Raw genomic sequence first — 72,089 nt, 5'->3', positions numbered from 1 at the left:
CATGAGGTATGCTCCGCCGGTAGAAATTTACCATGCCCAAGAAACGGCGGAAGTCAATGACCCTCTTGGGCCGCTGGAACTGCGATATGGCTTTGACGGCTGATTCCAGGAGACGAATGCCCTGCGGACTGACAAGATAACCTAGCAATTCTATTTCCTTAACCGCGAAAACACATTTCGTGAGGTTCATCCTTAAATGGTGTTCCTGCAGGCGTCTCAAAACAATATTTATGTGACGCATGTGTTCCTGTTCCGACTCCGACGCAATTAAAATATCATCGATATACACGAATACGAAATCCAGATCGCCCAGGATCCTATTAAGGAAGCGTTGGAAAGTCTGGCTAGCGTTCTTCAGACCGAATGTCATGAAGAGGAACTCAAAAAGCCCAAAGGGTGTTATTGCGTCTTCCCGCTTAAATTAGTCGAGAAATCGTGTAGATGGGGAGTCGGATACTTTTCCGGAATCGTCTGCTTGTTCAGTCCCCCGTAATCTCCGCACACGCGCCAAGTGCCGTCCTTCTTCAAGGCCATATGGATGGGACTAGCCCATGGGCTTGAGGAAGGGCGGCAAATTCCGGCCGCGACTAACGCTTCAAACTCCTTCTTCGCCGCGCGGAGTTTGTCCGGATTGAGTCGTCGAGCCCTCTCTGATACAGGAGGACCGGTCGTCAGGATGTGGTGCAACACGTCCACTGACTTGGAGGGCGGCATCATAGCGATGCCAAACACCTCCGGGAAATCCGCGAGTATATGCTTCACGCGCGGATCCGGAAGAATGGAGCTTACAGTGCTATATACTACTGATTTCGCCGTCGTCACGGCATAGAGGCTGGTCATCGAGTCGACCAGTCGGCCTCTACGAAGATCCACTAACAAACCGTAGTGTTTGAGGAGATCCGCTCCAGTAATCGCGTAGGGCACTGCCGCGATGCAAAAGTTTCAGGTTATAGCGCGGCGCAATCCTAAATCGAGGGTCCGAAACGATTTACCAAAGGTGTCTATAGTCGTACCGTTGGCCGCATATAGACGGAAACCAGTTGGCTTGCCATGGATTCGAAAATTGGCAGGGCCCGTAACGCTGTCGCGTACATGTAATCTGGACGTCTTGCGCCTCCCTTCCAAGCCCGTCCCAGCAATGGAAGGTTTATTTAGTTTCCCGTGGTGAACTCGTTGTACTTAGCGCACCACGGCTTGCAGGAGTGGGGCGACTGGGGAAATTTCGCATGCGCATGGCATAATTTACGCGCCGGACTCTTATGTGGGGAACGGCCGCGTGATCCCGACGACCTCGACCGACGCCTTTGTGAAACCCCGCTCTTGGCCACCTTTTTGCCCACAAGGATGATCAAGGATGATCATAACCTCCATCGCCGTTGGTCTTGGCGCAGGTTCCGCGGCGGTAGAGTAGCCCCCAGGCGCTGGTGCAAGGTCTGCTGCAACGGGAGTTCCTCCAAGCGCCGGCGCACGGGCTACTGAAATGGAAGGGCCCTCAGGGCCGGCGTACTCGTTCAAGCGATCGGCAAGCGCCGCGAGCTTATCGGGGTCGGAGATCACCGTGGAAGCTAGGATCGGACGGTGAGCCGGTTGGATAAGTTCCATAAATAGGCTCATTAGTACGCTGTCGTCACACGCACCGTTATTTAAGTTCTTTAGTCTCGCAAGGGTAAGTGAGGGTCTACCGTCCGTAAGCACTTGACCCTTCAGCAAGCGGCATAGGTTAGCCTCAGAGGACTGGCCATACATCGCTATTATACGTTCCTTAATGAGCGTATATACATTAGGTAGACGCGGCACCTTCAAGCATAAGTCTCTCACCGTGGCCGCGATTTCGTAGTCGAGCTCCCTCGCGATAAAGTCCGCCATGGTAGATTCCGCAGTAATATGCGACGTACGGAATGTGGACTCGACCACCGCGAACCACAAGGTCGGGTCCTCACGATAAAACGCGGGGATTTTGGGAGAGCGGTAGCTCTCGATTTTGTCCAATGCCGCGGCGCCCGCGCCCTCGTCGGCTGCCATGCTGTCCCTCTCGCACGCGCACACCAAGATGGCCGCCGCACCGCGCAAAAGTACTGAATCACGGCACTATATTCGACACGCGCATTTCCGGGGTCTCGGTGAGTTCCGAGATCTTCGGACGGTAAAATTACTGGCGATACCACGCCGAATATGCACCGCAACTGCGTATCACCCGGTCTTCCGGGCCACAGGAAATTCTGCGGTCCCCGGACGGTATGATTACGGGCGGACCGTGTCGAGAAGGCGCCGGTGACGGTGGCTTCGCGCTTTACCTCAGCAGGGAGCAGGCCGTCACGGAATTGTGCCGGGAACCTCCGGAGCCAGCGTCGCCTTCCACGTGGTTGAAGCCACAGGTGGTTTTCCGGCTGGAAATCGATGATAAGGCGCCGGTGACGATGGCTTCACGCAGTCCCTTCCAGTTGCACAATTGGCCGGTGGCAGTAGGCTTCTACCTTGTTCACGTTGATGCACACGGAAAAACGGGTTCTTAATCGAACGTCGGGGTCACCAATGTAGGGTCCAGTGTGAAATTAAATAGTCCAGGTTCCCTACTATACGTGCGCACACTTCGAGAGAGATGTTCAGAGGTGGAGAGCCACGAGGAGGAAAATGTGCTCCTCGTGATGGCGGCAGAGAGCCGCCGCGCCTGCGCCATTCGCAGGCGGTCGGAGTGGGACAAATGAACAAAAAAACAAATCAACAAATGAACAAAAAAACAAATCAACAAATGAACAAATGGACAAGTGAACAAATGAAGAAATGAAGAATTGACAAATGAACAAATGAAGAAATGAACAAATGAACAAATGAACTGTAGCGGCACACGGTCGGCGACCGTAATAACCATAAAACTGTCCGCTTGCAGATGTCAAGGGGTCGACGGAGAGAAAACGTCCTTGACGTTTGCAAGAACCGGAAATTCCTTTGTCTCTTTATTTTTTATCACTGCCAGATGTACTGCATGCCTGGTCGCGGAGAAAGCCGCCGGCCGCGTACCCCTACCGGGCCGAACGGCCAGCGCGCCCCTACAGTGAGAGTTCATCGATGGCTGTCTCCCCCGCCAAACTAAACGGGGGTAAAAGAAGACAGCGAGTCCCCCAAAACAGGCGTGGCCTTTTTGGGGGACGTAACATAAATAAGAGACCCGAGTCAGTCAACAGGACAGTCGATACTTTTCAGTTTAGTTTTTCTGAGCCCTCAGAACTTTAGTATTTTTTCCCATTTCACTTTTGATAATGCTGTTCAATTCTTCTCTATTAGGTTAATTAACTGCAAATACTAATTTATCCAAAAATGCTTCTTTTATTTCTTTCCGGCAATATTTCCTATCTTTTATTACTGTCTGCATAGCAGACGAAAATTCTAATCGCTTTAAAAGTTCATCTCTTATTATTTTATCTCGCGCAAATTGATAAAAACCACGCCCTTGTATATTATCATTTGTAAAGAAAAAGTCTCTTAATATGATATCACGTTCTTCCATGCTATCAAATTTAAACGGATAAAAGTTTTTAAATCGTCCCCTTTTTAATCTGTTTCCTTTCGCAAGATTCAAGCTTAGAGATTAGATGTTTAACAAAACTATTAAGGTAATTATTCATAGAGAAACTTCGATTTTCTTTAGTAAATAATCTAGCATAACTAATATTATTATCTGTATAGACCTCTTCTCGTAGCGGACTGCCAGTTCGGCTTCCGGGAGGGGCGGTCGACGATCGACGCAATCGATCGTCTTAAGTCCCTCTCGGACAATGCCGTGGCACGGGGCGAGGTGTGCTTGGCGGTATCGATTGACATCGTCAATGCGTTTAACACCCTGCCCTGGTCCGCCATTAGGGAGGCCCTGGTCGGGCATCAGGTGCCTCCCTATCTGAGGCGGGTGAGCGGGGCCTACCTGCGGGACAGGTGGGTAGAATACCCGGGCCGGTACGGGGTGATTCGGAGGGAGGTGGACTGCGGGGTCCCGCAGGGGTCCGTGCTATGACCACTCCTGTGGGACCTGGGGTATAACGCGGTCCTGGAGAAGGCCTCCCTGCCCGACGGTGCCACCCTTGTCTGCTATGCAGACGACACGTTGGTGGTCACCGTCGGGGACACCTTCGAGAGGACCATCCGACGAGCGGAGGTTGCGGTGGCAGCCGTCGTCGCGAGGATCCACGATCTGGGGCTGAAGATGGCCCCGGAGAAGGCCGAGGCCGTCTGGTTTGGACGGCCTCGGTCGCGGCCACCGGCCGGATCGTGGATCCGGGTTGGAGAAGCCTGCGTCGAGGTCAAGTCTGAGATCAAGTATCTCGGACTGATCCTCGACAGCCACTGGAGGTTCGGAGCGCATTTCGGCCGCCTCGTCCCCCGAGTTGAGAGGGCGGCGGCTGCGTTAGGCCGCCTGTTGCCCAATCTCGGAGGGTCGGACGATATGGTGCGCCGCCTATACCTGGGCGTGGTGCGGTCCATGATCTTATACGGCGCCCCGATTTGGGCGCCGTCCGTGAGGACAAACCGGCGCAACACACTGTTGTTGCGCCGGCTTCAGAGGCAGATGGCCCTTCGCCTCATAAGAGGCTACCGCACCACGTCTACCGTGGCGGCGCTTGCTCTGGCGGGAGAAATTCCCTTCGAGCTGCAGGCGGCGATGCGCGCCTATATTTATAGGCGCATATGCATCGCTGGCCGGGCTCGGGGGGACCCGCCGGAGCAGGAGGCGGTCCAGTGCTTCGAGCTCTAGGCCCGGGGACTTGCGCTCGCCAGATGGCATGCGGAGCTTTGTTCCCATGCCGGCGAGCGCGTCCCTGGGGCTCTCCTGCCGCACTTCACCTCGTGGCAGCAGAGGCGGTTTGGCAGGCTCTCCTACCGTGCGACGCAGGTATTCACCGGGCATGGCTGCTTCGGTGTCTACCTGTGTCGCATCGGTCGGGAAGCGACGACGGTGTGCCACTACTGTGGCGCGGAGGAGGACTCGGCGCAGCATACACTGGAGGTATGCCCCGCCTTTTCAGTGCTGCGCCGAGTCCTAAGAAGGGAAGTTGGTCGCGACCTCGCTCTCTCCAGCTTAGTTGGGGCCATGCTGGAGAGCCCGAGAAAATGGGCGGCAGCCATCGCCTTCTACGAACAGGTAATGTTGCAGAAGGAGGCTGCCGAGCGAGGTCGCTGTGAGCGGGGGGTGCGGCATGTGCGCCCACGCCTAGAGCCCCCCCCCCCCCCGAGCAGCTGAGAATAGGCGGGCGGCGGGTGTACCAGATTATGCTGGTTTAATTGCCCGCCGCCCGCCAACCGAAGATGTCCTCCCTATACCGGGAGTGGGGCGACGAACATCGTCGCCCCCGACGGCCGCCGTGCCCAGGGCGGGGGCCCTGGGCACCCTCATTGAAAAGCGGCCGTCATGACGAGGCGGTGCGGGGGACCGCTCCCTTTTGGTACCTTACTATCTTTGTCCGTAACAGTATGTTTACGTTTTCTAGAGCTTGCACCAATTTCACGATTTTCCTTACTTGTACTCTTGAATGACCACTTTGTTTGTGCGAGTTATTTTTAATATCTCGTAGTTGCATAGAAATGTAAGATTTGGAAATATTGTTCGAGTTTGAATCTATCACATTAACACTAGCTTCCTCTCTAGAAACTTTCATGCTTCTCTTTATATCTTTTTCAATATTACTAAGAAGTGGTACAAAATGATTCCTGTAATTCATCATATAAATAATATTACCACCATTTTTCCTTCAATTTCAGGACTTCCGCATAGAACATTTTTCAACTTTAGATTTCTTATTTCTGGACCGGAACCCATATTTCCAATGTCTTCTGCAGTAAATTCAATGTGTGGAATATATTCACAAAGTTTTCATATTCTTCTTTTACAGCATTACCCAAACATGAGCCGCGGTGGGCGCTGAAGCGCCTCGACCAGGACGGTCTGATGGCGGCAGCCCACGTCGTGGCCTGGCCGGCAAAACCGGCCGGGCCAGTCGACGGGCCAAGGGAGGCCCATTGGTTTCGGGGCGCAATGACGTCGATTTGCGACATCGCCATGCCCCGGGCCAGGGTCTTCCCGAGGAAGGCGGTGTACTGGTGGTCGCGCGCGATAGCGGATTTGCGCACAGAGTGCGTCCGCGCGCGACGCCAGTACGCCCGCGCCCGTCGACGACGACGTACCGACGTGGAGCTGGCTATCCAACTGTATGGGCGATACAGGGAGAAGGTGGTCGCCCTGCAGCTGGCCATTAGGCAGGCGAAGAGCCAGGCCTGGCGCGACCTTAAACCGAGACCCATGGGGGCGCCCATACAAAATGGCGACGGGACGATTACGTCCATGGGCGCCCCCTGTGACGGAGAGCCACCCACGCGAGCGGTCTCGGTGAAAACTGAGGCCACGGAAGAAGGCGCGCCGGACACCGGTAACGTGGGGACATCGCCCAAGTCGGGGGACTCCCCTAGCCGCAAGGCTGGGAAGGAGAAACCCAAGAAAATCGAACGAGTCAAAGACACTCTCGTGAAGGTGCAACCGGCACCCGTGCGTGTTGAAGACCCCGAAGGTGGCGGTTGGAAAACCGTCACCAAAAAGTCGAAGCGTGCCAAGCCAGTCGCACCTACTGGCAAGGCCGCAGCAAACCAGGCCAGGAAATCGAAGGGGACGGTTTCCGGGCATAAGGTACGGCCTCTCGATCTCGTGAGAGACGAAGCCTTCAGGCGAGTATCAGAGATACGGACCTTTTGCTTTCGACCCGCGTCGAAAGTCAACAAGGAGTCCGGGTCGAAGATATTAGCAGAAGTCGAAGCACTCAACGAGTTGGTTCAGGAGCTGATTCAACGAAACAGCTTCGTCGAAGGGCAACTCGCCGCGGTCAGGGCGGACCTAAAAGCGCGTCCTACCGTAATGAGTGCGGTGCGACCTGGGCCGTCCAAGGGAACCCTCCCGAAGACGGTCTCCAATGCCGCGCAGTTGACCTACGCCCAAATGGCTAAGGTCAACCCGACAGCTACTCCGGAGGCGAGAAGACCACCGACACAATACGTGGTGCGTATCTTCCCGCCAAAGGACAAAGGACAGAACAGCGATGCTACTAAAAGAGCTGTTCTGTCGATCGTGAAACCTGCGAAGGAGGCGATCCGGGTCAGATCGGTTCGACGCATCCACTCCGGTGGCATCGTCGTCGAAACCGATCGCAAGGAGGACCTAAAAGCCTTCGTAGGAAATAGAAAGCTGGCGAGTGCGGGACTGTCCGTCTCCTTGCCTAGCAAACGGGACCCCGAGGTCCTGATTTATGATATCCCGAAAGGGATGGGCAAGGAGGAAATTGCCTCCAGTCTTTGGAGGCAAAACCTCTCTGAGGCGTCTCAAAAGGATGTGCCTTCGGGTGTTCGGGTCAGTCGCATGGCTGGCAAGACCCCGGAGACAGCCAACTGGGTAGTGGCCGTCAGTCCGCAGATTCGTCGGCGGCTGGCGCAGAGAGGGGACCGGGTGTACCTTGGGTGGAGTTCCTGCCGTGTACGGGACTTCATACAGGTCACCCGTTGCTACAAGTGCCAGCGCTTCGGGCACACCGCGAAGCGCTGTAAATTCAAAGAGGATGTCTGCGGACATTGTGCCGAAAAAGGGCACGGATATGCGCTCTGCAGCAGGAAGAGCAAGCCTCCGGTTTGTTCCAACTGCAAAGACAGAGGGCGGCCACACGACCATAAGTCGCGAGACCCGGCCTGCGCCTCCTATCAGGAAGCGCTGGTTTTGGAGATGTCTCGTATAAGACAAGAATAATTTGAATTACTCGAATGGATAGTACAAACGACCGGCGACGCTCGAGAGTCATACGGGTCATGCAGCATAACATGCAGCGGGCCCGAAACGTGACCGACGAAGTCCGGACTGAGATGCATAGGCGAGGGGTAGATGTGTTGCTTGCCCAAGAGCCATATAGCTGGCGGGGTACTGTGCCCGGGCTAGGCTTGAGAACGAGGCTGATCACGGCAGGCGATCCGGTGATGGCTGCAATAGCGGTCAGAAACCCGGATCTAACCGTGGTCAAAGTCTCTAACTTGTGCGACACGCATTTGTCCTGTGCCAGCATCTCGGGGTCGTTTGGGAGCTTCTTCCTGATCAGCCAGTACTTTCAATAGTCCGATGACGTTGAATCAGGTCTGGCGCGGTTGGAGAGAGCTCTTTCCGCACTTAGGCATAACCGAGTCATTATCTCTGCCGACGTTAACGCAAAATCAGCCCAGTGGGGCAGTGCGGAGACGGACGTGAGAGGCCGTAAACTCGAAGAGTTTATCGTGAGCCATGGCTTGGTTGTCTTGAACGAGGCTGGAAACGCTCCGACGTTTTCCAGCCCTAGTGGACAGTCTTACATCGACGTCACACTATCGACACCTGACATTTGCGACAAGGTGCGAGGTTGGAAGGTCCGCGAGGACCTGACGACCAGCGACCACCGAGTCATAGAGTTCACTTTGAGTTTCTGCGCCGAGGACGGTGCTGCCGAAATTAGTAGTAGCAACAGCAGCACCAACCGGAACGGATTATTACCAAGGTTCCGACTCCGAAGCGCAAAATGGCCCGAGTTCGACAAGGCGCTGCAGGAAAGTAAGAGGAGTATATCCCCCAATCCATTGAACAATAAGGGGGAAGTCGAACATCTAGCACAGGAGATCGAAAGAATGATCGTCCAAGCGTGCGACTCCTCGATGCCAACCAAGCAGTGGCATTCAAAATCCGTCCCATGGTGGACGGCCGACCTGACGAGGCAGAAGAGGCGAGTCTATAAACTTAGACGAGCCTCGCAGAACGCAGCATGTTCAGAGGAGCAGAGGGCGGCCAAGAGGACCGAGTATCTCAAACAGAGAAAGGCCTACAAAGCCGCCATCAAAGCTGCTCGGTCGCACAGCTGGCGTGCATTCGTGACCGAGCAGGGAAACAAAGAACCCTGGGGCCTCATTTATAAGATCACGAGGCAGAAGATGACAGCCAGCACGGTCATCTCAAATATTAATCTTAACACTGCCCAGGGTTACACTACAGACTGGGACTCCACCGCTTCCGCGCTGCTGGAGGGGTTAATTCCGGACGATAGCCCTGCCATCGAGCCGGAGAGTGAGGACGCCAGTCCCTTCACCCTCTCGGAGCTCAGATCGGCGGTCAACCGACTGAAGAGCGGCAAGTGTCCAGGCCTAGATCGGATCGAGCCGGAGATTCTAAAACGTTCGTTTAATACGATCTCACGCGAGCTCCTCCGACTCTACAACGGATGCCTGGCACACGGAGTCTTTCCCGTGGAATGGAAAGTCGGGTCCATCATTTCCATCCTTAAAGGACCCGAGAAACCTGAAACGGAGATAAAGTCCTACAGACCTATATGCTTGCTTTCGGTCGTAGGCAAAGTCTTGGAGAAGCTAATCGCTACGCGATTAGCTAGTTCGTTTTTGCACCCCGACTACGCCTCCGATCGGCAATACGGATTCAGGCCGCATCGATCCACGACTGATGCCTTGGTAAAGATGAGGGAGCTTGCGTCCGGTCGAGAGGAAAAGTACGTCGTGGGTCTGCTCTTCGACATTGCTGCAGCCTTTGATAATGTCTGGTGGCCAAGCATACTCAACGCGTTGAGGAAGCGAGGCTGCCCAAAAAACCTATTTAGATTGGTGGTCGACTACTTCGACGGCCGCGTGGTGACTATGGTGTCTGATCGCGGTGCAGTGCGGAAGAAAGTCACTAAGGGCTGCCCACAGGGATCAATTCTTGGTCCGAGCTGTTGGAACTTAGTCTTCGACGAGGTTCTACAGCTCCTATCGAACGCCGGGCTCGCTTGCGAGCCCATCGCCTATGCAGACGACCTTCTTGTCTTGATCTTTGCGAACAACAGGAAGGGTCTAGAAAGCAATGGCCAATTGGTTGCGGACACCATTTCTCGCTGGTGCGACCAGCAGAAATTGTCGCTGTCTGTGACCAAGACCGAGATGATATTCTTAAAAGGCTCTCTCGACAGAGAGAGGCCACCTGTGATAAAAGTAGGAGGTCGGAACATTGCCGTCAAGGACTTTGTGCGTTACCTTGGCGTGCATTTTGACTCTGGACTGGGTATCCATTCCCATGTCGAGTATTTGAATGTTAAGTCCTTGCGAACGTTTAATGCGCTAGCAAGGATTGCTAAGTCGAACTGGGGATTGGGATATCGGACGATGCGTACTTTGTACCGCGGCTTGTTTGTCCCAATCGTCACGTATGCTGCCGCGGGCTGGGCAGACCGCCTTACCTCTGGGACGAGTAAAGTGCTCACCAGGGCGCAGAGGCATGTTCTGCTTGGCTGCGTCAAAGCCTACAGGACAGTCTCCACTGATGCGATCCCCGTGATCGCCGGGGAGATACCTGTGGACTTGGCGATAGCGGAGTTCAGCTGCGTGTACAAAGCCAGGAAGAAACTCGGGTTCCAACATGGAACCTATCAAGTGAGTCAGGCCGAATTGGCTGACGAAGTCGTCACCGAAGCCCAAGTTCGCAGAAGGCTGAGGGAGGCGACTTTAGAAATGTGGCAGCAGAGATGGTCGTCCTCGACGAAGGGTAGGGAAACCTTCCAATACTTCGGCGAGGTATCAGACCGACTCTCAGCGAGCTGGATCAGAGTCGACCATGATGTAGCGCAGTTCTTGAGCGGACACGGAGACTTCCGTGCGAAGCTCAAGACGTTCGCCCTGGTCGACGATGAGTTGTGCGAATGTGGGGAGGAGGAAACTCCAAACCACGTCCTCTACGATTGTCAGCGTTACGTAGAGGACAGGGAACACCTACGCCAGGCGGCGATTCGAGAAGGATTTCAGTGGCCGATCGACAAAGCCAGCCTGGTGTCAGAGCAGCTATTTAAGGAGTTCCAAAAATTCGCACGATCCGTAAGAACGACAAAGAGACGAACATAGGACGAAACTGCATACGGAGCGTGGACTCGTCCAGCTCCGTCGATGTACGGCATGCTGGGCGAACCCCTCGGGGTTCGTCCCCTCGGGCCAGGCTGAAGCCCCTCTTGCGGAGATAAAAGACTTTAACACTACTCCGTAAGAGTGCCTGGATTGGGTTGGACTCGAGGTGGCAGTGGGAGTAGCACGCTGTCTTCCCCTGATACGATAGTGAACGAGGGTAGAGCCCGAACATCAGGCATAAGTCGCAAGAGCGGCCGGTATGGTCCACCAAGGACTTAGGTACGGGCCGTCTCTCAGAGACCGCAGTTGAGACGACAACACTAACTGCAGCCTATTAGGCTTCGCCGACGACGCTGCACTCGTCATATCTGCCAGGGATATTGAGGCAGCCAGAAACAAGGTTACCGCCGCCTTGAAATCAGTCAAGACTTGGTTTGACCAAAATCACTTAGAACTTGCGGAGGAAAAATGTGAGGTCCTTCACCTCACATGCAGGAAGACCAAGCGGTCCATTGACCTGAGGATTGGTAATAATACTCTTAAGGCATGTACAGCTACACGTTACCTTGGTGTGGTCATTGAGGCCAATCAAATGTTTCGGAAGCACATACTTGGTGCCTGTGAAAAGGCCACTAAGTATGCAGGAATGTTGTGCAGGATACTGCCCAACATCGGGGGTGGCGGTTATTGGGCACGTTCCTTATATTACCGCGTAGTGCAGTCAGTATGCATGTATGCGGCTCCAATATGGGCTCCTGCGGTCAATGTGTCCAACAACAGAAAGCGCCTCAACGCTGCGCAAAGGACGATCCTGGCGAGGGTGGTTAGAGCATATCGTACCACAGCGCCCGACGCCTCTTGCGTCCTTGCGGGTTTTCCCCCTTTCGATTTGGTGGCAAACGAAAGGAGGCGTATCTTCGTGAAAACAACGGATCTGGACAGGAGGGCACCCGACTTTTAAAAAGTTTATTGACGGCTGCCTCAAGAGGAAGGAGGCTGCCCTCAATGACCTCCAGAGGAAGGAGAGACCGAATTTCACAGCTAGAACCAGGACTCAAATGTAGGTGGTTCTAAGAAACGTGATTCCAGCCGCCCCCCTCACGAAGCAATGCTATACGGCGGATACCATTGAGGGGGGATCCTACATCATGGCTGAAGGGAGGTTTAGGTTTTAGTGGGTATACCGATTGCACTACCTCGGCCAGCCCCACACTACCATCGCTATGGTGTGCGTAAAGCATTTCCCCCTCCATTGGAAAAAAGAAACCCCGAACAGCTGAGAATAGGCGGGCGGCGGGTGTACCAGATTATGCTGATTTAATTGCCCGCCGCCCGCCGACTGAAGATGTCCTCCCCATATTGGGAGTAACGAGGCGGTGTGGGGTGCGGTCCCCCGCACCGCCGAATCAAGATGATTCATGGGGGGAGGATAAATCTCCCCCCGGGACGCGGCCGGCCACCGCCATTCCATCCTGGTTCTTTGAGAGTTCCCGTGGCTCCCCCGCTAAGCGCCAGCGCCCTAGACCGCCGTGGGGGTTTTAGCGGGTCAAACCCCGCACTACCCCCGTCCCGTCCTTCGGGCGGGGCGGGGGTGTCTGACCAGCAGATTTCCCCCACGTTAATAAAAAAAAAAAAAAGAGAGAGAGCTTGTTGCTATTTTTACTACCTCCTTTGCTCTTACTCTGATTACTAGTACACTTCCGGGTTTTTCTCTTAGGATCATTTCGTTGTGAACTATCCCAATCTTGTCTTTGGCCCGTTTCTACTAGATATGCTAATCAGATAAATGGCTTAGATTGGTTACTTTATCTTCTACACCAATATAGGAGCTTTTTTAATTTTATTTACTTTTTTATATAGTATATTAAGTATCGCATTCGCCGAGCTATTTTTTATAAGATTATTTAAATAATCTGTTTTATTTCCTGCCTTATCAAAGCAAAGATCATGCAACTTTTCAAAAGTATGGCAAGTACCAAGTCCTCCTCCATATAAAATCTTGGATAAATCCATTGGCATAAAAAGGTCTTTCTCAGCTAAGAAATGATTTAAAAAATTTTCTTTATTAAAACAAGATTTATGGAAATTTCTCAAAATGGAAGTAGCATTATCTCCTGTCATGGATAATATGTTAGATAAATTGCATGGCATAAAGCCTGCTTTATGGAAATCACTTAAAAGTTGTGTATTGTTTCCATTCTCATCAAAACAAATATCATGAAAATCTTTTAAAGCAGAACAAATCTAAATTGCTGCTCCATGCAATATTTTAGATAAATTTCTTGGTGTACAACCTTTCTTCTCAATTATGAAACGATTCAAATACTTTTTTCTTTCGTTTATAAAACAAAAATCATGAAATTCTTTTAAACTATTCGCTGCTGCACTCAATATACCACATAAATCGCACGGCCTAAAACCCACATTGTAAAAATCCTTTAAAAGCTGTGTTTTCTTTCTTTTCTTATTAAAAGAAATATTATGCAGTTGTTTCAAAGTCCCGGACCTCTGGAGGAGAAGTCGGATGGTCCTCTTAAGGAAGGATGGGAGGCCTGCGGATTCTCCCTCCGCGTACCGGCCCATTTGCCTCCTGAACGAGGTGGGCAAGATCTTTGAAAAGATCATTGCTGCCCGCCTTGCCAGGCACCTGACCCGCGTTGGCCCCGATCTGGCGGACTGCCAGTTCGGCTTCCGGGAGGGGCGATCTAAAGTCCCTCTCGGACAATGCCGTGGCACGGGGCGGGGTGTGCTTGGCGGTGTCGATCGACATCGTCAATGCGTTTAACACCCTGCCCTGGTCCGCCATTAGGGAGGCCCTGGTGGAACACCAGGTGCCTCCCTATCTGAGGCGGGTGATCGGGGCCTACCTGCGGGACAGGTGGGTGGAATACCCGGGCCGGTACGAGACGTTACGGAGGGAAGTGGACTGCGGGGTCCCGCAGGGGTCCGTGTTGGGACCACTCCTGTGGGACCTGGGATATAACGCAGTCCTGAAGGCCTCCCTGCCCGACGGTGCCACTCTCGTCTGCTATGCAGACGACACATTAGTGGTCGCCGTTGGGGACACCTTCGAGAGGACCATCCGACGAGCGGAGGTTGCGGTGGCAGCCGTCGTCGCGAGGATCCACGATCTGGGGCTGAAGATGGCCCCGGAGAAGCCCGAGGCCGTCTGGTTTGGACGGCCTCGGTCGAGGCCACCGGCCGGATCGTGGATCTGGGTTGGAGGAGCCTGCGTCGAGGTGAAGTCCGAGGTCAAGTATCTCGGACTGATCCTCGACAGCCACTGCAGGTTCGGAGCACATTTCGGCCGCCTCGTCCCCCGAGTTGAGAGGGCGGCGGCTGCGTTAGGCCGCCTGTTGCCCAATCTCGGGGGACCGGGCGATATGGTGCATCGCCTATACCTAGGCGTGGTGCGGTCCATGGCATTATACGGCGCCCCGATTTGGGCGCCATACGCGAGGGCAAGCCGGCGCAACACATTGTTGTTGCGCCGGCTTCAGAGGCAAACGGCCCTTCACCTCGTAAGGGGTTACCGCACCACGTCTACTGTGGCGGCGCTTGTTCTGGCGGGAGAAATTCCCTTCGAGCTGCAGGCGGCGATGCGCGCCTATGCATCGCCGGCCGGGCTCGGCGGGACCCGCCGGAGCGGGCTCGGCGGGACCCGCCGGAGCGGGAGGCGGTCGAGTGCTTCGAGCTCCAGGCCCGGGGATTAGCGCTCGCCAGATGGCATGCGGAGCTTTGCTCCCATGCCGGCGAGCGTGTCCCTGGGGCTCTCCTGCCACACTTCACCTCGTGGCGGGAGAGGCGGTTTGGCAGGCTCTCCTACCGTGCGACGCAGGTGTTCACCGGGCATGGCTGCTACGGTGTTTACCTGTGTCGCATCGGTCGGGAAGCGACGACGGTGTGCCACCACTGTGGCGCTGAGGAGGACTCGGCGCAGCATACACTGGAGGTATGCCCCGCCTTTTCAGTGCTGCGCCGAGTCCTAAGAAGGGAAGTTGGTCGCGACCTCGCTCTCTCCAGCTTAGTTGGGGCCATGCTGGAGAGCCCGACAAAATGGGCGGCAACCATAGCCTTCTGCGAACAGGTAATGTTGCAGAAGGAGGCTGCCGAGCGGGGTCGCCGTGAGCGGGGGGTGCGGCGTGTGCGCCCACGCCTAGAGCCCCCCCCCCCCTCGAGCAGCTGAGAATAGGCGGGCGGCGGGTGTACCAGATCTCTGGTTTAATTGCCCGCCGCCCGCCAACCGAGGATGTCCTTTTCGAAGTGGAGGCGACGAAATAAAGTCGTCGCCCCCGACGGCCGCCGGTGCGGCCGTCATGACGAGGCGGTGTGGGGTGCGGTCCCCCGCTCCGCCGAATCAAGATGTTCATGGGGGGAGGATTAATCTCCCCCCGGGACGCGGCCGGCCACCGCTCCATCCTGGTGGCCGGCCAGGCGAGGGGGAGCCGCGGTCGTGTTCTTGAGAGTTCCCGTGGCTCCCCCGCTAATCGCCAGCGCCCTAGGCCGCCGTGGGGGTTTTAGCGGGTCGAACCCCGCACTACCCCCGCCCCGCCCTTCGGGCGTGACGGGGGTGTCTGACCAGCAGATTTCCCCCACGATAATAAAAAAAAAAGTTGTTTCAAAGTAAAAGAAGCATGAGCTCCCACATAGTATAGAGGATAAGTTACTTGGTCTAAAACCTGCGTTGTAGAAGTCCTCTAAAAGCTCTGTTCTCTGTCCTTTGCTATTAAAACAAACGCTGTGCAACTCTTGAAAAGCACCTTTAGCCTTGCCTCCTGCTCTACTTAATATGCTAGACAAGTTATGCAACGTAAAGTTACTTCCCTCAACTTCGCCTTCAATAAAATGTTTTAAACGCTGTGTTTGATTTCCTCTTGCATCAAACCAAGAGTCATATAAATCTTTAAAAGCTTTTGCAGCATTAGCTCCTGCTACATGCAAAATACTGGAAATATTAGTTAGATTTGTCTGGGTAGAATGCATCCGCAGCCCTTTGGTTTGTCGAGCGGTGCCAAACTACTTTTATGACACGAGCTGGCTGTGTTGGGTTCAGCAGTCAGCTCTATAAATTATACAGAAGCAAATACGTAAATAGCCACCCGCTGGCCTAACACGCTGTACTATTACTGTCGTGTGGCACTTTGGGGGTGACAACGCGGCAAGAAAGCCGTTGTAGCGGTTGGCGTGCGGTGCCGAGCACCCGCCAACGCGGTCGCCTAGCAGATCGACCATTCACTACTTTCATATTATTATCGCCGGCGAAATACTTAAAGCAGACATACAACTCCTTGCAGCCGACAGAGAGTTAAGACCGGGTCTTCTGACTCCCCGGTCCAATGAACTTAAACAGCGAGGGCGCGATGGATCTAAGTCCCGGTTCCTTCGCAGCTGTTCACCGCTACTTTTCCATCGACGGTCATAAGTGATATCACACTTCGTACCGTCAGAGCAGGCTACGGCCTCATGAATGCTCTCATTAATAGACACTAGCTGTCCCTATCTACTAGCCTCCCCAGGCCGGAGGCCAGCTCAGGAACCGCCACCCCGCCCCACCCCCGCCCGCCATCGTCCATCAGCATGATGGACACAGAGGCGTCGGACTCCGAGGGAGACCAGAAGGAGATCAGCCGGAACCGGAAAAGTAAGCGCCGCATACAGTCGGACAATGACTCCGATACCCCCCCTCGCAGCAGTCCTCCCCCGCAAACCCAACAAGGCCGCGAAAAGATCCGTTGCTCCCTCCCCACCCCCGGTCTTCCCGCCCCAAATCCTGCCCCGTGCAGCGACAACCCGACCAAAGCCGCCCCCGTACCCGACCCCACCGCTAACGACCCACGGCTTAAGTCCGAAAAGATCACTATGGCCCTTATGCGGTTCCTTATGGACCAGGATAACGGCCTATACCCAGACGCGTCCCAGTTCATTGCCTCCAAGGTTGCTAAGTTGCAGAGCATACTCGGCGAGTCCCTGCTCCGCTGCAGCAACCTGGAAGGCCAAATAAAAGCCATCAGGTCCGAGAACAGACAGCAGAGAAAAACCCTCGTGTCTGTCACAGAGAACTGTCAAGCCCCGAAAGAACCCTCTCGGCCCACTACTTACGCCGAGAGAGTCGGGGTCCGATCAAAGACGGCCGCTCTCTCGAACCTGAGGCAGAACCCCCCCCCCCCCCAGCGCCATCACCATCCTCCCGCAGGACCCTAAGTCCTTTGAGTCTAGCGACAAGACAAAAGAAACGGTCCTCAAGCTGGTCTCCCCCGCGGATTGTAAGCTCCAGATTAAGAGCATCAGAAAAATCCAGGGGAACGGCATCCTGGTCGAGTCCCCGAAAGACTCTGACCTCAACACCCTCCGCAACAACGCCCAGCTCAAAGCTGCAGGCCTCATAGTCGGCGCCCCCCTCAGACGTAACCCCAGGATCATCCTTTATGACGTCCCTCAGCTGGAAAGTGACGAGGCCACCCTTCGAGCCATTGTCAGCCAGAATTTAGACGTCCCGGAAAAAGCTCTCTCCCAGCAGATCAAGCTCGCGTTCAAGTCCGGAGACAGGACTAAAGATAAGAGCAACTGGATACTCGAGGTATCCAAGCAGGCCCGCGACTTCCTTATCAAAAAAGAACGCGTATATGTCGGATGGAGTTGTTGCCGGGTCAACGACTACATCGCGGCCACCCGGTGTTATAAGTGCCACAGTTTCGGTCACACCACCAAATTCTGTCGCGCCGAGAAAGACATCTGTGGCCACTGCGCCGAGCAGGGCCACTCATTTAAGACCTGCCCCAACAAGCCCAAACCAGCCCGCTGTCACAATTGCCACAAAACCGGCAAACCCTCCACCCACTCGGTCACCGACAGGCAATGCCCAGCCTACGTTGCGGCCATAAATCAGGTACTCTCACGTACGGATTATGGTTTGTAAACCTCACCCCCCCCCCAATCTAAGCCCGTAATTAGGATAGGCCAGGTCAACGCGCAGAACTCCAGATCGGCTCTCGAGTAGTTAAAAGTCTGCGCCTTCGAGGAAGGAATCGACATTCTCACGATCCAGGAGCCCTACTCCTTCAATAACGCCCTCAGTAGCTTCGGACCGAACTCCCGGATAATCACCGACCGCAAAAGGTTCTCCAGCCTCTCGGTTCCCGACCTTCCCAAGGCGGCGCTTGTAGTCAGAAACCCCTTCCTAACCGTTCTCGAAATAGAAGCGCTGAGCAACACACATTGCATATGCGCAGAAATCACATTTCACGATCTGAAACTCATCGTCGTCAACATGTACTTCCAGTACAGTGACGACATCCAGCCCTTCCTTCACCACCTCGAAACCATCCTACATACCATCCAAAACCGTAACGTCCTGATCCTCGCAGACTGCAACGCCAAATCGCCACTCTGGCATAACCCATCCTCTGACGAGAGAGGCGAAATCATGGAGGACTTCATTGCCCAATCCCGACTAGGGATAGTCAACGAACCCGCCAACACCCCCACTTTCGATAACGCCCACAGTCGATCCAATATCGACCTCACGCTCGCCACACACAGCCTCTTCAGCCACGTCTCTTCGTGGACTGTTCACCTAGACAGGTCAACAAGCGATCACAATCTGATCACTTTCCTGATCTGTGCCCCCATGCCCACTGCCACCGCCCCCCCCAATCCCGATACAACACCAAGAGAGCCAACTGGGAGGATTTCGATAGAATTATCCCAGCTCTCACAGCGGAATACCCCCCCCCCCCTCCCAGACGACCACTATGCAGTTGACCCCGATATCCTTAGCGCGGACGTCCATCAAATAATCTCTTCAGCCTCCAATTCCGCGATCCCAAAGAAGACCAGATTCCCGAGATCAGTCCCGTGGTGGACTCCCCAGTTCACAACCCTCAGATCCGAGGTCCGCCACACGAAAAGAATCTACCAAACAGAACCCAACTCCGCTCGTAAAGAAATCCTGAAGGCCCAGTACAGGCAACTCAGAAACAGGTACACCGCCACCATCCGCAAATCCAAACTCCAAAGCTGGAGAGATTTCGTAACGGAACAGGGCAATGCCAACCCTTGGGGCATCCCATATAAAACGGTCACGGGCAAAGTCCGCGCCGAGGACTTCCCGGTCTCCATCTCCACCGAAAACGGCCAAACCACCTCCTGGGAGGAATCGAGTAGGGCTCTCCTCCACGCTCTGATGCCCGATGACACCCCTCAGACGGACTCCGCCTTCCACGCGGAAGTCCGCCAACTCGCGAACACCACCCCCGACACCCCCAACGCCCCCTTCTTCGAGATGGAGGAGGTCTCAAGCGCTATCAAACGCATCAAAAATAATAAAGACCCCGGCCAGGACCCGATGGAGGCAGTCACCCTCAAGCGTGCCTGGCGCCACCTCCATCAGGAAATCACTCTCTTGTTCAACAGCTGTCTCGCCCATGGCAAATTCCCCAGCATCTGGAAGACAGGAGTCGTAAAGGACCTTCTAAAGAGCACCGAGAAGCCCAGAACTGACCCAAAATCGTACGGGCCTATCTGCCTCCTACCTATCATTAGCAAAACCCTTGAAAGGCTCATCGCCGACAGACTGTCGAACCTCTTCAACAGTCATCCCCTAGCTTCCACCTCTCAGTTCGGGTTCAAAACTGGGCTCTCCACCGAGCACGCCATCCTCCAACTACGCGAGTCCACCCAGAACAGCAACGAAAAATACGCGGTCGCCCTCCTATTCGACATCAGCGGCGCTTTTGACAACGTCTGGTGGCCCGCCATCCTCCAGCAGCTCAAAGCGAGAAGCTGCCCTAGCAATCTCTACAGGTTAATACAAGACTACCTGTCTAACAGATCAGCCATTATCTCCTCAAACAGCTCCGTAGTCTCCAAGAGGGTCGCCAAGGGCTGCCCGCAAGGCTCAGTCCTCGGTCCCTATCTATGGAATGTCGTTTTCGACGACCTCCTCACCGCCATCCACCGTTGCTGCTACGACGCAACGGCCTACGCCGACGACCTTGCAGTCACCGTTTCCGGCAACAGTAGAAAAGAAATAGAGTCCAGATCCGCCGTTATCACAGACATCATATCCGCATGGTATCGACGGAACAAACTTGAGCTGTCAAAAGCCAAGTCCGTAATCTTCCTCGCGAAAGGCTTCCTTGACACCCGCAGACCCCCTACCATTCGAATAGATAACTGCTCACTCAAGATGCCGGCTTCAATCCGGTATCTGGGTGTACATTTCGGCCCCCGCTTCAACATCACCCCGCACGTTAACTACGTGGCGGGCAGAAGCAAGACCATATTTAACCAGCTCTCTCGCATAGCCAAGACCCACTGAGGTCTTAACCAGAATAGCATGAGGACCCTCTACAAAGGCCTCCACGTCCCCATCGTATCTTACGCAGCCGCCAGTTGGGCCGATAGGCTCAACAAATGGCATGTCAGGAAGCTGAGACAATCACAGAGATTCGTCCTTATCCGTACCACCCGCGCCTATCGCACCACCTCACTCGACGCCCTGTCCATCGTTGCCGGAGCCCCCCCCTCCCCCTAGACCTAATTCTTAGGGAGCGCAAAGCCCTCTTCCATCTCAGGAATAACCAACCCTTCACCATTGGCGAGCTACACCATACCCCCCACCAACCGAATACATCCCCCACAATAATCTCAGAAATAGCTAGTTCTATCAAAGAACAAACCCTGGCTACTTGGCAGAAGGAGTCGGATGAGTCGACCAACGGTCGTATCACCCACGACTTCTTCAGCAGCACGCACGAAAGAGTGCACCTTAAAGCCATCAACTTCTATGTGATCCAGCTCCTCACGGGGCATGGACGTATTAAAAAGAAGCTACACTCCCTCAGGATATCGTCAGACGACGCGTGTGCCTGCGGTGCCACCGACACTGTCAGACACATTATCTTCGAATGCTCCTCCGTCCACGACCACAGGGTGGAGCTCGCACTCAAATTGCGAGCAAACAACACCCCCTGGCCATGTCATCTCTATGAGCTAGCCAGCAAAAGTAACTTTCCACACTTTGCCAGTTTCGCGGTCAAAGTGATGAAGCTCAGAGATGACCTCATTATCGACGCCAGACCCCCGTCACCCCCCCGACCCCCGCCCCCAGGTCCCAGCACCCGCAGTGGTAGGCAGCCATCAAGCTGCCCGCCCCCGGACCCCGCGCAGACAACCACAAGAGCCAGAAGGAGTTATGTGTGGAGGACCAGAGCAAAAACCTCACGGGTAAAAGGGCTAGACCGCCCCAGCCATCCACCTAAGACTAACCCCCCCCCAAACACCCACCAGGCTACCGCCGGAATCGCAGGCACCAACTGTCCTAGACAACGCCCCCCCCCCCGTGGTTCGTACCTTGTCGTGGTGGGGGGGCTTGCGAGCCTCGATGATCCACAAGGCTGTGCCGGCGGGGAACTTGATTCCCTGGCAGATCTAACCTAACCGGAGTGGCTTGAGGTGAGTGGCCAGACTAAAATTGAACCTCATACCGTAAGCCCGTGGTCATGTTTCACGGGCCCGGGGGTCTTGCCTTAACCGGCCGGACCGCAAGGATGACAACCTCTCTAAAAAATCCCTAACCCTAAGCTATGGTGCGCGGCGATGGGGTACACCCCGATCGATGGCATCGGGGTGTGACTGGTGGGTGCACCAGCCACTAGCGACCAACCTCTGAACGCCGGGCGAAGTTTAGTTGTACATAGCCTTGCCTGGGCATAGGGGGCTCTGCCCAGGTTGACCGTCTATCCCCCATACTCGTGGGAACATTATGAGAAAAAAAAATTCAAAAATTAACTTAGAGACTATTTTGGGGTAGGGAAGGAGTGAGGAGGTAGGAGAAAGTAGCAATAGGGAGCCGGGAAGTGCTGAAAGAGGAAGAAATTCTGAAACGGGAAGAGGAAGTACCAGTAGGAGTCTGAGCAAGAGGCGAAAAATAGCAGAGAATGAGTCGAGTGATGAGGATGAAAGAAGTATGAGGTCAAATATGAGTGTGTGTGAAACAACGAATGTCCGGGATGCGGAAGCGAATGAGATGATGTGTATGAGAACAGTGGGTGAGAAATTGAGGAAATGCATATTTAATGAATCAAATCGCGTGTCGAAAGGTGTGAGTGAACTCGTATTGAACTGTGTGAGTGAGTATGAAGAATGCATGATGAGGCTGATATGCGAGAATGAGAGACTAAAAGGAAGATTAGAATAATGTGTGAAAAACGCAAGTGTGCCTGTTACATCAAGTAAGACGTATGCAAATGTTGCTGGAGTGAATGTGATAAGGCAGAAGGAAAAAAGTAGAGTGAATGAAACAAAAGAGAAGAAGTATGCGGTAATTGTGAAACCAAAAGATGACAAGGTAAAAATGACCAGTGAGCAAGTGAGAGAGAAGGTGATGATTGAAGTAAGTAAGGAACTGAATGTGAGGGTGAAAGCGGTACGAAATATTAGAAGCGGTGGATTGGCTATCGAGACAGTCAGTATGGATGAGTTAAAGAAAGTGCGAGACTGTGAGAAGTTTTCCAAAGTGGGGTTGAAGGTCGAGATGCCGAGAAAAATTGGGCCGAAGATCATGATATTCGATGTCCCAAACGAAATAGCAGGAGAAGATTTTATGAATGAGTTGTATGAGAAAAATTTGAAGGACTGTATGAGTATGGATGAGTTTCAGGAAAAAGTACGAGTAGTAAGTAGGAGGAGTAAAAAGGATGTGAGTGTAGGAAGCGTAATAGTGGAAATGAATGTGAAAATGATGAATAAATTATTTGAAGAAGGACGCGTGTATGTGAAATGGAGAGCATGTAAGTTTAAAGAAAATGTGAGTGTAATGAGGTGTTTCAAATGTTGTGGGTTTGGGCATATTGCCAAAGAATGTAAAGAAAAGGAGAATTTATGTCAGAAATGTTGTGAAAAAGGGCATGTGAGAATGAATTGCGAAAGAGATAAGTATGTATGTCGTAATTGTCGTTTGAAAGGGAATGAGTGCGACCACTCGGTTATGTCTGAACAGTGTCCGGAATATCTGCGTGTGGCTGAACGAGAGAGAATGAGAATTAGTTACGAGTAGAGGCAGTTTGAGTATGATACAGTGTAACTGTCAGCGGGCGTATACGGTGATGTGTGATCTGGGTGTGAGCATGAATGAAAAAAGGATAAGTGTGGCAATGCTACAAGAGCCATATGTGTTTACAGATGGGTGTGTGAAAGGATTGCCAGGTAGTATGAAAGTGTTTATGAACAAGAGTGAACGGGTTGGATCAGCTATAGTTGTAAATGACGTATGTATAGAAGCTGTTTGTGTGAATGAATGTACAAATGAATATGGAGTGTGTGTATGGCTGAAGGGAGACTTTGGTGAGCTGTATGTGGTGTCCGTGTATTGTAGATATGGTGAAGATATAGAGGGGTATCTTAGATACATGGACGCAGTGTGTGAGTGTTTACGAGGAAGAAAGATTGTGTTTGGCATGGATGCGAATGCTGTGTCTCCCTTATGGTACAGTAAGGGAGCTGGCCGCTCGAGAGAAAATGAAATGCGTGGACGAGAACTAGAAGAATGGGTGATAGCGAATGGAATGCAAGTGATAAACGAGCCGAGTGAGTGGTACACGTTCTCAGGCCCAAATGGACAGAGTGATATAGACGTGACTGTTGTGAGTGATTCGTGTGCCAGGTGTCAGTTTGAATGGAAAGTGGAGTGTGGATGGGGAATAAGTGACCATAATGTTGTGAGTATTAAAATGACAAGTGATGAAGAGCGAATGGAACGTTTCGATGCTGGGAGGAGGTGGACTTGTAAGAACGTTGATTGGCAAGGGTATATGAATGATCTAAGAGAAAGTGCGATTATGAGTGATCTAAGAGAAAGTGCGATTATGAGTGAACTAAATACGACGAATGGAAAAAGTGCGGATGAGTTGGTGGCCGAAATGTTGCAGTGGATTTATAGTGCGAATGATAAGTGGTTGAAGACACATCAGAAAGAAAGGAAGAGAAAGATTATGTGGTGGACGGAAAAGTTAGAGAGAATGAAGAAGAATGTAAGGAATATGCGAAAGAAAATGCAGATTGCTCGACGACGAGGAGAGAATGTGAATGAAAAAGTGTTGGAGTATAAGAGAGGCGTGAATGAGTACAAGAAGGAGATCTGCAGAGTGAAGGAAGAAAGTTGGAAGCAATTTGTGAGTAAATGGAGTAACGAGGACCCGTGGGGCCCCGTTTACCGAGTATGTCGCGGGAAAGATCGAAATGAATGTTTGAATAATGTGTATGTAAATGGAACAATGACTGCAACATGGAGTGAAAGTGCAAGTGCGATAATGGACCATCTCTTCCCGGCATCGGAAATGAATGGTAGGGATGAAGTAATGAGTGATAACACTAGTGTAGTGAATAATGATGTGAATGAAGAGAATGAGAAAAAATTTGAATGGAATGAAATAGAGAGAGGAATAGGAGAAATGAGACTGGGAAAGGCACCTGGACTCGATGGTATAAATGCGGAAATGATGAGGAAAGTGTGACGAGCGATTCCGGAACGGATCAAAAGTATGTATGATTTGTGCCTGAGAGCGGATACATTTCCGAGTGAATGGAAGAAAGCGCGTCTGATTGTGTTACTAAAGTCTCCCGATAAAGTCAAGAGTGATCCTGGTTCTTATAGGCCGATATGCTTATTATCAGTACTAGGGAAAATACTAGAAAAAATTATGGTTAAAAGGTTAGAACAAAAGATGAGTGGAAGAATGAATGAAGCGCAACAGGGATTTATGAAAGGAAGATCGACTGAAACTGCGTGGCTGAAAGTGAAAGAATGTGTGCATCAGAGTAACTGTAAGTATGTACTGGGAATGTTTATTGATTTTAAAGGAGCGTTTGATAATTTAGAATGGAGTCGCGTGATTGGAAAGTTAAGACAGATTGAATGTGATGAGATTGGGTTATGGAAGGAGTACTTTAAGGATCGAATGGTTTGTATGACTGGAGTGAATGAAATAGTATGGAAGCATGTAGAGCGTGGATGTCCACAGGGCTCCATAGGTGGACCGTTTATATGGAACCTTATGATGGATGATTTTCTGACGAAACTGAATATGGAAGGATGTAAGTGCGTTGCGTATGCGGATGATTTAGTATTGATGGTTGAAGGACGTAATCGAGTGGAACTGGAAAGGAAGGGAACAGAATGGATGAAAATTGTTTGTGAATGGGGAAAACATGTGGGAGTGAATGTGACTGAAAGTAAGAGTGTAATGATGATGATGAAAGGGAATTTGGCATATACAAGAAGTCCGAATGTGCGTATGAATGAGAAAGCTATGAAGCGAGTTGAATGTGTAAAATATTTGGGTATATGGATGAGCGAGAGAATGCAATTTAAAAAACATTTGAACCAATTGAAGGAAAAGATAACGAAAGTGGTTGGGAAAATGAGTAGAGTAATGAAACGTGAGTGGGGAATGAGGAAGAAAGGCATGAGAGTGATATACAAAGGTCTGTTTGAAGCGTGTGTGATGTATGGTGCAAGTGTATGGTGTGATATGATGAGACATCTAGTGTGAATCCGGTCACCGCGAGGGTGACGCGGATATGTTACCTCGCCCTTACGGGCATACACAGCTAAGCGGCCATCTACCCCCAGTCCAACCACTGTCAAGGAGAGGGGCCAAGGAAAAATCCGCACGTGCCATTGAGCCGTTTGCAATGGACGAGTTCTTTAGCCGCTAGCGAGATTCTGGTTTTACCCACCTCTCGCTAGCGCCCACGGGGAACCACGGGGAGGCGAACTCGTGACGCGACGCCTCGCGTCCACTAAGCGAAGACCTTGGAGGAAGGATGGGAGTTGGGAGGGATGGGTAGGGGTTTGGGGTTGTTGTTGATGGGGACATAAGTCGTCCCCTTCCGGGTCCTGGGGAGTACAGGTGTTCGGGGTTGCCTACATGAAGCCCTTTAGCCAAAGGGCTTCCCTACAGAAGTCGGAGAAGACCTGGAATGCCTCTGGAGACGACACGAAGTGTTGTGCCGCTTCCGGCCATTTCCAGTCTCCGGCTGGTACTACCTCGCGGAGGGCTTCTCTTTGCGGGTCGAAATTAGGACAGTCGAGGAGGAAGTGATCGACCGTGTCCGATCCGTGACCACACGCGCACTCCTCACCGTCGGAAACTCCGTACGCGCGTAGGCACGTCTGGAAGTTTCCGTGGCCGGTGAGGACTTGCGTGGTGTAGTGGTTCGGTTTCGTCCACTTGGCCGCCACTCTCTCCTCTATGTTTTTGAAGAAGGCGTAGGTGGTGCGGCCCTTGTGGGAAGAATTCCACATGGATTGCCACACCTTGTACGCCTCGACCGCTAACCTATGTTTTGCATCGTCGGCCCCCGCCGGAACGACGATGCTACCTAGTCTGGCGTCTTTACCTTTGCGCGTCTCGTACAAGGCTTTGGTTTGCCTGAGCTTAACGTCAATGGGTATAGCACCGGCCACCACGCACATGCTGTCCCACGATGCCCGGCGATATGCGCCGGTCATCGCGATGAGAGCACGGCGCTGTACAGCTCTCAGTACCTTGAGCTCCCCCTCCGTGCACCGGTCGGCCCACCCGGCGGCAGCGTACGTTGCCACCGGGATGAAAACCCCACGGTACACGGCGGAGAGCGCCCCGAAGCGGAGCCCTCATTCACGCCTTGCCATTCTACCCAGCTTCGCGAAGCGCGAGCCGACCTTGTCACTTATATAGTTGCAGTGGGTTCGAACACCCATGCCCCTATCAAAGTGGACGCCGAGGTACTTGACGAAGGGTTTGAATTTCAAGGACTTATTTCCGATCCGAATGGTCGGTGGCCTTTTGACTAAGTCTAACTTGGAAGCGCGGACTGCCGTTCGTTTTCGGTCTGGGCGCGATCCTCCCCGTCGGCCTATTCTATCTCTCTCGATATATCCGCTGCGCAGGACAATCGCCTCGGATTTATTTTCGGAGATCTCTAGCTTTGCTGATCTGCACCAACCTAGGATCAGGTCAACAACTCGTTGACCCTCGATCTCTAGGTCTCTACGGCAGATATGATGAGACACAAGTATGCAAGAGAAATTATGAATAAATGTCAAAGAATAGTTTTGTATGCCTGTTTGAATGTGTGCAGGACTGTCTCGACCGAAGCCATGCAGGTCCTCATGGGTACACTCCCCTGGGACCTGGAGTGTGGAAGGAGAGGCATGATATGGAAAGTGAAGCATGATGTGAATGTAGGAGAGAATGAGTTATTGAGTGATAATGAAATGGCTGGAATGGATGAGAGTGAGAAAGAAAAATTTATGAATGAAAGAATGAGAGAGGTGTGGCAGCGAAGATGGCATGCAAGTGAGAAAGGACGGGTAACGTATGAATATATAAAGAATGTGCATTTTGCATGGAAGAATGTTGAGTTTGAACCGAGTTTGTATGTATGTTTCATGATGACTGGGCATGGAAGTATGAATGACTTTTTATGGGAACGTGGATTGTGTGAAACTAGGATGTGTGGATGTAATGAAGGAAATGAGGACTGGAAGCACGTTTTGGTTAGGTGTAAATGGTACGACGACCTCCGAAGGTTGAATGAAAGCGGTGTGAAAGTGTGTGAGGATGGAAGTGTGGATGTGGCGAGTGTGTTGGGTGATAGGGCAACATATGAATGTTTTAGTGAGATGGCTAAGAATATGTTTGCGAGGAAAAGGATGAAGGTTGCCGAAACGGTGGACGGGTGAAGCCTGGCGTATCCGAGGCGCAGGGGGGTTCCCTGCAGGTTGAAAGGTCGGTAGGATACGACTTGTCGGGTCCTGCCGGCTGATTCCTGTAAGGACCTTTGGTGAGTAGCGACACCACGAACCCGAAGCGCTGGCCGACCAATGCCGGGAGTGTAGGCCTCCCAAATTGGTAGTAGCTTTGCTACGAAAGATCCAACCAGTGATCACGACTGGTACCGCGGGGACCGGGCGCCCCCGAGGCTTGCCTCGGCCCGGTCATGGGTAGGACCATCGCGGGGGCAGTGGTAAGGCTGAATGCTGAGAGGCTCCTTTCCGGGGGCTTCGGCGGATGAGCTGCGCATGGTACAGCTCGGGCACCGTCCTCCAGAGACGGTAGAGCGTGGAAAGTCGCTCGGCACCACCGGTTGTCTGCTCACAGGACCTACATCTTGGGAGTATACCGGTAGTCCCTCGAGGACCCGCTGATTGGGCGATATCCCAATCCCGCGCCCGGGGGCCGTGTGGATAAGCCTTTGGGCAGGAGCTGCACGTTAAATCACTAGAGACTTAATGTCCTAGACAACGGTGTTCCGGGGTAACCCGCGGAGAATGTCCTCGCGAGCCGCTCCCCAGCGAGTCGCGACGACGGCCGCCGCAAATCTCTCAAATGGAGAACCTGTAAGAGATCGAGCGTTACGCTGGTAACTCCGCCTCCACATGGCCCCCGCTGGAAACATTCTCCCGGCGACTCGACCCCCCTCGGGGCCGAGCCGCCGGGGGAATGGCTAAGTGAGTTACCCCCTTTGTGGGACGATCTTCCTCTCCGATGAACCGTAAATGGTGAGGAAGGGGTTTTTCCGAGCACGACGTTCGCAGTTTCCGGATGCGGACCTCTCCCTTCACAGTGGTTTCAGCTGCATAACATCGACTGGCATAAGCAAGCGCTGCTTCGCCCGGCCAGAGCCGGCCTCGGCCCTGTTGCTCAATTACTGTAGACATTAGATGTCCCTATCTACTTCGCCAGTATAAGCTGCATTCGGCAGCTTCGGTATGGCCTGAACCGGAGTAAGCCTTATCGCTCGAAATAAAAGTAGACAATTAAATGTCCCTATCTACAGGCGGGAGTTGCTAATGTATCTCTCAGGCGGGTGCGACCAGTCGGCGACCGCCTGAGGTGCTATCTCTTTTCTGGGCCGATTACGAACGCCAAAAAGTGCAGGATTGTGTCGGCCGGATTAGCCCATTACCGCCCTCTGTACCTGCACAGGTACAACTACTTAATCGATAAATTATGTATTTTATCTGTGGTAAGTGTTGAAAGTAGTTAGAAATTACAAATCTAGATGACACTAGTTACCATATAATAAATAAAAATAGGCGGTGTCGCGAAAACAAATTTCACTTATTGTGTAATAAAATACGGAGTCCAGACACGACATACAAGGTAAGATTATTTTGTTGGTTTTTATCAAAAATAGTGAAATATTTCAACTTCTTTTTTTAGTTTTATGGAGTCTATTTATTTGTGTTGGTAATAATAACATAAGAATTAAAGGTTATTACAAAACTTGTAAAGTAGGGTTTGTTTCATTTGCTGTACACAGGCGGGTACAGCGGGCAGATTCGTACTAAAATTTCGTTTTGTTTACAGTATTACTTATAAGTTGAAATGGCCAATCGGAACGTATTTACCAGCTATAAGAGACTGGAGGAAGCCTTGGAATCAATTATGGCTGATGAAAGCAATGATGAAGAGTACGATATGGTATTAGTGCCACCAGATCCGGCTGTGGTGAGTGATGAGGAAGAAGGTAATGAAGATAATTTGGCGGCTTCAAGATTCCCTATGGACGTTCCAGGGACTATTGAGGTAGGTCGGCGTCATCCTGACTACCATGTTTCGGAATTGAGCGACAGTGATGATGAGCCGCTAAGACCTATTCCTGCAAAACGTGCCAAAAAATGTGATGTACATTTACCTGTATGGAGGAAAACTCAGCCAACCTATAGTTCTACTTATGAAATTACCGATATCATACAAAAGAGACAAAAATACGTTGTTGAAAGCTTAGCAGACTGCAATCCCGTAATGTTGTTTGAAAAAATATTTGATCAGGACGTAATGGATTTGATAACAACTAACAGTGTCTTGTACGCTAATCAAAATAATAGGCATGGTTTTGAACTTGATAGTGCATGTTTGAAAAAATTTTTTGGTGTACTGATACTGACCGGTTACCATGAATTGCCATCTGAACGTGCTTACTGGAGTTTGGATGAAGACCTTGGTGTTCCATTGATTGCTAATTGTATGTCACGCAATAGGTTTTTGGAGATAAAAAGAAATCTTCATTTTGTGGATAACGGTCTAATAGATGGTTCGAAAGATAAAATGATCAAACTCAGATCATTATGCGATTTGATTCAGCGAAACTCTAGTCAGTGGGGTGTATTTCATGAAAGCTTCTCTGTGGACGAGTCCATGATCAAATATTTTGGGCGTCATCCATCAAAACAATTTATACAAGGAAAGCCTGTAAGATTTGGTTATCGCAATTGGGCTGCGACAGGTTCAGATGGTTATTGCTACGCGTTTGATGTTTATTGTGGAAAATCCACGGAACCTTCTAATGATACCCTTGGTGCGAGAGTCGTGAAATCTTTATTGGCTAAAATGCCTGTAGTTCCTAAAGAGCATATCGTATATTTCGATAATTTTTTTACCAATCATCAATTGTTGCTCGATTTGGGTAGACTAGGTTTTAGAAGTACTGGAACCGTTCGAGAGAATCGGACGAAGAAATGTCCCCTGATCACAGTAAAAAATATGAAGAAGAAGCCTAGGGCGGAATATGATTATAGTTTTGATACAAAGAATGAGATAACTATGGTACGTTGGAAGGACAATAATGTCGTTACAATGGGAACTAATTTTGATGACATAGAGCCTCTGGGCAAAGTCAAACGATGGTGTAACATCAGAAAGCAAAAGGTTGACGTAAATATACCTAAAATGTTTGTCAACTATAATAAAGGAATGGGTGGAGTTGACCAAATGGATCAGTCTATCAGCCTTTATCGGATTTCAATAAAAGGAAAAAAGTGGTGGTGGGTTATATTTACCTATTTGTTAGATATGGCGATATCAAATGCTTGGCGACTACATGTTTTGCTCAGTAAAACTAAACAAGAGATAACTTACATGGACCAGTTATCTTTCAGACGAATTATTGCACGGACTTATTTACGTCCAACGAAAACTAAGAGCCGTCCGTCATCCTCAGCGGCACTAGGGGGTCGGAACAATAATGGTCATAATCCTGAACGGATGGAAAACCCATTGCGATGTGTTATCTGTCACCAAAGAATTCGCTGGCGTTGCGAAATGTTTGAAAACGCTATGTGTTGAACGACCTTGTTTCAAACAATTTCACTCCTAAAGCGCCCATTGTACACGGCTGAGTACACCCCTAAAACTTGATATGTAAATATATTTTTTTCATTTTATCTTCTTATATAGCATAGTTTATCCCTTATGGACTAATAAATAGAAAAACAATAGAAAAATATACTGCAGTTTCATTTTGGGCGTTAATGGGTTAGAGGCGCATGGCTAACAAGCAGCGACCTCCCCGTGGTTCCTGCTATGAGTACCCCGAAGGACGTAGCAAACAAAAAAAAAGGAATATTCCACCTTCTAGCTACTACTTCGGGGAAACCAATGCTGCCGCTGCGAAAGGACTGGGGCCTGACTGTGTGTCTACGCTTGAGGGTCGGCAACCTCACCTTCCAGAGCCAAAAGTGTTTGTAGGGCCTAGGCCAGGTGATATCGGGCCTGAGGGAGCCCATGGGCAGGGTGGAGCCCATAAAAGAAAAAAAAGGGAAGTAACACCCAAACAAAAGGGGAGTAGTGCCCCGACTGGGTAATAACACCCAGAAGAAAACAAAGGGTTCGAAAGGTCGGAAGAGCCCAAGGGAGCGAAAGACAAAAGATAAAAGGAGCGAAAGACAAAAGACAAAAGAGGAAGAGCAAAGTAACGGGAACCAATGCTATTCAGACGGACATGAGAACGGAAAACGAACGAGAAAGGACGAAGGCGGGAAGTTATTTTTCAAAAAACCATTAATGCCAGACACAAAATACAAAGCTAGGGCCTCGGACACAGGGACTCCCGTCGGAATTAACCGCTAGGATTAGGAGGGACATCGGTAACGACCTAGGCAATGCAACAGGAGTAGATTCGGATAAACAATTGGACGGGATCGGTCTTCGCGCCGTCCGCGTCCACCTCGTAAGGTGCGACGCTGTGAATATAGGGAATATTAGGAAAACCAACCCCCGCGTCCCCCCAGCCCCAACGAGAAACCGCGGCCCCGCGATCGCGAATGTAACCACGGGAGTTAGGATCCTACAGCTGAACATACGACGTTCAGCTGTAGTAACGGGCGAAGTTAGGGAACTTATAGCGCAAAAGCGGCTGGACGTCCTGCTCCTGCAGGAACTACACGTCAGCAGACAAGGCGCAGAATAAAGGGTAAACGGATTAGGGACCGGAGTGAGGGTGGCGACGGTGAAAACCAACTCCCCATGGGCCGCTGTCGCCATCCCCAACCCTCACTTTGAGGTCACTTTTATCTCGCAGCTCAGTAATCCGCACTGCGCATGTGCGGAAGTGCTGGCCCCCGGCTTCTCCTTCTACGCGGTGTCTTATTATTTCCAACAACAAGATGAGATAGAGAAGCACCTCAAGCATTTGGAGACGGTACTCCTGTCATTGAGGGGGAAGAGAATAATAATTTCAGTCGACGCGAACGCGCAATCCTCGCTCTGGAGCCCGCACAGCACAGACGAGAGGGGAGCGCAGTTAGAAAGATTAGTCTCCGCGTTTAGATTAACTGTAGCTAGCGACGCTAGTCAACCACCCACCTTCTGGACGCCAAAAGGATCGTCATACATCGACGTTACCTTGGCATCCCCCTCCATGGCCCCATATATCAGAGAATGGAGAATAAGAAGCGAATGGGCGACTAGCGATCATAAAGCCATCGACATCCGGCTGCGGGCACCTAGGGCCGGGACGGGAAATCAGGGAGCAGCGAACTCTCGGTTCGACACTCGTCGAGCGGATTGGGAGCGGTTCTCGGTGGCCCTGTCCGATCACTCACGGTCGAGGCTCGAAGTCCTGAGTTTGGGGTCGGTGGAAGATGTAGGTAGAATGGCAGAGACGCTCACAGCCGTCATCACTGACGCCTGCACCGCGTCAATGCCTAGAAAAAGGAAATTTAGGAAGCCCAACCCGTGGTGGACAAAAGAGCTAACTAAGCTCAAAAAGGCCGTGTACAGGCAGAGGCGTGCCTTCCAGAAGACGATAGACGAACCCTCCTGCCTCCAAAAACTGCAGGAGTACCGTACTTCGTTGCGGAACTACAGCAGGGAGGTGAAGAGGGCGAAACAGGAAAGCTGGCAAAATTTCGTGACGTAGAACGGGAACACGGAACCCTGGGGCATCGTATACAAGCTTCAGGCGAATAAACTCCGTGTAGAGAAAGTAATAAGCACACTCCGGCGCAACAATAAAAGTACCACCGGTGCTTTAGAAACCGCCAGCGAGCTTCTGGAAGCCCACGTCCCTGACAACCGACCTGAACTCGACTCGCCGACACAAAGGGTTCTCCGGGAAGAGGCGCGAATCGCCCCGAATACCGCCGACGCCCCGCCCTTCTCCTTATGGGAGGTGGCCGGAGCGATTCGTTCCTTCGGTAACAAAAAGGCGCCAGGACCGGACCTCATTGAGGTACAAGTCTTGAAGGTCACCGCGAAAACAATCCTCGGGGAACTCGCGCGATTATTCAATGGGTGCCTTCGATGGGGCGCCTTCCCCTCCGCCTGGAAGGTGGGCTTTCTGAGAATCCTCCTGAAAGGCGAAGGAAAGGACGAGAAGGACCCAAAGTCCTACCGACCGATATGCCTCCTCTCCGTGATCGGGAAAACATTTGAAAAGCTCCTTAAGAGCAGACTAGAGCAGACGGCGATGGCGACGGGACGCATCTCCAGCAGACAGTACGGGTTTACGCGCGGAAAGTCGACTGAAGATGCAATTGTCGAGTTGCGCCGCATGGTCGATGACACCGAACATCGGCATGTGATCGCACTACTCTTCGACATTTCCGGAGCCTTCGACAATGTCTGGTGGCCCCTAGTGTTAGGTAGTCTTAGGGATCGAGACTGTCCGCGCAACGTCTTCGAGGTAATCTCCAATTACTTCGAGGACCCTAAGGTCAGTCTCACGGTAGGAACAGAAAGGATCTCCAAGCGCGCGACAAGAGGATGCCCGCAAGTTTCCGTCCTCGGCCCCGCGTGCTGGAACCTTATGTTCGACGGTCTCCTGAGGTTACTCGAAACCTCAGTTGAGAATAGATTCGTAGCGTTCGCGGTGTCGCGAACTCTCGGTTCGACACTCGTCGGGCCGACTGGGAACGATTCTCCGAGATCCTGTCCGATCTTTCACGATCGAGGCTCGAAGTCCTGAGCCTGGAGTCAGCGGAGGAAACAATAGGAATGGCAGAAACGCTCACAGACATCATTACAGATGCCTGCACCGCGTCAATGCCGAGAAAGCGTAGGTTCAGGAAGTCCAATCCGTGGTGGACGAAAGGGCTTACGGTCATGAAGAAGGCTGTCTACCGACAGAGACGTGCCTTCCAGAAGGAAAGAGATGAGTCCTCACGCCTCCAAAAACTGCTGGAGTACCGCACTTCGTTGCGGAACTACAGCAGAGAGGTGAAGAGGGCGAAACTCGAGAGTTGGCGAAACTTTGTATCGTCGTACGGGAACACGGATCCTTGGGGCTTCGTGTACAAGCTGCAAGCGAACAAGCTCCGTGTCGAGAGGGTGCTCAGCACCGTCCGGCGAGTCAACGACAATACCACGTGCGCGATAGAGACAGCCAACAAACTTCTGGAAGCACACGTCCCGGACGACCGGCCGGAAGACGACACGCCCGCGCAGCGAGAGATTAGGGAGAACGTGCGAATCGCGCCAAACACCGCGGACGCCTCTCCGTTTTCACCGGACGAGGTCGTGGATGCGATCCATACATTCGGAAATGACAAGGCACCAGGACCGGACCTCATCGAGGTCCGAGCGCTGAAGGCCGCCGCGAAAGTAATGTTAGGACAGCTAGTTCGTCTATTCAACGGGTGCCTTCGTTGGGGCGTCTTTCCCCCCACAAGGAAGGTGGGCTCCCTCAGAATGCTCCTGAAGGGAGAGGACAAGGACGTGAAGGCCCCGAAGTCCTACCGACCGATCTGTCTCCTCTCCGTTGTGACAACTGAGGGGAATAAAGACCCCTGGGGAGTAGTCTATAGACTACAAACCAGGAAAGTCCACGCCGCTAAAGCTTGCAACAACCTCACAGACAACAGCACACACACACACACAATGACATGGCAAGACACTGCTGCACTGCTTCTGAGCAGCCTCGTACCTGATGATGAAACGAGCACTGAGTCGCAACAGCACAGGCGACTTCGGTCCACCGTTTTCGAATCGCCCAACACTACTGACACCACTCCATTCACCATTTCAGAGATCGACACGGCCATCCGGAAACTGAAAAGGGGGAAGGCCCCAGGCATTGACGCAATGGAACCGGAAGTAGTACAAAGGGCCTTGCCCATACTACACGCGAAAATCACACATATGTACAACACGTGTCTCTCATCGGCGACATTTCCGGTAAGGTGGAAGCGGAGGGACGTCAAAGTTCTTCTGAAGAACGAAGAAAAGGACCCCGCCAACCCCAAATCCTACAGGTCTGTATGCCTCCTCCCGGTCCTTAGCAAGGTTCTGGAGAGGCTAATAGCAGGAAGACTAAAAGGCATCTTTGAGAATCACCCACATACCTCTGACCAGCAATTCGGCTTCCGTCCAGCCAGATCCACGGAGGAAGCAATTGTGAGAGTCAGGCGGATCACTTCATAAAGCCGAGAGAGATACGTGATTGGAATACTATTCGACATAGCTGGCGCATTCGACAATGTCTGGTGGCCCTCAACCCTGGACAACCTGAAGAAGCGCAACTGTCCGGCGAATCTGTACAGGCTTATCCAGAGTTATCTCTCGGGGAGGTCTGTGCAGATCAAGAACAATAATAACATTGCAGAAAAAGGGGTGACAAAGGGTTGCCCGCATGGCTCAGTCCTGGGACCGAGGTTTTGGAACCTGGTGCTTGACGGTTTTCTAAACACTCTGGCTCGCTGCAACATAATTACCATAGCATATGCCGACGACCTCCTGGTCCTGATCCCTGGCGACTCCAGGAGGGAACTCGAGGTCAGAGGCAATGCTACCACGAAGACCATAGCCGACTGGTGCAAGCAACACAAGCTGCATCTGTCGGACTCTAAAACGGAAATGATCCTTCTCAAGGGACTCCTTGACATCAGGCGCCCTCCCACGATCAAGATCGGGAATGGATCAATAGCAATGGAGAAGACCGTCAGATACCTAGGCGTCAACTTCGGCCCCAGATTTAACCCTTTCGCGGCGAACAGCGCCTTTAGGCGCTCATCTATAGATGCTCACTCTCAGCGAACAGCGCCTGATGGCGCTCAGGCAAATTTACCCGCTGCGAACGAACAGCGCCAGATGGTGCCCATCCGGAGCCGCTCTCTTCGAAAGAAAGCACCGTTCGTTTGTTATCAACAACTGCCCAATAATGTCCATTAAGTCGTTTGTTTTTGACGTGCTAGCAGCATACGCTTCTTGTGCAAAGATTTTTTTTACATAATCAAATATAATTATCCACAAATTTTGCCCTAATCATGGATAAATGGACGACGAATATGAGCTACGATGATATGGAATTTTCATCGGATTCTGACCTTTCTGAAATGTTTAGAGAAATTGGATACAAAGGTAGAATTCCAAATGCATATAATAAAAAGCGCTTAATGCCAAGTAGTTCGGAATCTGATTCTGAGAACATTGAGGAATTACCAGACATCGATCCGCGGCAATTTCTTTGGAGCGCACAAAATTTGGCTTTCCGAAAATATGGTTGAACATATTGTAAGAGAAAGCAATGCTTATTATACTACGAAAACTGTACGCAGTAGGCACTCACGATTGTTGGCATGGAAAAATACAACAGTTACCGAAATGTATCGATTTTTTGCTCTGTCGATGTTAATGTCAAGAGTAAGAAAAGTATCAATAGAAGAATATTGTTCAACCGACGAGTTATTACGAACGGAAAATTTTCCAAGAATAATGACAAAAGACAGGTATAAATCTCTATTACAAATGCTGCACTTTCATGATAACAATAAAACAACAAATCAAGACGTGCTAATAAAAATTCGGAGCATCATCGACAGACTGCGAAATTCCTTTTCACGAGCATTTTAGCCGTACAAGTATTTATGCATCGACGAAAGCTTGCTGCTTTTCAAAGGACGATGTTTCTTCAAGCAGTATATACCTTCGAAACGAAACAGATTTGGCATCAAGTCGTATGTTATTTGTGACTGTTATACTGGATATATCCAAGATTTTATTGTCTATTATGGAGCGCGCACGGATATAACAAACAATAATTTAGCAGAAATTTGAAAATCAGGAAATATTGTCATGACGTTGATGGAACCGTATCTAAATAAGGGTCATGTTTTGGTCACCGATAACTGGTATTCAAGCCCGGCATTATTTTCTCTCTTACATCACAATAGGACACATGCATTTGGAACCGTGAAGAAAACCAGACGTGGAATGCCTAATATATCCAATAAATTATGCAAAGGCGAAGTTGCATTTCAATCTACGGATAAATTATTAGCACTAAAATGGATGGACAAAAGAAAAGTGCTAATGTTATCAAGTTATCATTCTGCTGAGTATACAGAAACAAAAAGAAATGATATTAAAACGGGAAGACCAATTCTAAAACCAACTGTCGTAGTAGACTATAATCGCGTTATGGGAGCAGTTGATAAAACGGATATGATTTTAAATTCCATTAATACTATTCGTAAAACTCTAAAATGGTATAAGAAATTATTTTCCCATATGGTGGACCTTTCGATTTACAATACTTACATACTTTACAAAATTACGTCAAAACAGAATATAACATTTGCGAAATTTCATTTACGTCTCATTAGAGAAATTCTACTCAAATATTCAAATAAAAATATATGTAACAATAAGTCTGGAGGCCAAACTGCATCCAAAGATAATCTGTTACGTTTGGTTCAAACACATTTTCCATCCAAATATATCAATCCCACAGGAAAGCGGCAGAACGGTCGGCGGAAATGTGTGGTTTGCAGCAAACACAAAAAGCGAACCGAAACACGATTTGAATGTAAAGACTGTAAAGTTGGTTTATGTATTGAACCCTGCTTTAGATTGTACCACACAAAGAAATATTATTAAAAATTATCTAAGATTATTAAAGATTGTTAAACATTACTAAAATTGTTATTATTATTAATATTATTGTTTGATCGGCGTGCCGGCCAGCCGCGTTAGAGAAATGACCAGCAAAATCAGCTCCGCACACCGCGTTCGGAACGACTCGCGTATTTTGTCCGCGCGGTCGATCTGGCATCGGCTGCTTAGAGCGCAACTCATTTCAGAGCGCTCCGCCGCGAAAGGGTTAAACAGTCTGGCCGTCCTTCAACAAGTCGTTCAACACAAAACATTGAAGCAGTTCGAGAGAGTGTTGCTGAGAGTCCAGGAACATCAATTCGGCGCCGTGGTCAAGAATTGCATCTTCATGCTTACAAAGTTCAATTGACTCAAGAACTGAAGCCTACTGACCACGCACAGCGAAGAGAGTTCGTTGAATGGATTATGGAACAACAAAAAGTGGATGCTGATTTTTCGAACAAAATCATCTTCAGCGATGAGGCTCATTTTCATCTGGATGGCTTTGTTAATCGACAATATTGTCGCATTTGGGGTTCAGAAAATCCACAAGTGATTGTTGAGAAACAAATGCATCCACAACGTGTCACTGTTTGGTGCGGATTTTGGGTTGGAGGCATCATCGGACCATTCTTCTTCGAAAATGCAGCTGGTCAGACAATAACGGTTAATGGTGCTCGCTATCGCGACATGATAATGCAGTTTTTTGTGCCAAAATTGCAAGACATGGATGTGGACGGCATGTGGTTTCAACAAGACGGTGCAACATGCCATACAGCCCGAGAAACAATTCAATTACTGCATGAGTCATTTCCTGGTCGTGTAATTTCCCGTTTTGGTGATCAGAATTGGCCGCCCAGATCATGCGATTTAACGCCGTTGGATCTTTTTCTTTGGGGTTTTTTGAAGTCTAAGGTTTATGTCAACAAGCCCACGACCACCCACGCCTTGAAGGAGGAAATTGAGCGCTGTATCAACGAAATTCAGCCACATTTATGCAAAACAATCATGGAAAATTTCAACAAAAGAGTGCGTATGTGCCAGCAAAGTCGTGGAGGCCATTTACCCGATATGCTATTCCATACATAACCCTGTATACTATATAAATCAATAAAAAATTTACAATTTTTAATTATAAACCTGTGTTTTCTATCAAAATTATTTCTTGCGTGAATTTTGGGACACCCTTTACAATCTCCTCGCGGCAGAGTGCGCTGAGAACAAAGAAACGCAGGGGACTCCCGAAAATGTCACCACACCAAAAGGGAAGGGCAGAATGCCACCAATATATATAACAAAATCAAAGATAAAAGCTATAATAGCATTGATTTCAGAAAATAAACTTAACACAGAGTCATTTATGGTAAAACAACTAGACGAAGATACTGTGAGGCTCAACGCCAGTGATGAGTCTGCTCACTTTAACCACTTGTGGTGGAAAGACGTGCCACGCACGTCAACATGCTTTTGTTACCGGAACGCCAGCGACGTGTTACGCACGTCGTTGGGCTATTGTTACAGAAAGATAAATGACGTGCGTGGCATGTCCACTGTGCAATAAAATTCTTTACCGAGGCACAGTTTCTGCTTGCTCTTCATCGTGTAAAGTTATTAGTATTGACCCCAGACTGTAAAATGGAAAGTGATAGCGAAGCCAGTGATGTTATTTCTATAAATAAACGGAAAAGACAAGACAATGTAGAATCTGACAGTGATTTAGAACAAATTGTTTTTCCACGTCGGAATCGGCGTAGAATTATATCTGACGACGAGGAAGATGTTCAGAATGAGAATAGAGAAAGGAATGTTTCATCCCAGGAATGGATTTGGAAAGACGCGGAAAATATAACGCAAGTATGGGAATATTCAAGAATATCTAGAATACATATTCTTGTTGGGCAAAATGTCACAGCTTTACAAATGACAAGAGAAGTATTAGCAGAAGACTTTTGGAAAATTATTGTGACAGAAATTAATCGTTACGCCAGTCAAACACTACAAAATGAAAACCGCAAATTACGAAAATTTGAAGACATTTGGTGGGACACCAATATAGATGAAGTACATGCGTATTTTGCTTTGTGCATTTTGATGTCCCAAGTCAAAAAATCTACTGTGCAGTCATATTGGTCTAAAAGAAGCGTAATCGAGACACCAATATTTCGAAAAACAATGCCCTATTGGAGATTTGCACAAATTTCACGCTTTTTGCACTTTACTGATAACGAAGTTGTAAACGATAATGACGATCGTTTATGTAAAGTGCGGAGTGTAATCGATTATTTTAATGAGAAATTTCAAAATATTTGCACTCCCGCGGAATACATTTCGTTAGATGAGTCGCTAATGAAGTACACGGGTCGGATCTCGTACAAACAGTATAATCCGTCCAAAAGAGCACGTTTTGGAGTGAAATTTTATAAGTTATGTGAATCCAAATCGGGTTATTGCATTAAATTCAAAATCTACACTGGTCAAGATTTAGACAGAAATGCGAATGTAGGTGTCTCCGAAAGCGTCACAATGCTTATGTCCACAGTACTAACTGGTTACGGGCATACTCTATTTTTGGACAATTGGTATTCTTCGCCAAGCCTATTTCAAAAGTTACAGTCTAGAAAAATTAATGCCACAGGAACAGTGAGATGCAATAGGAAGAATATGCCTAAAGAACTCGCAGCTGCAAAACTAAAACGTTCTGACGTGATATCGCGCTCCTGTAATGGAATTTTGGTTGCAAAATGGAAAGACAAAAAAGACATATATGTAATGTCCACGAAACATACAAAAATTGAGATGATCGAAGTGGAAAAAAAGAGGTGGAAAAATAATAATAGCCTTACAACAAAGCCTAACATCGTTTTGGAGTACAATGAGGGTATGGGTGGAGTGGATCTGCAAGATAGTTATTTATCATCTTTTAAATTAATGAGAAAATACGTTAAAACTTATAAAAAAATATTTTTTTACGTAGCAGATATGGCACTGCTCAATTCATATATTTTATATTGCAAAAAAATGGAAATACCAAAATGTAAAAAGTATTCTTTTTCGAAGTTTCGAATCGATGTAGCCGAACAGATTTTAGAAACAGTATGTCTTCCTGATTACCAAAGACGTGGAAGGATGTCTGCTGGAAATGCTCCGAGTCGCTTACAAGCGAAGCAATGGGGACATTTCCCAAGAAATATACCACCTACAAACGCCAAAAAAAATCCACAACGGAGGTGCGTAGTATGCGCTAAACATAAAAAACGGAGTGAAACTATATGGGAGTGTAAAACATGTCTTGTAGCGTTACACATTCCAAGTTGTTTTGAAAAGTATCACACCCTACAAGATTATTAATAAATAAATTTAGTATTGATACAGATGTAATTTTATCCTTCTGCCTCTTTATATTCTCTTCTGGAACTCACCCGCTGAACGCGCCGCGAAGTGATTCCCGCTCGATTGTTCTGGCACGCGCAACCGAGAATTTCTTTGCACCGCAAGTGGTTAAAAGCATGGAAATCCTGAAGGAAAATAACCTCCAATTCCACTCCTTCACCCCAAGCCATCTTAAAAACAAATCATTCGTCCTTAAGGGCATTCGAGGGGGCTTCAATGAAGCTGAGGTAATGGCTGCATTAGAACTCAAAATCAATAACATAAGCATAACCAAAATTAACAAACTACAATTTGACCGCACAAATAGCAATAAATACCATTTTATAGTGCAAATAGACAAAAATAGCAATCATCCGGAGCTACTCAAAATCAAAAAACTGCTAAGCCAATCAATAAGATGGGAAAGGCTTAGAAAGCCTAAAATTTTCCAATGCAAAAACTGCCAAAGAGTAGGTCACGCCAGGTCTAACTGCAACATGGAGTACAGGTGCGTCAAATGCGCACAAAGCCATAAACCGGGAAAATGCAAAATCGAGAAATCAGGTAATAAAAACGTGCTAAAATGTGCTAACTGCGGGGAAAATGGGCACCCGGCCTCTTACCTGGGCTGCCCATATATGTTTATGATAATGAACATGAAGAAGCAAGAACACGAAAACAAAAACAGAAAAGCTTTCGAAAAAACACAAAAAATTCACAGACAAATTGACCCGAGTATTTCATACGCAAACATCACAAAAAACAATAGAATTCCATACACACAACATATGGCACAACCCGAAACACACACCAGAAACGAAAGGCTCACCCCCCCCCCCCCCAAGAATGCTGACCAACAGCAACGAAAGAACACAATTTCAAGTAACGGACAATAATAACCACAACAACATAAATATAAGCCAAATACTCGATATATTCAGAAGTAGCTTAGACGAAATCAAAGAGCAACTAGTCGATTTCAATAATAAAATCACCCAAAATACACTGAGAATCGATTACTTAGCACAATGGTCAATCGAGTAATGGCTCACACAACCACCAGCAACCCAATCAAAATATCAGCGATAAATGTAAATTCACTGTGCACAATTAAGAAAAGACTAGACTTACAAAAATATATTGAAGCTTACAAACACGACATTATACTGATCTCAGAAGCCAAACTTAACAACAAACACAAACTGAAATTAAACAACTACGACATAATTAGGACAGACAGAGCTCCAAACTCGAGAGGCGGAGGTACTGCAATAGTTATAAAAAACAACATCAATTACACCATGGTCCCATACCCAAACTCAAAGAAAAATAGAATCATAGAATACACAGTGATAAAAATAATAGTAAACTCAAAAAAAACATTACTCATCTTCAGCATATACGCCCCACAATCCACAAAAAACACATTCATAATCGAGTTCGAACAACTTTACAAAGACTTTCATCTGGACAACGAAAACAGTTTCTTCATCATAGCCGGCGACATAAACGCCAGAAATACACAATGGGGTGATTCAAACACGAATGACAGGGGCAGACGATTACTACAATGGGAGGTCGACAACAGTATATCACATTAAACAACAATCTACGCAGCTGCCAACCCTACGTACACCAAAGCAAACTCTTTCCTGGATTACTGCATAACAGACAGCAGATTAGAAATACTGAACCTCAACAACAACAAAATAAGGACAAACCCATACGATAGCGATCATAATGCACTAACATTCGCAATAGAACCAACCACACTGTTCCAAGGAATAACACCAACTCCTCCTAAACCCCACTCATTCAACTATAAAAAAACTAATTGGCGAAAATACGCCAAACGGGCCGATAAGTACCTAAAAAATAAACTACCGGATAATAGGAATCTCGCGATAAATGAAATAGACGAAGGTATCAGCTACCTCGAACTGCTTATCACAAAAACAATTAAAGAAATAGTCTCAACAAATAAACCTAGCAATACAAATTATTGTCAAAAATACATTAGCAATAACACTAAAAAAAACTACACGCGGCAAAGTCATTCCTAGTATCAAAGTTGTATTTCATCAGGTACCAAAGCTCGAGCAAGCACAGCAGACAAGAGACAAACAGAATTAAACGGACAATAAAAATACTCAATAAAAAACTCCACATTGAAATCTCTAAAGCTGCAACCGCATACTGGGCCTCCATCATTAAAAATATAAACTTCAAGAACGCCAATGAATTTTTCCCGACCATTAACAGGATACTGAGACCACAAAAACACATTAGCATCGAAAACCTCAGACTTAATATTAACAAAAACGAATTTAACAAAGAAGTAGCGAAAACTTTACCAGACAGGACCGACAACAACGAACTTTACATTACAGATCCGATTACTAAACTCGAGATAATAGGAAAGTATCTGGAAAGAATAAATTCACCAAGATACGACGAAACAACAGACAAATACAGCAAAATAGCAAAAAGAATGACAGATACAAAGGCAACTTTTACAACATTCACAGACGCTAACCCAGCATACAGGCCAGTACACCTGGATAAAGAAACCAATCATTTCATTTCTTGCAGTGAAGTAAGCGAAATTATCAAAAAGCTAAATAATAAGACTTCGTCAGGGCTGGACAACATCCCATCAATTGCCATCAAAAATCTACCGACAACCATCATAATAGAATACACGATACTCTTTAATAATGCAATTGACCACGCCTATTACCCAAACAGATGGAAACAAGCTAAAATCCTACCGATACTAAAAAAAGGTAAAAACCCAGAAGAGCCACAAAGCTACAGACCCATTAGTCTCACTACGAACATTTGAACACAATATTATACCAGATAACCAATTCGGATTTAAGAATAAACTTTCTACCACACACGCAATTCACAAATTAACTTCTGACCTCAACAATTACCTACACAACGGACTGACAGTGGGGGCAATATTGCTAGACCTTGAAAAAGCATTCTATTCAGTTTGGCATAATGGGCTAATTCATAAACTAGACAAATACCAATTTCCAGCAGGACTAATCCTACTAATAGCAAATATGACCAAAGGAAAAACGTTCCGCATATGGGACGGAACGAAAATGTCTACCACCACATTCAAAATCTCAGAAGGCCTACAACAAGGAACAGTAACATCACCAATACTCTTCAACATTTATAATAGCGAAGTTATAAACGAATTCGGACTCAACACCGTAGACAGACTACACTCGATTGCCTACGCGGACGACTTAATAATCTACAAAGCTGACACGGACGTAGGACAAATCAAAAACTCACTACAAATGACATTAAACCACATCACTGACTACTATAAAAACTGGAACTTGAAAATTAATCCCACCAAAAGTGAGCTAATATTCTTCCGCAGACCGGTAAAACAAATCAAATACTCAAACGTAGTAAAGATAGAAAAAGCAACAATCACAGCTAAAAACATTCACACTAACGAAACTGTTGAAATCCCCCCCAAAAAGCTAGTAAAATATCTAGGAGTACAACTGGATCATCTACTAAGACTGAACAAACACCACATTACGCAACTGGACAAAGCCAGAAGAACCTTCAAAGCTAACTCTAGACTTTTCTACAACAAAAATCTTTCCACCAAAGCCAAACTTATTTGCTACCAGCTATTAGTTAGACCCATATTAACGTATGCCGCACCCATATTCTGGAACACCGGGCCAACAATTATAGAAAAAATAAGAAGATTTGAAAGATCATGCCTCGGCCGATATAGAACAGCTGAATCAAATTACACCAAAAGAATCAGTAACATTAAAATATACACAAAAGCTGATATACCAAGAATAGACTGCTTCAACTTAAAACTCACCCGAAATTACTTCAGCAGGATTGGCCACACCAAAAATCAAATAATAATAGACACAATGAAAACGGAAGAAGAGACGACCCCCAACAAGTTAAGCTCAGGTTACATACCCCCAGAGCTGTTCCTCTTCTGTGACCATAATGGAATAATCCAAGATCAACATAACTTACCCATAATCTACCATAGGAATAGACACTCCGCTAATAAGAAAATCAATCCAGACGACAACAAATACATACGATAACAATCCAACTACTCAACAGCACTCTCTATCAAGGACAAAATGGACAGGGATAGACTAAACAAAGATTACTCCTAGCTAGCTAACGACGCCAGGCACATTGACGAACTCCGCAGAAGAACCCGTAAAAAGTGAAAAAATAGACTAAGTTCCGGAAAAACAAAGGTCATTAGTTATTATCAGTGATTGTCTTAAGACCTGTATACAATCCTTAAATAGCGCAAAATGCTTAACAGCAACATTAGTTTTAAGTTCCCTTGTAAATAGATCCTCCGAACCCTAACCCACCCATCCCAACTCCTCACCCCACACCTACTGCCTTATTTATTTATGTTTTAATTAGCCTAAGTCATATTTAAGATAGATGGTAAAAGTTTTTTTAAGACTCTTCCTTTTCTTTTACTAACAACTAACGATACAAGACTGATAGCATATAAATCTCTCGCCCTAATAACGTGCCTAAAACATATCATATTACCATAGCTAGCTATAGAGTTTATCCAAATTGATAACTAATGGCTATCAAAATTTTTATTATTAATGTTAAAAGTATTTTTAAGTAGGATTATTCTCTGTATATTATGACTGAAATGAGAAAAATAAACTTACTTTAAAAAAAAAAAAAAAGACAAAATCTGATATAATACTGTCGATCAATCCGTCGGAATTAAAACAAATAAAGGATTGTAGAACATCGAACGAGGTATGTCGGTAACTCGAGCAGATCTATCAATCACGGGGGCCTGCGCGTAAAGCTACGCGCATGAACGAGGGCGAAGATGTTCGCGAACACCTCAGGAAATTCTTTGATGCTGTCGACAAACTACACGAAATGGACGTGGATATCAACGCAGATTTGCTGGCAATTTTGTTGCTGTATAGTTTGCCACAGAGTTTCGAAATTTTACGCTGTGCAATTGAGTCGCGTGATGAGTTGCCACCTCCCGATACTCTTCGAATTAAGATCATCGAAGAAAGCGACGCACGCAAAAATGAATCGTGTGACACAGTGCCTAACGCTATGGTTGCCGGAAGACGTGTAAGACCAAATTATGGGAAAAATAATTATAACAGAGCTGCGGAAAATATACCGATGACGACCGCTCAAAACCGAAATGTTTTCGATGTCGGAAATTCGGCCATATAGCATCCGAGTGCCGCAAGGGTAGAAACACGAGACACTCGGCTAAAGGTGCTAGCAGCGATATCTCCTTCTACACAACGTCGGAATTCGGGCAAAAATGCGAAATAACACGAGTGAATAACGGGGTGAGCGACGGATAGTGGCAGCACGCCTCACCTGTGCAAGGATCTAAATAGCTTCGAATATATCGACAAAAGGCTGCATGGAAAATTAAATCTTGCAAACAATGCGTCGACAAACATTAACGCGAGTGGAACTTTGCGCGTAGTTATCGATGAAAGGGGTTCAGAAAAGAACTTGACGCTAGAAGACGCTCTGCAAGTACCGGACCTAAGAACGAACCTGTTATCGGTCGGGAAAATAACGGATCGTGGATACAGAGTGCTTTTCACAAAAGATCAAGCCAAAGTCATCGATGGTAAAGGCAATAACAATTTGACCGCCATTCGTAAAAATGGCCTATATTACGTGACGAAAAAAGGGTCCACACACAGGGCCATGGCAGCAGACGAGGACGCAGCGAAGTCGCAACGGAACAACGAGCTCGAGATATGGCACAGGCGGCTTGGACATTTAAATCAACAGGATCTACTGGAAGCGAGGCGGAAGTGCATCATACCGAGTGGCAACGTTGAAGATTTTAAACGGACATTGTGTTGCGAAATTTGTATCGAAAATAAGATGACGCAAACGCCGTTTGCGGAACAATCGAAGCGTGCGACGGAAGTCTTAGAAATAATTCACAGCGATGTCTGCGGCCCCATGCGAACGCACTCACACGCAGGTAACAGATATTTCGTCACGTTCATTGACGATTATTCTAGCTGGTGCGAAGTTCGGTTTATAAGGTCAAAGGACCAAGTATTTGATGCGTTCCGAGAATTCAAGAACTATATATAAAATCAGACCGGTCGCAAGATGAAATTCCTACAATCGGATAATGGGAAGGAGTATATAAATTCGCGGTTTGATAAGTTCTTAAGCGATAACGTGATTAAACGTAGGTTATCGGTCGCATACAATCCACAGCAAAACGGGGTAGCCGAGTGGAAGAATCGGACGATAGTAGAAACGGCGAGATGTCTAATCGCGCAATCCGGTCTACCGCGATCTTATTGGGCAGAAGCCGTATCGACGGCGAATCATATTCGTAATCGATGTCCGTCAAGAGCTACAGCCAGAAAATCTCCTTTTGAGAGGCTTTACTACTTTCTAAATAACGATCCGAATAAAGGGAAGTTTGAACCACCTTCGCGAAAGGGGACTTTCGTCGGGTATTCCGAATGTTCGAAGGGATATCGAATATGAAATAAGGATGCAAAACGGGTAGAAATCGCGCGCGATGTAAAGTTCCTCGAAAATTTCAGCGCGAACGACATTCAAAAGTCTGCCGTAAAGAACGTTCCCTCCGAAAATATCCCGCAAAATGATTTAGGCCGCGACGAACACAATAGCGAACCATTAACTTTCGATGTCAATCTGTCTTCTCAAGATTATCAAAACGATAATATTGATTATCTTCAAAGAGAAGATAATCTACGCATCCCAACTCCCGAAGCTCAAGAAGCACCGTCACAACCTGAAATCCCTGTCGAACAATTATCGACGAACGATATAATAAATTCTAGTCCTAAAAATCATGATGAAATGTTAAATAGAAAACGACGACAAAATTCAAATTTGCAAATTAAAGAAGTTTATGAACCATTAGATTTAATTTAACTTATGAAAGAGTCTAAAATAGGAAAATTTTGTAACCAATATAGTAGTCCACACAAAGTTGTAGAAATCTTGCCGAATAGAAATACTAATTGGAGGTAATCTACGTATAGTACACACTAACAAATTGAAAATTGCACATGTAAGATCTAAATTTAATTAACAAATAACGGTACAATTAACAATAATGCCACATATGTATTACGTATCAACGAATGTTCATTAGACTTTAAAATTCCAGTACCAAGACAAGGTAAATTCTCAGAAATTTCTTGGAATTCAACGAACCAATGGATGATGTCATTCTACCAAATCACGACGAACCTCGCTGAAGCCTACCACAATCAAAGCCGTTATCTGTATCCGATGAGACGACTCGACAACTTCCGTGATGGTAGCAGATAGTTGTTGAGTGTCATGAAAACATCAGAACCACATTTCGAAACGTACCAGTAGAAAAGAGCATCCTATATAGCAACGATAAAAATAGCATCTATAGAATACGATATAATAGAGAAGTAAAATTCGCCCCAGGAGTTCATTCGCATTAACTTGATTAATTATATCAAAGATAATTTATTATTTTTGATTATAGAGAAATAAGATTTTTGAATATTCTAACAATTTAAATTACTGTCCTAAATAAAATATAATGTTTTAAATAATCTATGAGGTTCACAAAATTCGAAAATGTCAAAATTACTTAAAAAATATTGTCATTCCGAAACTAGTCTCGAACGCATTTCCGAAACTCGATCAAGCCCAAATTATGCAAATAACTTCATTTCACATAGAAACAATGTTAGCGAGAAGGATTTTTTGAAATTGGAATGTTACGACCCAAAATATTGCGAGAAATCTATTGCACTGTTATGTAAACAATAAACATTTACCATTTCTGTCTTTTTTAAAAACGTTTACAAAACCTCCAATAAGAATGAAAAATTACTTTCCTGGCCGAGTCTTTTCCGTACTTCAACCTAAACCAATGCAGTGTCTCACAATCAGTGATAGTACCAAATTGCAGGTTCGAAATACACAGCGTTCGTACTCAAACACATAATATACAACGCGATTCCATTTCACAAGAATAACTGCGATAAATACTGTTCGATATAAATCATAGACCTATTTAAACCAATAACACTACTATGAAAAACCTCAGGAATAAGTTTATTAATTGCATTAACTCTGTAATACTATAAATGCTTGAGTTTGCTCGAAAAGATTCGACATACCTACTCTAGCTTACTTAATAGACAACAAGGTTATATCCTCGCAAAATTTGCTACAACTAGAAAATCTGCATTATCAATTTCATCGAATGAATGTTCCAAATTGATCATATAAACATGGATTTTTATAAATCTAGAGTATTTGATTTAATCGTGTCAGAATCGGAAGCAGACGGTAAATTGATCAACGTACTCAAGAAAGCAATATCTCTAGTGACAGTAGGATTTGAATGTAGAAATAAGTAGCAAGGCAATCAATCCTCTGAAGCTGTATTGCTTGTTATCCAAACATGGTTGCAAGTTTTTAACTAATGGAAAGCAACAGCAAATAATGACGTGTAAATAAAAATTACCGATTCAGATTTCAAGTTTGCTTCTACATGACGTTTAGTGCCATTACTGCACAATTTGATTCATAGATAATATACACGACTTCGCACAATCACTTCCGATCCTGTTCACCCCGAGAAGTAAATGTTTCAGACTGTTAACCAAATTCAGGAAAGTTCGGTATGAAAGATCCAACATCAAATCTCAAATCCTTGCTCCAAAAGTACATCGAAATTCAGATCAATGTAGTCTTCCTTTTCTTGTTGATTACTTCCGCAATCGCGCCATACAAAGTCTCAAGCAGAAGAACCAGTCTTCTAGATATCTGCTGAACACTGACGTGAATCTTGACATGAAAACTGCATCACTCAATCTCCATATTGATCCAATCGGTTTTTGGTGACGATTAAAGCCGTAAATCTTCAAGCAAACAAATTCCTGCTTTCTAAATTTCCACTTGAATGTTTAGTAGGAATCGTGCAATCTTGGTATTTTTCATTATGTGATTAATATTTGTTGCCCGTTTATTGAGAATGTATCCACTGCAGGTTACATTTCTGGTTATGTATATCACACTATTTGAAATTATGGAACCAAATTTCCAAATACTTTGGAAATTGAGATTGATAGTTGTGAACATGCTTTGAAAATGGCTATATTTACCTATAATTAATACTTAGGGAAGCATCGCTCCAATATCGAAAGATATGAGATAATTAATAGCCCAGCCATAGTTTTCTTCGACTACTGAAACCAAGCTGCAGTAGTATCATTAATGCATTTCGAATAATTTGGTTTCGATGAATAACATAAGAGTGGGTGTTGCACTGCTTTTCTTCCTCTATATCATAACCACTACAGAAACTCATTTAGTTATTTCGGGCGCGTAGAGTACAAGAAATGACCTGCAAACTACCAAGAATGCACAGCTCTGCAGTAATAAAAAATGGAGTATTCTCAATCTGAATGTTCCATTTAATGCAACTCTTCATTTGTGGTGAAATTAGATGTTGGCGATTCCGTTGCTGATTCCGAATATTGGAAATTTGTCAAGCAACAACCCGACCCAACTATAAATTTTCCAATACAGATCCAGTACGCTGAAGAAAATAGTCTCGTGTGTCTAAAATCAAATCGATCAATTTTAAATCGCCAGTCGATTACCTCCTCTTTACTGGTATCACTTGGATCGATGCATAAGAATTCTAGCGCGACCATTATTTATTTTCCGTCGTTTCCCATGCAACGTTGTTCGTTAGGGCATTGCCATCGTACACTGTAACGAACATTCAGTTCTGCTTAGTTTTCAATATTCACAACGAAATAAATAGGCCCTCACACCGCGACCGTGGTTAGTTTTCATTTGTCATGAGTTAGCAGCTACTGTTACGTAGATACATATAGTTACGCTTGTAATTCTTCTCTGCTATTGTGCACGCGATTCACGTTACGCTTGTAATACTTTTGCGCTTGCAGCCTAGCTTCGCTACAACCGATTGCGCTTGCAAATTTCGATACAGCTTTGTAGCCATAAATTGATCGCTTAATCGTATCATTCATGACCTTCACGACACATCGTCACATTTCATCATTCTATTGTACATCATCTATAACCTCCTCTGTACGAATCTTATTGGTTAAAACATATTTAGCGTTATTACACCAGCGTTTTTTACCATACAGTCCACTAACCAATTCATCCTTCCAATCCTTCCTCCAATTCATCCTTCCCAACGAAAAGATACATTTGCAACATATTTGGAAATTTGAGAAGAATAATAAACTAGTAATTTTGGAAATTGTCGAACATTTAACTTATTTCTGCACTTTATGAGCCTTCCCGGGTACTACATATTTCCAAAACTTCATCCTCCGGTTACGTAAATACATACAACTGTGAGATGTAGATGGTTCATTCTATTATATAATATTTCACATAAAACATTATGATTCAGATTCTGATAATACTCTACATTGATGTTTAAACCCACGATTTAAAAAAGTGATGAAAAAAGTGATGTCAATTTTGCAGGTTGTCTTCGCTATAGTAAGCATGAAAGTAGTATAATAATACTTTACTATCCACACTTTAATTATGCATGATTCGTACTCAAGCCGCTATATGCACTATTCAGATTTGACGAGGAGATGACTATAAACAGTGCGGGCATGTTCGTCGCAAAAGTCTTCTCGTTAGCTTTAAACTATACGATAGTAGGAGTTATGAATTGTACATTAAAATTAATATAACAATTTGCGTTCAAATTTTTTCGAGCAAACTTATTATCATACATACAAATACACTGTATGTTACCGTGTTCGTTTGAACAGTTCAAACAGATATATGTATAATTCTTATAGTTCAATACTGTGCATAGTACAAACAGAATTAAGTCTTATTACGAATAATTTCTTTCACGAACCATAACTGAACGCGACATCGGGACAAAAATGTGTAAATTGTACATCCGATCGAAAAAATATAAAAACTCGTCTCGATGACTACATTGTGCAACATATGTCCAAAATGATCTATTGGAAACAAAAAATACTCCATAAATACTGCAGAATTCGTTTGAATTGATAGAATTAAGAATTAACTTTCCTACCTCGAGTATAATGATATAAGAAAATGATCACGTTTTCAGCTGGCATTTATGCATTACTATCCTATAAATGTAAGTTTCATAAATAACGCTAAATATTTATTAATAAAAATAAGATCAGATTAAATAAAACTAATTAAAACAAACACTATGTGGTATTACAACATAGTATAATATAAAGAGTATTTTCCCGAAACTACAGAGATTTAAATTATTATATTATCATTAAAAAGAATTTTTTCAGCTACTTTTAAAGTACACCTATGAGATGATTTATTATGTGTACAACATTATTTAAAATACCAAAATTATGAAATCCTTTTTCGAAAATCATCGGTTAGTGTAAACCAGTGTATTACAAAAGATGAAAGGTAACATTCTCTATTATTCCGAAAATGTCTAGTCATATAAGTCAACATAATAAAAAACATGGAGAATACTTAGGCAATTATACAAACTAATATTTTTGTAATTTCTATTGCGTGTTTCGTCCAAATTTTAATAGGAGTTTGTAGACAAATGTTTTATTTTATTTTCTTCTCATGGTTACTCTGGGGTTTTAATAATGTCAAGTAGAAAGTTGATTGAAGTCATAGAAAATGCTCACTGGAAGTGTGACATACGAAGAACATTCCTGACATATTTTTCATAGCTTATCTTTCACGTACTTTAAATTCGCTCAAGAATAATCATTCAGCCACAGGAAAAGAACGTCGAACATAACGTCGAAAACGTGGGAATTTAAGACAGCGTTAAATTCATTTAAGACATCCACAACCCACACTCTCGATGAGAGCCAAACGTCCAAATATCCAAATAACCAAATCGACGACCCAAGCATCTTTTGCAAACGCAATTCAATAGATGAAACTGTGATAACAGCGAAGCCAAGATTAGAAGAAACAATGATGCAAACACCACTCATCTACAATCTCCCAGGAGCCTCATCTACGCCATTACATCTACCAATAATCTCACCTGCCAAGATCAGTGAACCAAGTATAACTTAGTCTATACCTGATTGCGAATCTAAATCCCAGGAGAACAGCAGTTCAACTGATGGAGACGAACCAGATATTAGCCCAGTTTTGCCACAACCTACGAACACGAATAACATTGTCACACCAGCAGATGAAATTCGATGAAAATTAATAGGAGAAGCTTGCAGTAGATTAATCGCAGGTCACAAGGGTGTAACGGAAACCTTAAATCAATTAACCCTTTCGGTACTACCGCCGCCTATTGGCGGCATCCACGGAAAGTTATGTGGGCACTTTATGTGGACACCGTGAACAGCACCAACGGAAAGTTATGTGGGTATGATTACTCTCTATAGTACACATTACTTTACTATTCTGTGTTTAAAATTCCCGGCTGTTCTAATCGTTCCATTATAATATATAATTAGTAACAGTCAACAGCGTGCCTTAATTATATATGTTTTATAATATATAGATAAGCTACGAAAAACAAATTGGAATGTTTGCTTATATCGTTAATTTTTTTAATGTATAACTTACAATTTGAATTTAGTTCCCTTCAGGATGAGTGTAAAACGCTTGAAAGGAGAACAATGAATAAAAGAAATCATTGATTCCAAAAGAGATTCTGATGAAGAAAATCAATATAATTTAGCATTTCGCAAAAGGAGGAACAATCGAGCACGTGTACTTAGCACCTCAGAATCTGAAGAAGCAGAAGAGCCTGAAGTACGAATTGATACTCCTTCTAGCATCAAATGGACATCAAAGAAGCTCAGTCCAAAAATTCATGATGTTACGCCACATCATTCGGGAGTAGTTGGGAACAATTTAAATCGTTCGTCGAGAATTTTGGATTACTTCAGACTACTTTTTTCTGAAGATTTAGTTAAATTTATTGTGGAAAAAACAAACAATTACTGGTGTCGACAGAAGGGTTCAGAAGGGATGGAAGTGGATGAATTATATTGTTTTATTGCTGCGTCGTTATTAATGACGCGAACCAAAAAGCTATCCTTAAATGAATATTGGTCTAAAGATAAGCTTCTCCGAAGCGATATATTCAGTCAAATTATGAGTAGAGATCGCTACTTTTCATTATTGAAAGTGTTGCATTTTACGGACATAGTCGGTCGCACTGCTGATCGTTTATACAAAATAAATGAAGTAGTGGAAATGCTACGAACATCTTTTTATCAATGCATTTCAGCCATACCAGCGGTTATGTATAGATGAAAGTCTACTCCTCTACAAAGGCCGTCTCTCATTTAAACAATATATTCCCTCGAAAAGGAGTAGGTTTGGTATAAAATCATTCCCACTTTGTGACTGCAAGACGGATTATATCCAAGATATAATCATTTATTGTGGGGCTAGTGCTACTGTAGCTACCGAATATCAATATATTGGAAAGCCAGGGAACTTTGTAATGTCGCTTTTGCAACCTTTTCTAAACAAAGGCCATTGGGTTGGCAACTAAGACTATTGTATTTATCTGGATAACTGGTTTTCCAGTCCCATATTGTTCAACCTACCCCACGAAAAAAGTACGAACGCTTGTGGCACTGTGCAAAGAAGACGGAAAGAGATGCTTAAAATAACTGATAAATTGAAAAAAGGAAAGGCAGTGTTCCGCTCATCTGAAAATCTGTTTGCAATGAAATGGTTTGATAGAAAGAAATTTTATATGCTTTTCACTATCCAAACCGCAGAATTTGCAGAAGTACCTAAGAAGTCAAGAAAAAATGAAATTGTTCTAAAGCCCAAAACGCATACTGCCTATATAAGCACACCACAAAAAAACAAATCCCAATGGCGAAATTTCACCTTCAGTTGATTAAGGAAATATTAGAAAAATAACACAAGAATCATGAATATCATCGGCTCACAGGGGGACATTTTCCTTCGATATATCAGTCGGGGAAAAAAGATCGAAAACGAAGATGTGTTGTATGTGCGGCTGGTGGTGTGAGACGTGAATCCAAGTATCAGTGCGAACAATGTAATGTGGGCTTGCGCGTTTCCCCTTGTTTCGAAAACTATCACACCAAGTTACACTATTAGTTTTGTCGTTGATTATATTTCACTATTAGTTTTATTATTTATTATGTTACACTATTAATTTTGTTATTTATTTTAATTTTGTAATATTGGACCATATTATTTATATCAATGCCATTTACTTTAATTAATGTACTGTAAAGAAAAAGATATGATTTTAAAACGTTAAGCGCCATGCCTGTTTTGTTGTCTGTCCTTCCGTCTGATCGGCGAGATAAGATACCGTCGAAATCGGTTTTCTGCCGAGGATTGGTTTAGGTTACGACAAAGCAGTATAAACATTTTAGAAATGTTTTTCAAACACGTTAAATTCCGCGTCAGTCACCGATGTCGCGGTCCGAATGAAAAGTTTAGTGTCAATCACGCTCGAGATTTCTATGAATGCCGCAAAACATGTTTTCGCGGTTTACGCTGTCGGACAGAGCAACCACTCTTGCGAAAAACTTCCTCGTTCCACGAATGTATAACCGCGGCCAGGTCCTCCGTACCGAAAGGGTTAAAAGAAAAATATCACTGCCCCGAAATGAGAAAAGATTCACAAGAATTCATTCGTTCACTTATCAGAACAAAACCCGTCAACCCGTGATTATTACGGACACATCTCTGGAACCTTTTGACGAACTTGCCATCGACACATTTGGACTACTTCCAAAAACAATCAATGGAAATCGCTACATTTTAACTATGCGAGACAATTTAAAAAAGTATTGGTTAGCAGTTGCTTTATCAGATATTAAAGCCATGATAATAGCTGACGCGTCCGCGAGTCATTTCATTGCAATACGTGAGACACCAAAATCCATTTCGATAGATGAAAACACTAGTTTCTTGGGAAACTAATGCTACATGTTGCCGAGATGGATCGTTAAAAAGGAGCCATATATTGTATTAACAGAACATCTAAAACAATACATCGAGTCATATGAAGAATGGGACCTCTACTTACCATTTGCCATGATTTCATATAAATACCTCCGTCCACGAAGCTACGAATTTCACACCCCACGAATTAATCTTCGGGAATTACGATAAGTGAGCTAATCCGACATAACTTATGGTGGAGTAATACGTCCATGTGTAAAAAGAACCTGAAACAAGTAAATTCGATCCATGTTACATCGGGCCATACGAGATAGTAGATGTCGGATATAAATAATGCAATTTTAAAAACAGATGCGACCGGACACCTAATCGCGAAACATCAGGATAAATTAAAACACTCCTTCGTCTTCGATAGTTCGTCCGACACAAATTAAAAATTGGAATCACTTTCAGGATGAAGTAAATCCCGCTGATTATCCAGAGGTGCACGAGGATCTCTTAATATGCCAATGTATAAGGAAAATGCAACTCGTGTTTGAAGCTGAAGAATACAAATTGTGTGAAAAATGTTGGTCTCGAGTGGCAGCAGAAGAAAGAGAATTATTTCCTGAAGGCTGCTGGCATATCATCGCAGGAAACCACAGAAGTGAGGCAGATTGTCATTGTGAAGGATATGGTTCTGTAATCCTGGAAACATCAAACGCTAGTCGATGCCGAGAATGCATCGAAGAATACATATTTCGAAATGTAACTGGAGACATTACAGTAATTAAAAAATGGCAAGGCCATTGATGTGGTTACTCAGTGGTAGCATCATGACCATTGACAGCAACACACGCACATATATACTGCAAATAATTAATTTATACAAGCAGGAGAGTCATCGGATGAGAGCATTAATACTTTTGAAGAAATACTTCAATGTAGCAAGGAAAAAAATGTAGACCTTATATTTCATTGTGGAGATTTATTTCACGATGCGAAACCAACAACTTCTGATGAATTAAAATGTATGGAATTGTTAAATAAATACTGTATGGGTCCCAGGTTAGCAAGATATGATAATATCAATATAAGATGGTATTTGAAGTACGACAAATATTAATGATTGTTTTTTCATCAGAGCAATTAACATCCAATTTTTGAGCGAGCCAGAATTAACATTCCCACACTGTACCTTTAAAACTGTAAATTTTTAGGATCCAAATTTTAATATTGACATGCTAATATTTTCCATTCACGGGAAAAACGACCATCCAAGTAAGAAATATAATATCAATAGTTTAAGTACAGTGATTTTTCAACATTGATTCAGCCATTAGTAATTATAATCAAAATTATAGGTTGTGGAATAAATGGGCCAAATGGACTTGTTGTCTGTGTCTGGTTTCATAAATTATTTTGGAAAATGGACAGCCACCCCTAAAATGATCATTCCTCCACTGATGATAAAAATGGGTAATACCCATGTTGCAATTTTTGGTTTAAGCTGCATGAACGATGATAAATTAATACGGATGTTGAACGATTTTAAGGTGAACTTATGAGATCCATATATGTATTGAGAGGTCTTTCCATTTTTTTTTATTGCAAATGATTTTCATTCATAGGTGAAATGCTTTAATTTGTTTGTTTTACATAAAAAACGTGCACCATGTCTTAAACGTGGATATACTTCGGAAGCCCACCTTCCCTCTTTTGTTGACTTTGTCGTGTGGGGAGGGGAATAGGAATGTTGTATCACACACGTGTTTAACTCTAAAAGACAATACTACATTTCTCAAACAGGTATATTTTTAGATTTATTTATTAATTATGATGCATGAAAAATAAGAAACTACTGCTTAAGAAACGCACTTACAGATTGCGATTTCTTTATGCGAAGGCGAATCAAAGGCCAAACACATTGTCATACTTAGCGTAAACGGTAATAAGTTTAAGTTGAAGAAATTGAAATTAAAAACCGTTAGACCATTTGTGTTTGACACTCTGGTCCTTAATGATACAAATATAAAAAGTAACAATGATAGATTGCTATCAGAATCAGTTTTTAATATCGTCGACCGACGCATAGAAAATGAATTGATTCCTAGTACCGCGGAACAATTGTCAAATCATCCGAAGCAACCGGTCTTGCCGTATATTCGATTGAAAGTAATTTACTTGAAAGATAAAGAACGGTTCGATTCGACCAGGTAAGATTCTATTAGTATATTAACGAATACAAGTAATATGTGTATTTTAGATTGGCACAGAAATATTGTGATAAAGTTGCTAATTCTCACGAATTAATTGTATTCTGTAAAACAAGAAGTTCCGGTAAGTACTCCAGGATACGACTGACATTATGAGCTATACTGAGGTAAACAAAAATTGCGATATTCTACAAGGTGCTCGAAGGTAAAATTTGTGTTTGGTTTTTTAACTAGGAGAATTAAGGTTTTGTGGAAACCACATACAAGCAAAACTAAAAGGACACCAGTTTGGTTGAAAATAAAAACCTATGAACAATACTAACAGTGAATGATCTAAATAAAGCATTAGGTAAATTTGTTAACAAAAATAACACTAACGCTTTTAATAACCTACAGAGGTCAAGCATATACAATGTAATATTTCAAAATATTGATTTGCCATTATAAGCTCGATTGTATTGTTACAATTAATTCTTTACATATAGTCGTGAAATAAAAGAACTTGTGCTATGTTTGGAAACTACTGAAACAACTGCAGATATTGGAAATATCAGGAAAGAAATTAAAAATTATTGTGATAAGAGAAAGGAGGAAGCACAAAAAGAAAAGACAGAAGTATATGTATACTTGCAAACAAACTCATTTAAAAATGATAATATACTATCAGATTTGACAGATTGGATAATCGCATGCTATTTTATAGATGCAAACATTATTTGCTAATAGACCGGTAAAACCCTTCAATAATGACGAGATAATAGTTATTGTCAGTAGTAGTAACGATGAAGAAGAAGCGGAAAAAACAGATAAAGCTAATGGCAGTGGAGCATGTAACAAAAGCAAAGAAACCGATAAAAATAATGAAAATCATAAAAGTTCTGTTGGTATAACATCTGAGAGGTAATTTACTTCAACTCAAAAACAGACAACAGCGCAGGTACATCATCGAACTCTATTAAACGATTCACAGTTTATATGCATAGGTCTTTGATTTACTATTAACCATGACATTTTATCATTTGCTACAGGATGAAGCATTGGGCGGTGATGTAATAAAGAAAATAAATTGAGGGAAGCCTAATAAAATACGGTTCCTACGCAATTTCGATTCCAATTTAGATTAGTTTGTCCAGGTCCGAATCCTTGTTTATACACTACTTGTAAAACATTATATTAAACAAATACTTTTCATTAAATCTTGAAATATTTGATAATATATAATATATATTATATATAATTCGGACATTCAAGTTGCAACAAAAAAAAATACATACTATAAACAAATCTTAAAATCGTATAAAATAGAGATTTAAAAACGACATCAATCTTAAATAAATACTAATGACAGAACAACTAGTACAAGAACTAGTAAAACACCGTTTATCTGGACTGTGTTTATCCAACATAGTAACCCGTTACCAACAATTGGATGTCAGGAACGATGCTCCTCTTATCCAACTCCAGTCTACGCGACATACATACAACACACTGTTTTTGTTTCTTAGTTAGAAATTCTAGCATAGTCTTCCTGCATAGAATGTAAGATAAGTAACGATTTAATTCAGTTACTTGTATCTATGTGATTCGTCCAGAAACTATATTCTCATTACGTCTTCACACAAATCAAACGAAAAGAGAAAAAGAGTGGTGCTTTGTATTGAAGAAAAATTTGAAATTAATAGACGCTTCAGAAACAATTAATCTCTTGTCTCGTAAATATAACATTGGTAGATTTACTGTATATATCATAAAAAAATTATAAAGATAACATATTAAAATGCAAAGAAGATGATGCAGCAAACACGAATAGAGGAATAAAAATGAATAACAGCTTCTAAAAGTCGGTGAAAGTAATTCATCTTTGCATGAAAGATCAGATAGCGAACAAACCGTAATCACAAAGTTATATATATAATGTTGCAAGGTGCATTTCACACTGCGTAGAGTGCGATGTAGAAAATGTGATTAAAAATGATGGAAATGATAAAGGATTTCATATTCTTAACGACAATAAAATAATATCTCAAGTTATAGAGGATCAATCTGAAGTGAATGTATAATCAGGTACGCTATACAGTATGTTATACAATACTTACATTAAACAACTTAAGAAACAGTTTCAGATATCTAGAAATAAAGAAATAAATACAAGACATGCCCATAAAGCGACATTTTATTAGAAAATAAGCTTACATATTGCAAAGAAAATATATTAGGAATTGTAGATCTCGATAAGTTACACGCATGCCGAAAATTTCATCGAAATCAGTTAACGCAAGGTCATAGTTACGAGCATTAAACAAATTTTAAAACAGCAACTTTCTCACAATTATTGGACAGAAATATTAAAAATCAGGACAAAACTGCGATTTTTGCGATCTTTAATTGTTTACCGCTTATACCAAAGTCAACCGATTCCGCTGAAATTTTCAACATGCATATAAATTACCGAGATCTACGAAATGCATTTCTTAAATCATCGTTATATATATTTCGTCATATATTATTTTCTTTAATCATTCTAAGCAATAACAAAATTCAAGTTGTTCAGTCCAGTTCTAAGCAAGTTATGGCGTTTTAAAAGTTGTCCGAATATTAATATAAATAAATATGGCCGCGACGCCATATATCCGCAAGAACCGATTGCCCACGTGGAAGACACGTGCTTCCAGTTTCGCAAGCTTTCTCGAGACGCCATATGCGTAACGCACGTGGCGTGTAATAATTTGCACTGGCGAATAATTAGCCCATCCGAGAGAAGGTGTCCGAGCCATTGAAATGTAAATGAAGAAATTCGTACTGATAATGAGACTTACCGAAAAACTGATCAGAAATTCCCAGTTACGAATGCGGCTTCTGGCCGGTCACTAGTCTTGCCATATCTTTGGAACGGTCGCTGCCAGTTGTTGCCAGCACTGTCCTTTATTATTTCGCCTGCTGCCCTATGGTCTTTAGCGGCTATCTTCCTTCATTTCGTATGAATTAATCTCGGCTCGAATTGTCACAGTTACACTTATTTCTTCCAAATACCCAACGCTACGGTCTACGCGACAGTGATCCTCGTTCTCGGCAGATCGCTTCCTCAGCCAGAAACGAGGCATTCCCCACTCCCCAGACTCACGGCTCGGCACGACGCACAAACCCTACGCGCACTCGCCGTTGCTCAGGGCCGGCACCATTCGACTCAGCCCACGCTCCGAGCGTCCTAGATCTCGCGGCATAATTCAGTGACTGTAGAGAATACCGCAACATGTTACAATTTCAAGAAATTTCAGTTTATGCAAATACGATAAGCTCAATAAATGGAAAACCAAGAAAGGAATTGGTTTCTGTAAGAACTTTAAAGGACAAACATCTCGAAAGTGAAAACATGTGACATTCAGTGTTTTTTCTTCCAGCCGCAGAATTTCCTTCTTTCCTGATTTTGTTAAAAGACTTACTAATCACTTTGCAAATAAAGATAAAAAAAATACAAAAATCATGTTTTCCATAAAACAAAAAAATAAATTATTATATTCAAAAAACTCTACCAAATTGCAGAAAAACAGTCTAGACTGAGCCCTCTTATAGCAAACTACGTGTTACATTTAAGATTACTTTTTTTGTCCGTGAAATGTGTATACGCTATACGTGATTGTACTGAACATGTGTAATAAATTATGATACCCAAAGCTCATACAATTTTCGAACTTTAGTATTTACCTAGCACTCTTTATAGTGATTAGATCAGTGCACAGAGATTGACATATAGTAATTAGATGAGTGTGCAGATGATAACTAGAAAAGGCTCAGTAAATGAACCGTTCAGTGCACATATCGCTTAACTCCATAAAAGAAAAAGTTGAGAAACGCGATGAAACGATGTACATTGTTTTCTAAAATTCCTGTTATAATATAGATTCACACATATAATGTAGAGTGCATAAATACAGATATAGCTTTCATCTGACGCTGTATAAAATTAATAAGAAAGAATAGCCAAAAAATAATCGTCAGTAATGTTACAGCTTTTATGTGACTGGTGGAGTTAATCAATTTGGCAACTGAAAAAAAGTAGTAAAGTTAAATTCAGTCTTTAAATTTTTAAGTTTTTTATTACAGAAAAAGTTAGTTATTATATATTTTTATTACAGCTTTTGCATAAACATGAATGTTCACAGTTCTGTTATATTATATTATTTGTAATTAATTCATCAGAAATATTATAAATAATGTCTTCTTCATCAGCTGGATGTGAGGATTCGTCATTTCGATTTGTTGTCAAGTTTTTATAGTAATCATGTTCAACAGGAGGAATGTATTTTAGCAGGTCCATCATGTCTCTCCATTTTTCCCTTGTCACAGTTCTGCCTTTAGGATATAATAAAGGCTGATATATATTTTTCAAACTTTGCGGTCTACCTGATACAGATTTTCTTAAATTAATGGCTTTAAATTCTGTATCTTCATTATAATCACATTTGAATTGTATGAGATGGGGTTTGGACCTTTCTAATTTTATCCAGCGTATTTTAAGCCAATTTACTGGAAAGCCTGTGACGGTCACTTTTCTGTTAATGATTGATTGTTCTAAAGGTTTTGTTGAAAAAATATCTTGGTGGGTCATTTGGATTAGATGAAATGGAGCTTTCTTTTTACATGTTTTGATTATATTGTACCAATCATCTGGTGAAAAAATGTTTTGATTTTTTTTCGCACGTGACTCAATAATGGCAAAATCTGAGTCATTAGGCAAATAGCTGTGCCCACTTACCAAAAATTTCATTTCAATTGACTCAGCTCTTATTTCCGTACTCTGAACAAGTTTCAATAAACTTAAGACAGTTTTAATATTTCTGTTTTGCCCGGTACACGAATCCGAATATGTTATTATTTTTTCAAAGTTTGTAGCGTAAGTCTTTATGTACTTTATTAGACAAGATGAAATTTCTTGAGACCCACGAGATCCTTCAGTTTCTGGCCAAACAAACATGTGGCTTATATTTTTAATGAATTCATGACATCCGAAATTATAAACATATAAATTACGCTTATAATAAGCTACGGATGTGGTCAGCTTGGGAAAGGACAAAGCTTCTTCCAAGTCGAAAGAAAATAAGAAAACTTTTTCTGATGTTGCCATTCGGTCGGCAGCCATTTGGCTGCGAGCCCGTTTAGCCTCTTCTAAGTGAGTTTCCTTTTCAATTTCTGCCATCTTCTTTGCCTCACCGTCTGAGGATTGAATTTTTATTTGCAAAGCATCACAATTTTGACACGTATCCTTTGATGGTTGTTTAAAATGTAAATTAAATTTTGTAGAGAACACATTATAGTAATACTTTTCTTTCACTGGTACTACATTTTCCTTTTCACATTCTGTGACGTATAGTTCACACATCTTCTTAATATTTAAGTCAGGATCTAAATATTGTCGTCTTGGATTATGAGCTCTAGTGTAGTGACTACGGTAGGCTGGAAATAACTTTATATGTTTTATAACACTTGTGTCATCTATTTTATTGCTTGCAACATGGCCTTTGCGCAGATCAAAGATGTAACTTGTTCTTTAGGACAACATTTGTATATCTGCCCATCGCTCACCTGATAAGTGTCTCTAAAATATTTTTTGCAAACGGGAATATCACGTGTGTCTTTTCGAAAGTAATATGTAAAAGAATGTGATATTCGTTCTTTAGTTTCATTCGTGGGGCGCCTTCTTTTTATTTCGTTGACTTTAATATAACCTCTTAAGAAAATATTTTGGTCAAGCTGACTATGTAATCTATAAAATGCCTTCATGGCAGTCTCTCTCTCATTTGAAAAAATTTTTTGGTTGCACTTTTGGCGGCATCTGCATTTTATATCGACAAATGTTTTTGCAGGTATTAAATTTCCTCCCCTATTCCTATATGCCAAACCTTTTGTTCTGTTATGCTTTTGTAAATTTCGTGTCCATTTATCAGGATTACAACTTCTTTTCCTCCCAATCAACGTGTTTGTTGCGAAATTTGTACTGTTGCAATCAGATGAATCCGAGGAAAACGATAAACGTCTTCTTGAACCACACTTTCTGTTAATAAATCGTATTGAAGAACCATCACTGTTTTCGTCATCCACGTTGTTATTAGTCTCACTCATCTTGGTTATAACGGTATAATATTTATTTCTTTAAAAACAATCTGGGAGTAATGATGAAAAGACCAAGAAAATATGTAGGCCGTGCAGTAATGGTGAAGTAGACAGTAACATTCAGCGTGCGAGATCACTGTTATACTAACTACCGTTTGCATTACGCTTTTTTTTAATCTGTTTGTCGATGCGATTTTATTACCAATATTATTGAGAGGGGGGAAAGCATCTTCGGCTGTTTAAAACAAAGCGTTGATGCATGACAATAAAGCAACGATTACATTAGGGTATGGAATTAATCAAAATGACTTCTGAAATAAATTACTTATTTTTCAATGGCCAAAAAAATGTTGCCGTTTAATGGTGTTAATTTTTATTACACAGGGAAGTTATTATAAATATAAAAAGTTATGACTATAGCAAGTGCTTTGACACATAAATTTAAGATTTTTCAGAAAGTGGAGTTAATCGATGTATGCACTGAACGGCTCAAATAGCACGCAGTAGTAAACTTTTCATTCTTACAAGGCACAGTAACTCGATCGAAAACTACTATTTATATTTTGTTAAATATTTTATGTTCCTTATATATTTCAATTATAATAAAATTAGTAGTTATGTAAAAGACATCAACATATATGACATCAACAACATAAAAGACATCAACATAGAAAATCATATAATTTATCGAAAACTTCAGACGCCACTTTAATGGGCACAGTAAGTGACATACTAATCCTATCTGGCTATCATACAGAACTGAAAATTAACAGTTATGGACCTATATACATAATATCGATTTTAAATGTCGGCATTCAACTATCACATTTCTCCTTGGTGCTCGAAGACATCGTCGCTACTCGGCAGTTATTTTGTGTGCGTTGAGTTTTTTGTTTCAATTGATGGGTCAAACAGCGCGTTCTAGTCAGCCTGTCGCAGTTACATAAACGGATATAAAGGACATAAAATAGCACGTGTGCATACTTCGAATAAAATATCATTATTTAATTGGATACGCGGTATTGTGCTTTTTGTTTATTTCCATCATTAAACAATGGAAACTGTTTGATGAGAATTTTTGGATTCTCCATAATTCTTTCACGAACTGAAACCGATGTCATAATTGTTTTCAATCTCTGCTTTATGAAGGTATATTCAAGAATGTAAAAGTTTGAATCTTCAAAATTCTGGCAAAAGTTATCCGCAAATCTATTCGTAGCCTTCATATAAAGATAAAGATAAAAGATGAAAATTATATTCAACGCCACGAATAAATACGCTTTGAATAAAAAATGTATGTATTGGAAATGGATGTAAAAAGAAATGTGCACTGATACTTTCTGATAGAAAAATATCTTTACTTCGCGACATGTGAAGAAGCTCAAAGAAGAAGAAACTCAACGAGCTACAGTGCCGGACGAATAGATAGCACACTTTAAAATTAACGTAATTTAGATTTATTTAAGGTAATAGCCGAGATTCTAATACTATATAGATTTGTAAATTACTGTTATGAACATACACAAATAAAATAAAATTACGTTACGCCAGTTTAAACAATTTTACTTAGAAAAAAAGAATTTTTATGGAAATACGGTGGAAAATAATGATGGCATATTTCACTAAGAATTATGTTGCGACTCCATGTAATTCCAAATAAAAAAAAACATGAAAAAAGTGTAAAATAAAATATTTTTTTGTTTAGGATTTAGTTTTCGAGAAAATCGAGATTGAAAATTTGCTAAGCGCTGTACATCGCTTATAGCCGGAAAAGCGTATGTACAAAGCAAGGTTTAAAACCTGGTTTTCTCAAAAACGAAATCCTAAAAAAAAAGAAGTCACTCTATATCTTTTTCATTTCTTTTTTATGAAGAATAACCCGGTGACCGCTTGTATATAGTTTCAGGAATACCCTGTACATATTTTTCAACAGGGTGATGCCGCGAATTTTTTTCTCGAGGATTAATCAGCAAGATCATATCGTTGAAAATTGTTGCGAAAATCATAACCATGCATTATGCAAATGGCAGATAATTTCAAAAGATTGCCGAATGATAAAAATGTATTTAAGATGATAAGAAACAATTAGAACAAAAAACTAATAAAGAAACTTCGTAGATAATGACGACTGTTAATAAGTGGAAAGATGAAGCCACAAAACATTAGGCATTCAATATTATTGCTTGATTTATTGACATACATAATTTTTAGTTAAGTGTGCTAACATTTTGTCCGACTGTATTTGCATAAAAATTCTCTTTTTTTAAATAAAATTGTTTACACTTGCGAAATGCAATTTTATTTCATTTGTGTATGTTTATAGTGGTATTTTGCCAATTTATATAGAAACAGTATTTTAGTTGTAATGTTACATAAATAAAAATTACATTAGTTTTAAAGTATGTTATCTTTTTGTTAGATACTGTATTACCCCGAAATGAAAACTAGAGAGCATAATCGGAAACTTGAGACCAAGCATCCACATATTCGACACTTTCCTATCTTTATTTGAAAAACGATTCTATGAATATTGATTTGTTTTTGTTCTGGAACAATGTAGTTACGTGTTGATAATTAAGTGGTATTTTTATTTGTCGGACAAATTCTCGACTAATAAAATTATTTATTTCAAACACATCGAATAAAGATACTTATTTTATTAGGACCCTCCACAATATTGCATAAAGATGAAGAAATATCTTTTCTTCGTAACGTTTCTATAATTTATTATCTAAATAATGTACAACTCTGCTAGGTTGTCATTTGTTTCGCAATTACAAGATGCAAATGAATTTCAGCATAAATTATACTGCAAAAATATCGTACAGTATTTATGATGAAATAGTTGAAAATGTTAAATGCTAGATGTTTTTAATCGAGTAGTACATATATTTAATCGATCCAAAAGTTTCAGTCATATTACTACGAGATCGATTAATATTGTATTAAAAAATAATGCACCGTCAGACATAATAAAATTCGTTTATTAGAAGTAAGTTAAAAAGATTAAATATTTAAATTATGGAAAAAATTACAACTTAAATTACATTGCACACACACACACACAGCTACTGCAGTAACTCGAAATTTTATATTATTTTCACGATTCCCTTAGTTTCGTTAATATCATTTAGTCCAAGTAGACTAATAAATATACGATCAAACCCTACCAGAAAATCTGAAAAATTTAAAACACTGATTGCAATAGATTATGTATTGAGGAACAGTCTTTTCTCTATTCCTGCGAAAAAGAAACATATCAATTATTTTTCTTCCTCATTATTTTGAACCACAATTTTCAACAAAGAAGAAGCTGACAAAATTCTTTAATATATTAGGAAAGGTCTATGGTTTATTTAGAAATGGTTTCATAAAAAAGAAACGAAATACGTCGAGATACACCATATGCTGTGCAATGCTTCGAAATTCTCGTTTACGATAAGCATAGTTTCAGGACAGTCCTTCCGTCCTTGACAGCAATTGCAGGGAATACTATTTTATGGCACCTTCAAGTGGCTTTCTCGTTTAGGGTCTCCGACGAGAAGAATCAAGCCGTCAGAGGAATGACTTACAGACGACTCGAGACAATAGATACGAACATGTGTACGCTAGAGGCGAGCAGGACAAGGATGGCTCGCAACATCGAGATCCCATTGAATTAGGAAAGGACGAAAGAAATAGTATAAGCTTCTGATAGAATTGTTCGGTACCTACGAATGCATAGAAACATACGCCGCTTAAGTTATATAATCACTTTTAATGAAAAACAGCGATGTATCATTGACTGTAGTTTTCATAACAGTCTAATAAGATGTTGGATAACCCTTGGATTTGAGGACTGCATTGCATCTGTGTGGCATAAATTCAGTCGGAATTTCTGGTCATATTTTCGTGATTGTTTCCATTAATTCTGCTTTATTGTTAAAAGATCCCATTCCCTTGTGATAAATAACCAATTGTCGGATTTCAAAAGACGTATTTCTTCCTTTTCATCCCATTTTCACAAGTAAAGCGTCTGATATCACCAATAATTTCTGTGGTACCGAGTTCTTACAACGAATTTTTATTTATTTATAAACAATATGTGTTAGCGGCGTCGTCAATGTAATACAATATTTTACTCTGGCATCTAAGATGTTGTGTCCGAATATTTTTGCGACGTTAAATTCTGTCACAATCTTGTTTATCGCTTGTTATACAAAAGAACATGTGCAATAAATAAACAAAATTTATTTTTCTACTTACTTTAAGAAGTGCTTTATTATATGAGGAAACGATTCAATAATACTACCATAAACAATAAAAGGGAGCAATAATTTTTCTAATAATATCGTGTCCGAATATTAATGGGAGTCACATGTATCTATTTAATATAAAGAATGTGAAATAAAACTGTAATAAGAAGTATATACATTCGGGTAAACGATGGAATAAAAAATGCTCAAAAATTACTTTTGCCTATATCTTTATCCGAAATATATTTAAAACATTAAGAACTTAATTTTGAAAAAAATCGAGAAAGAGCAATACTTATGAAAAAAATTAGCCTCATCGGCGCTCGCACAACGTTCAAAAGACTCGTATCTCGCTCGCTCCATCAACCAACGACGTTGTAATCATAACGAAGATTTTGTATATCACGCATATCATAGTTTCATATCTTGAATTTCGTGTTCCTAGTTAAGTAATCGTTTCTTTAAATGTAAAACCGTTTAATACTGCATAATATACTTATTAAGTGGACAATATTATACTTAACCAAGTTAAGTATGGAGAAAATGTCGAAAGTTTGGTTTTTATTTTTTATAATATTGTTTCACCCCCACAAAAAATCTGGCAGAGATTGCTGACAACATCAGAGATTGCTGCTTTTGGCAATATCCTCCGATAGAATTAAAATGGCGAAGACAAGATGTGTCATTTCCGAAAAATTTGCAACTTTCCGTTTTGTTTTTACGTTCTCTATTTTTTGTGATCACATTTTACGATCGAAAAATCTGAAAAAATTCTCTAACATGTGGCCTGTTATACAAAATGGATCAAATCTTTTTAAAAATTTTAAAATGCCATTGTTCATCAGTTGGTAAATATGAACAAAACTTTGAAACTGTTTTAAGTAATTATATTTAATTACATATTTTGAGGTTAGCAATCTGTTGTTAAGAAGTTAAAAATTTTTAGGTTAAATCACTGCATACTACGTCGACGTATTTTTCGTTTGCTCTCTAATGCGGCTCGGTTTGCGCCGAATGACGTGTTTATGATTAATCTATTAATTTAATCATTTTCCAGTTATTTTACCTTATTATTAATAAAAATATTAATACAACTTCGACAAACACAAAAGTAGACAGCAAATAAAGGATGGATATCATTATAATGCAATGCGACACTTTTTTATTTCTTATTTTTTCTTAACGGTAATTGTAAGATTTTTCTCACTGTAATTGTGAGGTTTTTGTGATTAAATTAAGATCAAATACAATATAATTTTTGTAAGATTATATCTTATAAAATTACAAATTTTATAAAAAATATAAATATACTTTTCATATTAATACTTACTTGATTATAATTTATGGTAAAAAATTTGTTTGTTCTTATTTTAATCAGAAAAATCTTACAAACACATTTACGCAAATTTTATTTAAAAATAAACAAAAAGAAGGATGTTTCATCTTTGCATTATGTATTTTGTACCTGTTGTCCCATATTCAAGCCCGGATTAGATTACGATCCATGTGACTCGTTCGACTTTGAATTTTTTCGGCATGTCAAGGGGAGCCCCCAACCCCCCTCAGTAGTAAGTGAAAAACTACCTAGAACTACCATGCACTTATGCAAACAAAAATTACGTGTTCTAAGCAAAATGACCTATGCAAACGTAATAAGTGGTACCACTCAAGAAGGAATTGAACGAATTTTCAAGAAACCAATCACATTTCAAGATAGGCGTATACAATCCTGTATGAGTGGAGAGTGTTCACAGTCGCGATAACGTGGGAATGATTGGCCTCTCGAATGTATTTAGAATATTGATTCAATTACGAATTATTTTAATCACGAGTGTAATTGAAATACAATATAATATATATGTATGTATAATTATTTGTTGTTTGAAAGTTTAAATGAAAGAGAAAACAATTACTTATTAATTATCTGAAATAATAAAATTTGTTTATTAATTACGAATACGATTTCAATTGTTACTTATTAATTATCATTTAATGGTTAAGTATTTATTATTCATGCGGTATACCGTGTCCAATAAATAATAATTACGTCGTAGTTATTAATAATATTTTAATTTATTTATTAAGTACATTGTAATTCGTAATTAATGTAATTGAAATACTTAGTATTTTGTAATTATACTCCTATTTAATTACAAATCACCTTGTATTTTAATTAAATGGCGATCTCAATATCGAATTACATTGTAATTGAATTACTTTGTAATTATAATTCCTTGAGAAATTCAAATGTTCGCCAGATCCTTATCCTTAATCGATAAGGATTTGATGAATTGTCCGCAAAAGACCGCAATTTCTAAAGAGCATTCCATAAATCGCTCAAGTACTTTTCCAACTAAGGAAAATCCACTGTAGGTTGGTTCCTCAACTTTCTCAACTCAACTTCCAAAGCTATACAATTACGCTGTAAAGGTCGTGACGAAGAAAGAGAGTCCCGCACAGCGGTGTGGCGCGTCCACCGCGTGAACGTTATAATTTTGAACATTATAACTTTTTCACCCGCTAGACGCGCCACGTCGCTGTGCGGGACTCTCGCACATGCGTCGCTTGTCCTCACTCCTTGCGTAGCCTTTTTCGTGAACAGGTTGGTCGTAACATATAAATTCCTTACCAACAACAAATACATATATAGGAGTGTGGTGACATGAAACAAACGTCTGACTTGCAGAATGTCTTGTCGAGCACTGTCGTTCGAGTATGTTCAAGTAGACGCAAGTGTAGCGCGAGGCTACGCCTACTAACAATGCTGCATGTTCGATAATTTCAATCCCCGATTTACATGGATGGATCTCTCGATAGGAGTCATATAGTATTACATAAAAGTCATTGACGTACCATATCAGCCGCAAGTTTCGAATCGTTATCCCATTAAAAATAGTATGTCATTCCCATTCCTAATTAACCCGCACTTTTTTGCTAATTTTCCTTTCATATGTCAAAATTCAAGTGTTTACCCATTATTTCGTCTATAAACACTAATTCTCCGACTCAGAGAGAGATTTGCTTCGCAAATTCCACTCTCTTTGTTTTATTCACTTCAGTGATGTACGGTTGCTTCCTCACAATTTTGCTTTTAAATCCTGCCCAATGTAATC

General features: G+C 43.6%; 1 long non-coding RNA gene across 2 annotated transcripts; it reads right to left on the bottom strand.

Annotated features, from left to right (window-relative positions):
- Positions 1–29,041: 29,041 nt before the first annotated feature.
- LOC143261207 (uncharacterized) lies at positions 29,042–61,733 on the bottom strand. 2 transcript variants are annotated; one of them, XR_013035396.1, is made up of 3 exons: positions 61,450–61,733; positions 56,563–56,704; positions 29,042–29,571 (listed from the first exon to the last, which is right to left on the bottom strand). It is a non-coding gene; the product is annotated as an uncharacterized LOC143261207 (long non-coding RNA). The 2 variants fall into 2 exon arrangements; XR_013035395.1 differs by lacking the exon at positions 29,042–29,571 and having other exon boundaries at positions 54,956–56,704.
- Positions 61,734–72,089: the final 10,356 nt, after the last annotated feature.

Source organism: Megalopta genalis, unplaced genomic scaffold, assembly GCF_051020955.1.
Source record: "Megalopta genalis isolate 19385.01 unplaced genomic scaffold, iyMegGena1_principal scaffold0041, whole genome shotgun sequence".
NCBI lineage: Eukaryota > Metazoa > Arthropoda > Insecta > Hymenoptera > Halictidae > Megalopta > Megalopta genalis.
This window is presented reverse-complemented; position numbering and strand designations above follow the sequence as displayed.